The sequence below is a fragment of the Brachyistius frenatus genome, unplaced genomic scaffold (genome assembly GCF_029030835.1).
Source record: "Brachyistius frenatus isolate BFR_SWC_R1_liver_20210118 unplaced genomic scaffold, ASM2903083v1 Contig_40, whole genome shotgun sequence".
Lineage (NCBI taxonomy): Eukaryota > Metazoa > Chordata > Actinopteri > Embiotocidae > Brachyistius > Brachyistius frenatus.
Genome location: NW_027210639.1, coordinates 2,710,703 through 2,782,791, shown reverse-complemented (window position 1 = coordinate 2,782,791; position 72,089 = coordinate 2,710,703). Strand labels below are relative to the sequence as shown.

The following is a 72,089-nucleotide window of genomic DNA, read 5'->3' as shown; positions in this document are numbered from 1 at the left end:
TTAGTCAACTAACTTTACAGCAATTTAAAAAATGAAATACCTTCTTCCTCCTGCTCCTCCTCTTGCAGGTTGTAACTGTTGTGTGACCCTTGTCATGAGGGTCAATCCAGAGTCTCTGGATTCTGTCTTCAGTATCACATACAGGATGTGCTTACGTCATGCCTCACCAGTGCATCAACATGCAATTTCCCAATTTGGAACCTACAATAAATGTTAAACTTACTGCATTATTGTAATATATTATTATTATTTTAAGATCTTTCAATTCAGTTCAGAGTAAAAGCTATATCTTATCACTGGAACCAGCTCCTTCTGACTGAGAGCAATTTCATGGCTTTGATTTCTGTTACTCTGGTTAATCTATGAAAGCTGTCTATTGATTTCTATGGCAACCTGCTCGCTCACATCAACCAAGGACTACAGGCAGAACAATGGCATTCATTATATGTATAAAGAGGAGGGGAAATGTGTTTATGTGTGAGAGGGGGATGCAAAGGCAGAAACGGAGGGAGGACTGGAGAGCATCTTTACAGTATCAAGTGTGTGTCCACACATACACGCCTAAGTGTGATTTCCATGCATGATGTGCGTGTGTGTTGGTACGCCTGTGTTTCCAAGCAGCAGAGAAGCGAAGCGTAGGCTGACGTCAAGCAGCTGACCTTGGGTCTCGATGTGTTTACTGCTATGTGAAGTGTCTGCTCTGGCCAGCGGTGATGCAGCCCACGAGTTTGGAAAATGCTGCCGCGTGTGTGCGAGGCCACGCCAACATGCCAAGCGAGTAAAACACACACCGCCACCAGCCTTGTACGGTGTTACGCTTACATACAAGGTGACAGAAATAGAAAGGCAGACACGTTCTTATTTCACACTTTCAGCTGGAGTGCCAGACGCACAGACATAAACATCCTATTACCAACACGGCTCTGTTTATCCACCGATTATTAGCTTAAACTCTGTTGCGTTATTGGTGATGGGGGAGGAGGGTGAGGGGGTGTTATAGCTTTGTTTTGTTGATGTTTACTCATGCTTTTGTGTCATGCTGGAGATCACATCTCCTGCTCCCTGGATGCTGCTCTGCTCCCTCAGGTGACATCAGCAGAGAGAAATTGCAGCTCTTTTCTCTACAGCAGGTAGACAAGACAGAAACCATTTATGATGCAACACAATGTCTCTGCAGAAAGTTGAGTTAAGTTGACTTTCACATATGTTTGAGGCTTCAGGTTGCATGTTGAGGGATATAAAGAGTCTGTCCGTAGCTGCTGTTCCTCTCTATCAGTACGGGGCGGTACTTAACACTTTAGTTTGTAGTGCAGTCGACTCTTCTTGGAATATAGAAAATGAACTCCAAAAACACAATTTATTTTTTCACAAAGACTGATAAAAGAAAGGCTAAATGATAGATCGTACTGATTTACAGAAGCTGGCGGAGTGGAGGCTAGTAATGTAGTCACTTTGCTTGTTAGCCTGTGGACATTATCTTTGGTGCCTGTGGAGCTTGGCAAGACGCGCTGCTCCAGATTGGTTGAAAATTACACAACTTTTACTGTGTTAGTGTTTTGTCTTTTGATGCAAATACTGCTGTCTCCAGGTTATTTTTGATTCCTGCTATTGTCATGACACTGTGGATTTATGTTAATTCACTGTAAAAATGAAACGTCTAGCGTCAACACAAGGCTAAAGCTGGAAAGGCAAGAAAGAAGACACCACAATCTTTATATAGTTATTATCATACTCATAATACAGCTCTACACAATACAGTTCTGATTGGGCAATTGCTGTTCTGGGGAGGGGCATAACGTTATAATGACATACAAATGCAACCACCATGGCTTGAGGCTGTCACTAACATGGAGGCCTAATCGGGTGCAATGGCTCATACAGCTGACAGATGGAGGTTCTATGGTTGTGGTTGTGTGGTTTCACGAACAAGACCCTCATTGGGTGCTGTCACTCAATATTATGTTAAGTTTAATGCTAACATTAGCACAGGCGTGGACCGGTCAGTGTCTCCAGCGTGTGAAAGGCAACACAGCGCACGCATCAATGTGAGTTTATCTTTATCTTCACGATCATGGAAATAATAATTGTTGAATTAAAACACAGTAATTACAGAGTAAGTCATGCTGAAAATGAATGCAGTTCTGAGAGTCTCTTAAAGAGTATTGAGTCTTTTAAAAGGAAGTTTGGAGTTTTTTGTGGCTGTTTTATGGTCATATGAGAAGTGGTATTACTGAATCCATACAGAGAAACTGAGCATGCTGGACTCAGTGGCCTTTCTAAGTTTATACATTTTTCTGATAGCATGCAGTGAATGCATCACTGGTTAAAACTTCTCCATGCAAGAAACACTAATTCATGCACGGTTTAATTCTTTGCTTTTTGTCTTGATACAATCTTTTTATGGTTGTTTGTTCGGGTTTGGGCGTCCACATGCTGTAAGACTGTAAGAGTTTGTCTTCTGACACTAAAAATCTTGAGAGAAGAATGATATTCAGTACATATTCGATTATTACTGTGTATATAAATGTACACATTATAAATAAAATGCATGATTTACCAGTTTTTTGGTGTTTCCTCACCATCCCTTCTCTCTCTAACTCAGTAACCTTCTGTCTTCCTTTCGTTTCTTATTCAGTTTGACCTTCTTGTACTTCCACCCACCTTCCTCAGCCTGTCCACACTGTCCTTTTTAACACCATCCTCCATTAAGAACTGAGTTGCTGCCTCTTCATTCACAGAGACTGATGAATCACATCCTCAGAGTGGATAAATAGTTTTTTTTTTAAACACATTTTTTATTTAGTTTTCAACAACATACATTTTCAGTCTTTCTTTGTCCCTTTTTCAGCTGTATGTACACAATATTTAGGTACAATGCACAAAGCACAGAAAGAACAACAAAGAGTGCCCACTCCACACAAAAAAAAAAAAAAGAAAAAGAAAAAAAGGGGGTGGAACAATAATAATATCATAAGTTTTCAGAGAAGATGGTGTATAATGTGTGTCTATAGAGAAGATTAACAGATAAATGTTAAACCAGATGGCCGAGCAACATTGAGTAATGTTGGCTACTATTTCTGAAGAATCTGGTGATTATTTTCCATTTAAATTCCTTCCAAGTGTTTGAATTTGTAACTTGGTGTGCCTCTGTGCACATCTCCTCCCAGGTATTCTGTGGTATGATCTTTTTCATTCCCACTTCCCATCTTTGCTTGTTCTGTAGGGAATTATGCAGATTCATAAATAGAAATATTTTATATAATGTACTTGTTGTTTTCTTATCTCCATTCCCCATCTGTATTTCTATTAAAAACATTTCTATAAGGGTACGTTTCACGAGCTTTCCCCACTCTTTGTGTGTTGTTAGGAAATTTCTCAATTGTAGATATCTGAAGAAATCTGTTTTGGGGATATCAAAATCATTTTTCAACTGCTCGAATGTCTTGAAGTTGTCCCCATTAAATAGCTGGTGCAGATAAACCAATCCAATATCTGACCATTGTTAAAGCCTGTATCTAGATTGTTAGATATAAAGGTCTTCATAGATCCAATACTTGCTAATGATGAAATTAACTTCGGAAACCCAAAAGTTGTCTGTATTTTGTTAAAAAACTTTAAGAGGGATCTTAGTCCAGTCTGCCAGTTCTTTAATCGGTAACATTCTTATTCTGAATTTCAGGTTTCATTTGTGCAGCCTAGAAATAATATTTTAAGTTTGGAAGTGTAAGGCCTCCATTTAGCTTAGATAGGTGTAAAGTTTTAAATCCAATTCTAGGATGCTTTTTTTGCCAAATCAATTGTGAAATTATTTTATCCAGATTATCAAAACTTAATTTTGGAATTTCTACAGGTAGCATCTGAAATAAATAGAGAAGTCTGGGCAGAACATTCATACGAATACTTTCAACCTCGACTGAGCAGGGAGAGAGGGAGCGTAGACCATCGTTCCAAATCACAACTAATGCACCAAATTATTTTGCTATAATTGGCATCATACAAATTCTGTAAGGATGGGAGGATGTACATGCCAAGGTATTTTACACCGCCTTTTGTCCATTCAAATCCACTTCTGAGTTTTACACTTTTTGAGATGTTACCGTTGACCATCCACAGCCTCTGTTTTTACCACATTTACCTTGTATCCTGAGTAGTATCCATACTGCGAGATGAGTCCCTTTAAATGTGGTATTGTTGATGCAGGTTGCATCAGATATAATGATACATCATCAGCATAAAGAGATATTTTATGCTCTTCTTTATTTATTACAATTCCTTTTATATTGTTATCATCTCTGATGAGCTAGGCCAAGGATTCGATACTAATTGCGAACAGCAGGACTGATAAAGAGCAGCCTTGTCTGCAGGCACGTTCCGATGTGAATCTTTATGATCTATATCTATTAACTTTAACAGCTGCCTGTGGTGATGAATATAATGTTTGTATCCAATTTATAAAGTTAGGGCCAAATTTGAACCATTTTAGTGTTTGGAATAAATATTGCCATGAAACCCGGTCAAATGCCTTTTGAGCACCGAGGGACATAATCATTGGTTCTGATTTCTCTTCTTTTTGATGGAATATTATGTTTAATAAGTGTTGCACGTTATCGCCGTAATATCTTCCAGTGATGAATCCTGTCTGATCAGGATGGATGATTTCAGTGATTAACTCTTCCAGCTAAGATTGCTGTTAGAATGCGCCGATCCCCGTTCAGCGGTGATATCTGTCCATAGGAGTGGCTCTTTACCGTCTTTATGAATGGTGGCGAGTGTGCGGTGGGATCGATCAATCGTTATGTCCCGGTCCATCTGCAGGACTTCTTTGATAACTTTGGCAACTGTTTTAGGGGAGCTGGAGTCCGGTTGTTCTTGAATGCCGGCTGTTTGGATAATACACCATCTCATTCTCCCCTCCATGTCCTCGCATCGGTATGTTAAAGTTGTCACCTGTCTTTGAAGGCTAGTTACCGTGGCTTGTAGTGAGACAACATCGTCGGACCGTGTTGATAAGCCGCGCTTCATGTCTTGAATGTCGGCTTTCATGTGGTCAACTTCTGTTTGGATGGCGGTCGTGTTGGGGTTCTTGTAGGCCCCGGTGAGCTACCGCCGGATTTATATTTGTATTTTTGGAGCTTTTCTGCCATTCAGATCGACGCAGCTTGCATAATTGAGCTTTTGGCCTCTTTATGTTGACCTCAGTGAACTTTGAGGCTGGTATTTCTGTAATAGTAACTGTTTTTTGATGGAAATATTGTTGGTTCTTCAGGAGCTCTGAAATTTGCGTCTTACTCCATTTCTTGCTCACGAGCCCCGGATAAATTATTTTAATTCAGACGTGGGTAACTGGACTTCACCAGTGTGAGTCATAGGTGAGTCCTCCTTCATGCTCCAAGCATGACCCAGACTAAACATACACACAGACGTAGAGTGTGAGGAATCCTGGGAAACTCTGTCTTCCTGTTGACTCGCGTTGTGCCCAGAGGGGTTTCCATGTTTTTCTGATGAGGACAGCGTGGCCCAAACCTGGATATTTCTGTACTGTATAATTTAACACCACCTATATTAAATGAAGCATTGAGCTGCCTTGAGGTGAGTCAAGCTCATTCTGCAATAGCAAGATGACACAAGATGACACAAGATGACACAAGATGACACAAATCTACAGACCAGTATTACAAAAAAGCAAGTACTACACCTATACACCTGTAAAAACACGCATAACAGTCAAAGAAAAAGGTCATGCAATGAACAAAGAGAGATAGTGTCCATTTGGGTAAGAGGGTGATCAGACTGCATATAAAAATGGACGTAGTTTTCGGGTCTGAAAAATGATGCTGATGCGGAAGTGCCTTAAGCTGCAATACCACCGAGTGCCACTAGAGGTTGGCTTCAAAAAGTCCCCGGCTCCATAGACTCCCATGCAACTTTGAAATACAAAGTCAATAAAAAAATTCTACGAGTTATTTCAGTTTTTCGAGCGAAAGTTACTCCTTTTTATTGGTTTTCTGGCTATCCATTTGAAAATAATCCCTTCATTAATTAGAAAATAAGCCTAAAAAAGCTGTGTTTTTGGGGGCATGTTTGTTTGATTGACAGGTCTGTGGAGCAGTCAGATAACGGCTATTGGTGGGCCAATCAGGGGTCTCATTTATAACCGTTGTGTACGCACAAAACCGGGCCTGAAAAAGGCGCACCTAGCTCTCCACGCAAAAGTTGGGATTTATAAAAACAAACTTGACGGCAAATAGTGAGCACCTGAAAGCAAACTCTGACCAGCCGTACGCATGTTTTGGAGACAGGGAAAATTGACAACACAGACGGTCAGGTGGTGAACGGAAGCCAGATTGTAGAAATTAAATGTGATGGGCATCTTGATATGTATAAGGAAGCCCATTCAATTTCACTTCATATCACATCTTATTTGGAGATGGGTCCACTTTATCATTAACATTCTAACCAGCAGGGTCATTTTTGCTCGTGACCTATAATTATTCCATAAGAAACTTGAACTGTAAATGATACAAGCAAATCTATATCTCACATTTAATTCCGATCATTATATCATACGCAGGATCACGCCAACACGTTCCTGTAGCATGTACATTGCAAACTAATCATCATCCTTTGTAAAAATCCAAGATAACATCAACTTTGATGAAAGTACATCAACTTTTTATTACCCTAACCAAGTAGATCATCGTCCCTTAACCTGACCTTAACCTGAGGCACCTTAGGCGAGGTAAAACATGACACTGACAAAGTATCATCTCGTGGACTGATAGGTGTATTACACCCTTTGGCTTAATACTGGGTTGAAATCGTATTTGTTTCTAGGCAATATAGAAACTTGATGTTTCATCTATTCTTCACCGGTTTTGAATTGACAAGATTTATCTGTCAGTGTACGGCTCCCAGCTTTGTTGTTAAGGGTTTGGCTACTTAGTCTAAACTTTGGCCTGACTGCAGCACAACAGAGGCAGAAAGGCCTGTCAGGCGTAGTCTACAGCTGGGCTTTTAATGCCGGGTCCTCAGAGCTCAGAGAGCCAGTCTGCTGAGGTGCTAATGGGTCCACACTCCAAGCATCACCTCATCAGTCAGCTACAGGGAAAGCACGGTGAGAAAAAAAAAAAACGTGTCAAATCTCTACCAAGATTTTACTCTCCAATAATGAACACTTTCATGTTCTGCTACTGCTGCGCTGTTATACATTTTGTGATGCATCCCGTTACAACAGCAGGTGTGGCTGTTGTTTGAGGTGTGTTATTTACTGCCTGTCTATCTTTACCAGCTTCATTTACAATGTTCACCATCTTAATTTTTCATTTTAGCTTGTCACATTTGCTGGTAAGCATCAACCACCCACGCATTTGTCAAATGAAACTAACACTTTAGTTACATTTTTCTGATTATAGTTATATAGCTTTACTTAAGCAACACTTTCAATGCATGGATTTTACTTAAATTAAGTGTTTTTACAATGAGGTACTGTGCTTTAATAAAGTGAAGGACCTGAATAGCACCACAGCCGGAAGGTTTTATCCACTGGGGACCATAAATTTCTATACAAAATTAGCCATTACTGATATTTCACTCGACCTAAAGCAGTGGACGGACTGACTGACGTGGTTGTTTCAAGAGCCACACAGCAAGTGGAGCTAAAAATCTGACCTGATGACTTGTAGTAAATGAACCAATGAATGATGAGCAGATACCTAATAAAGTTCGAATAACTATCCAACATGCAAGTATACTACTTTCCTACTTTATGTACTTCTCAAGCAGTACAATGCATGTAACGTCATAAATCCTAATATTTCAATGTGAAATGTTAATCATCCTCAATTTTAAAGCCATTTTTGAGTATTGCGTTTCTATTTGATGCTGTTTTGACCAAAATACTCTCTAGGCATCCTCTATTATTAGAATTTGCGTAGTTTGGAAGCATAAAAACTGTTCAGACTGGCACCCCTGAACTTTTTTCCTGGATGATGATTTGCTCCTCCGTTCCCACAGCTCTCCCACAGCAGGTCTGCTCTTTCTCAATGTTGTGTGCCAACTGTTTTTGTAATTGTAAACAATTTGCCTTCTTATGAAACCTATTGATAGTGCTGTCTGCATCTTGCTTTGAAAGGGAACATATCAGGTGCATGTTTTACATAATGCGGACCTTTGCAGTTTGGAAAGCAGTAGATCCCCTCAGCAGAAAAATGCAAATATAAGTATGTTTATAATGATGCCTGAAATTTCATAATCTACAACAAGCAAACAAAGCAGTGTGCCTTGTTCTATTATGTGATAAATGAAACAGAAAAAGACTGGTATCATTTAATTTGTGTGGGCAAATGAAAGGAGGGAACATTTATGTAACACCATGTCACAGTAAACGCAGGGACCTTTCGTGACAACAGTGCAAATGACACACAGGGAACAGGTGGCCAAGCAAGTACAGAGGCCAACAGGACAAAAGAAATTAAAATTAAAAGAGGGACTAAGTGACCTCTGCATGATCAACCGTGCTTTTCATTACCTGAATTAGTTCCTTGACTGTCTTGTGTTTCTGTAATGGAAACAAACCTCATTCACCCTGTTTCTTCCTACTTTTTAAGGGCAGACCCACAGCTGCTCTTCAGCAGTTCAGGGTTTTAGCCTGAGTGTAAATCTTGCCTTTTTGTTAACCCCCTAACTGCACCCTTCTTTAACAATTGACACCACAATCTTTATCTCTTTTTCACAACAGCAAGAGCCCATAGAGGAGCCTCTTTCCTGACCTTGAAAACAATTCTGAGTTTCAGTGTCACTGGGGGACTTCCAAAGCGGTCCTATGCAAGCTGTGACTGACTCATTCTAACTCAATACAAAATCAGGTGCTGCATTCAGAAAGATTTAAGTTTTATGTGTTGGAAATAAACTCGATTTGTGTCTGAAGGGATGTTTTGGAGGACACAATGTTTCACGATACACCAAAAGTTCTGTGTATTAAAGCTTTTCCTCTGGAGGCCCAGTCAAACTGGGCAAGTCAAACACCTTTGGCGAGAACAACCTCCCTCATTCATCTTTCTTTCTGGCAGCAGACACTTGGAAATCTGCATCTCTGTCAGCCTCAGTAGTTCTCTCTAAACTTAGGGAGTGACCTTAATAAGTTAGCATTCACGTTGCTGTGTGTCTCCCTGGTGTCCACAGGCATAGGGTTTGATGTGTGGAAATGGCCTTCCTCCCTCACCCACTCTGTCATTTCCAGCAAAGTGGCGTGAAGGCTAAGTGTGATTACACTATGGAAGAAATTAGATTATTCATCATTCTGCCAGTGCTACTGGGAGATGTCGCGTAATTGTTAAAAGAATTAGACTTTGCTCATGGTACATGGGGAATTGTGGCCACCACATGTACTGCGATTTACATGGTCACCGCCAAAACAAGAGCTTCTATACACTTGCTTCACTGTGTAAATAATGCAATGTGAGGAAGAGGGTGTCAAAGCTTAGAGTGCAGCTCCACCATCAAAATGTGAAAGGGAGGTTTTTTTCCCAAACACCTTCACAAAGTCACTGTAGACCGTACCGACTTTTACTTGTCATCTGTTCTGTCACATTCTGTCAAATTATATGAGAATATGTGTGGGTACATAAGGATATATGAACATGTTCGTGCAACGTTCATTTCACATTATGTCTTTTTATATCACTGTATTATAACTGTGTGCACTGTTACTATTTGGGACAGAAGAACAAGACCTGCTAGCTCAAAGTGGGTGGACTGGTAAATACTTGCTTATTTACACATACAGCTAATGCAGAGCAATGTTAGCACTGATTTAAAGTTGATTTGCATGTTATAGATTCTCCGTTCTGCTAATTTTTTGTCTCTGACAGAAATATCTGACTGTTAATAATGCTCTGCTATGTTCGCTTGCTAGCCTCCACTTTGTTAATTTGCTGTTTGTCAGAAAGCTGGTAACGTAAAGTCACTTTATCAAAAGGGAAAATGACGTGAAAAGTGATTGATGAGAGCTGAGAAACTGAATCAGGACAATAAAGTTGTGGGTCATAAAATCAAAACAGTAAGCTGAAAGATGCTTAAAAAAAAAGGTCAGTGGGTTTGAGGAACTCTGCAGTCTAAAAAAATATTGTGGGCTTGTCATTACAAGAAACCCCTTTCACCTTTCACAGTGTCATGTGACCCTTCGGTAATGTAAAAACACTGAGTAGTGCAGCTTTAAAGTTGCTGTTTAAAAGGCACCTTATCAGACATGATTGTTTCATTAAACTGGAGAGCAAAGACCTCGCCTCAAAAGTGACCATTATGGACTCAACAAACAGCAAAACATACTTAGCCAGCGATTAGAATAAGTGTTCACAGACACAGACAGACTTTCTGGGAAATATCAGTCACTGAAAACATGATCCAAGTTAAGAAGAATGTAGATAGAACAAAGAATTGAAGCAAATTACAAAGAGAGGGCGAGGAAACAAAGTCGATGGATCACATGGATTGAATTCAAAATTTATTTCACGATACTGTCAGTATGAATTCCTCACACACTAGGGGTGATAAAGTGGTTGGATCTTCTCTGAAACCTCAACTCGCTGCAGTGCTGGAGCACTCTAATATTCTAAGTTTCATTTCAAAGCTTCTGTTTTTCGGTGCCAAGATTTGCTTTGTACAATAGCTCAGTCTCAGAAAGTGTCAGAGAACCAAGAAGCTGTCTTGATTGGCTGATAATGAGCGCTAATGTTGCTCGGTTTGGAAATATCCTGTTGGCTGGGTCTCGCTGTCAGATCCGTCTATTCAGTGGGGTACAAAGTGTTACAAACCCTGGATCCTCCATAGCTGGAGGCAATCCCTATGTTTTGTGTTCCGTCTCCATGGGCCCATTCGTGAAGCCACTGCCATGTTTAACAGAATTCGATCTGCGAGGCTGAAAGTTAGCGATCGAAGCCAGAAATTCTGTGTTGGTTGGCTAATTGTAGGTGATGGTGTTTCCTGTTGTGGGAAGGGACACGCTGGTTCGATCACAGCGCAGGGTCGTTGTGGTCATGCCTAATACGAAGCAGAATTAGATTCCAAGTCTGGAAACCGAGCACACAAAAGAGTCGTAAAACAGAGGGAAGAGGAGGAGGATGTTGGGAAGAGTAAAATAAAACAGGTCAGACAAATATTGGCATAAAAAGAAGAAGAGGAGAAGAAAAGCGAGGCATTGATCGCTTTATTGTTTCAGCTGAGGACCGTCTGCAGCCAGGAAGCTTCAGACAAAAGCTCTGCGGTAGGGTTAAGTGTCTACAATTATAGCACTATATAATAAAAGACGTGAACTATATGTGTGGTTAAATGTCAGGAGAGATGAATACAGTGGAGCAACCTATCGCCTGTCACTTTTATGTCTCCGTGGTTATTGCAGGTATGATCACTGCTCTGGGAGGCAGTCAGTCGACGCCTGTTTTCACTCCATAGCGGTTAGAGCGGAGGGACCGGTGTCCAGTGGAGCCATTTTTAAAATACATACGAGGTGAGTCGCTGAACTTAACGCAGCAGTGCAGCCAAAATGGTGAAAGTCTGTTCCAAGGAAAAGGTACAGCCTGATACCTCAGAAGGCCAAATATTATCCTTTTTCATCACTTTTTTTTGTTCAACTCAGTTCAGGACTTGCATGTTCTTTGGAAGTAGTCACATGCAGTGAAGATTAGAGAGCACGTTGAAGAGCAATGGCTTTCGTTCGGAGTCTGCATGAATCAGAGGACCTGTTCGCCAGCAGATGCTCTACACTCTGTAACCCTCTTCACAGGCCGAGTCATGTACTGATTTATGAGGCAGAAACTCACAACACCAGAATGTGAACCCCAGAAACTGATATAACGCTTGTTTAGCACTTGGCATGGCAACCACCACCACCAAGATCTGGCGCTCTGCCTCTGTTCTCTTTCTTTTTTCTCTCCATGTAGAGTCCTCTGTAATCTATCCTTTTCTCTCTTCCTCTCTCCCACTCCCCATTTTTTGCTTTCCAGATTTTGCTCTGGAGTTGTCAACATTTGAGCACTCGAGGACCGGCACGGCTGGATCCCAGAACAACAGTCAACGGTCACATGAAGGCCTCAGCGTGAACTGGACCGGCCCATGACCCAGAGCGGGACTGTAACTCAGATACAATGACCTCATGAAGCACCGGGGAGAAGGCCTGTTCTCCGGCCAAACAAACGACCGAGCATAAAATGGAAGAAGAATCATCTGAAAATAGATTGTTTTAATGTTTTAAAACTGGAGGTATACCTAAGACAAGCTAACTAACTTGGAAAATCTGTGTTATAGAATCATAGATTTGTTGAAACACTGAAACCCTCTTCCTAGCCTAGTAGAGAAAGAAAACGAGAAGCAGGGGAAATAACTAACCTGGCTCTATCCAAAGTTCAGAAATACATCCAACAGCTCCTATAGAAAGCTACAATAAAACAGGATATTCTGGATTTGCCACAATTCCTAAATGTCAGCATGGAGTACAAAGTGTAGGAGCTTTCTTGACAGCAGAGATAACAGCTTAAACCCTGAGAAAAGGCAATGGGGGGAATGAATCCTAGACAAAGATTAAACCAAGCTACAATGACGTTAAGTACCAGTATTTGTATTTTCATTGTAACTGCTGCATGCTACCAAATGAACTGTGCTTCAACCCTAAATTCCAGTTGGCAGTGAGTTCCAGTTTATCATAGAATGATGATAGTAAAACCCATTTATTCAGAAAGACTGAAAGCTTTCTGCAAAATTATAGACTGCAGCACAGATGTTGTGCTTGCGGACGCTAGGTGTTAAACCTGCCTCATTAACACATTGTGTCTTGTTTGATTAAAGTGCACACCAACATAAATGTAGAAATAAGAAAGAAAAAGGATGGTTCCCCCTCACACCACCCCAGCCTTTGCTTTGAATCAGTGTGCTAAGCTCAGCGAATTATCTGCTTCCAGCTCCACGCTCAACATGCAGACTTGAGAATGGTATCAATCTTCTCTTTAAAGAAAGTAAATAAATATGCTCATTGAAATGTCCGTTTATTCAAGGTAGAGGATATTTTTCCAAAAATTAAAAATTTTATGGAATTCATTGTAAGTACATTAAAATGTTAGTATGTTGGTATTACACCCAAACTCTGTCTTCAGAGTATCAAAAGCCTCCCAAAGGCTTAATGTTCCTCCATTGATTGAGGCTCTTTTCCCTGAAAGTGTAATCTAATTGTGGACTTCCTGGAAGTTGACTGAGTACCAGGAGTTAAAACCAGTTTTCTACCCAGTGGTCATTTATTTCCACACTCATTCATGGTATGGAAGCATCTGTCATTTGAATTGTCGACTCACTGCACTGCAGGAGGGTTATACTTATCTGTGCAGTGGCAGGTGTGTACGGTGTGGTAGGGATTCTGCAGTACAGGAATGACTACGGAAAACGTGATAATTACTGTCATCTTTATTGCAGGTAAGTATAGCTGTGGCTCAGCGGTTCTGGATCTGAGTGTTGCTCCATCGCCGGAGCACAGATCTCTGGTCCAGTGAAAAAGGAACAGCTTTCAGGAGCCGCACTTTCACCGTCAAACTACAGCGGTTTATAAGCCTTTAACTGGTGTAATTTTAGCTTTAATGAGGATTTGAGGAGAGAGGTATTTTGAAAATTGGTACTCTGTGCCAATAAAACATTAAAACGAAGCTCCTGGCAGCCCTTATCTTTCAAAGTCTCCCTCGTTGCTCCACTTGTGGGCTTTTCAAGTGTTATTCCTTCACTGTGGATGTGCAGGGGGGAAGTTGTGGGTGGCAGTGCTGTCCTGCAATTGAACATTTACATGCTGGTCGTTTAGCATCTTGGAAACATCACATTAAGATGGAAAATTGAAAGATGGATTCATTATGTCAGGAAATTGTGACACAAGGGGTGACAAAAGAAGCTAATTATATCCAAATTCATAAATCTTTAAAAAAAAAAAGAGAGGACTTTAAGGTGAAAGTGTAATTGCGAAATCTGCTCATTTTGAGGGAAATGTGCAGCAATACCTAATAATGAAAAACTGTTCCATTGAATACAATCAATTGTATCACTTGTTTTTGCATTGTTGAAAATGTACGCTACGGACGAAACACCAAACTTGAGGCTTCAGAATGGCAGTTCACAAACGTCACTGTTGGTTGCTGCTTGTGTAGACTCCTCACTCAAAACACTGCAGAACTGACACACTGGATTTAAAGAGGGGAGCACCCTTGTTCCTTAATCTGTGAAGGCCAAGGTTTATCTGATCACAGTTATCGAAGCTTTCAGTTACTGAGGCCCTTTTCTTTTTTTTTAAACCTTGACAATATACCATTAAATCAGTTTTGCAGCCATTGAGATATGTTTTTATTGCTTTTTTTTGGTCCCTCGGTGGATCAGATCAGTGTTCATGAAGGTAAGAGGCCAGAGAATTTGCTAGACCCACAGAGGATGATGTAATCCTTCAACTGCAGCGAAACCGTGAAAATACCCAAATTGGTTTCATGAGGTTTTTACACACATTCAGAGATAAGCATTATGCTGTTTTCATCAACCCCAACACTGAGGCGAATGCACTGATGTTGCACCATCTGGGAAAAATCACCCCAGAGCTCCCCCCCGATGACCTCTCCAGGCAGTCCGGTTAAACATCCTGTCTGCAAATTAAGGGCAGAGATGGTGTCCAAACCGAGACGGTGCTGTGTTACAAGCTACCCTTTGGAGAGGTTTGGGTCATCCAGACAGGAAATGAAAGGGAAAATGGTTGTAAAACACGTTCTGCTCATGACTCATCAAGAGACCTGGCACTCAGAGCAGAGCAGCCTGGAGCTTTATCCCTCAGCTTGTTCTGACCTGGCCCGCTCAGTGGTGGCACCACTTTAATCCACTCGTAAATTACAAGATGTTTGTGTGAAATGTGAAAGGTCTGTTTAATAAGGATCGCATTGTAAGCTGGATTTGTTTGTGACAACACAGAATAAGAAAATGCATATTACATTTATAACAGTCATAATACTGCCTGGGTGTGTCTTTAAAGCACAGGGTTTGACAGTGTTATTACATTTAACAGAGTAATGCTGGAATTATGGTTCTCTGAAGATAACCTGTAAATGTCTGTCGTTCTATTCATTGTTATGGATAATCGTAGATAGCAGAGTCTCGCAGATTGATCTGCCAAGTTCCCCGACCAAATCTAATGAAAATGCCAAGGATGGTTAAAAAAACACTGCAGGAAAAAGACGTAAGAGTTATACTCAAAATGTGGACTAGTAGAACAGACGTTGCTACAATAACATCTCTGAATGACCCTGTGTATGTTCACCCCCATGCAATTTGCCAATAAAGCTCCTTCTCTACTTCTCTACCTGAGTTACAGGAGATAATTTCGGACAATGTCATAAGTGAGTTTGACTGTGGCTGATGTCAATTTGCTGTATTTTCACAGATTATTAAACTAGTGTCAACTTTGCATTAAATAAGTGCGTTCTCATTCCCAGTGTGTCAAATAAATTTCCCAGGCCTCAAGTTCTGACATTTTATCAAAGCATGAAGACACCAAAATGGTGAGGAAAAGATCTGTGTGGTGTGGGTCACTTAAAAGTAATCGACTTTTGCTTCATTATCGACTCGAACACTGCTCTCCTGCGTGAAAGTCATGTGTTTTGTTCCCCTTGCGAACTTCCCCTCCTTTGTACTTTGTCACATTTTTCGAAATGACTCGTCATTGTGCGTAACACAAGAGGAACCTTGTGTGTGTTTTAAACACCAACAGCTGTGACGAAACAGCTTTACTTCACGCCCTGCGAATAAGAGTGATGTTCAGTTCATGCTCATGTCCGTTTGGCTCCATTAACCTTTCCTGTGGTGTCACCATGTTGTTGACAAGTTTGGTTATGATTGACGTAGCTTGATAACTGTTGGATGGATTGATGTTAAATTTTGTAAAGACGTGGGACTCCGATTTTCAAGTTCCATCATCAGGTCAAAATCTCTGCATAAAAACTAATGAAGCTCCCCTCGGCCTCAGCTGTGCTTTGGGTTTAGTTTAAATAACCAGACGTTATCATGCAATGATACCAAACTGAGAAGATCCTCATGGCAAACATAACCTGCTAAACATCAGCATGCCAACATGCGTGGGTCCATTTAAGGCTTTATTCAGACTGCAGGCAAATTGGATTTGTTTCTCAAATCTGTGATCTGTCATAGATCACTGTCCAAACTGTTACATGCAAGTGAGCAGATTGGATTTTGTGTGTCCACACATCACTGACCTATTTGCATCAGTTGCCATGGTAACAACATATGTGTAACCACGCTGGTGACACGTCTTTCCAACGTGGAAGCAGAGTGCCAGCAGACAATTTATTTCAGCCTCAGTTCACAGACGGTTGTACTCATCCTGCAGACGTGCGGTCCTCCATCTACACTCTATGAAACACCTGCCAAGCTGCAGTATTTTTTATGTAGTACAATCACTTCTGTTAACGAGGGTAAAACTGGGGCCTTTGTGTTTCATGCACTGTCAAAGTCAGGACAGCAAAAAAAACAATTTATTTCAGCCTCAGTTCACAGACGGTTGTTCTCATCCTGCAGACGTGTAGTCCTCCATCTACACTCTATGAAAGCGCTCTGCTAGTGATAGCATATATTCTGCTTACTCTGTCACTTTGAAAATAACATCATACTTGTGTGTCGTGTTGTGAGTGACGCAAGAAATCCAATCTGAGCCACAAGCGCGTCCGGACTGAGGCTCATCTACAGAAATCCGATTGGAATCGCATTCAGACCACCTTCAAATGTGGTTCAGGTCTGATTTCCAAAATTGTTTTTTTGCTGTCCTGACTTTGACAGTGCATGAAACACAAAGGCCCCAGTCTCAGCCCTCGTTAACAGAAGTGATTGTACTACATAAAAAAAATACTGCAGCTTGGCAGGTGTTTATAAAGATGTCCAAAAATCTATGAAAACAAACTAAATCTGCTCACACATAATTGAATTAATACTCAATTCAATTATGAGTCCACTGGAGTTTGGGTTTATGTATTTTGGACATGAAGCAGATGGACACAAACTAACTGGAGAAGACACGTGTTGATTTGTGGACCAATGATGCTCTTTTGGTGCTATTTGCTGGCGTATGTGTCGGCACTGGTCTCAGTAGGCTTCTTCTTTCTTTTTTTGCTTTTTTTTCAGGAAAACTTCCAGCTGGCCCTCTGTGTGGAATTACACCCCGGGATCCGAGCGGTGCAGGCTCACAGAAAAGAAAACAGCTGTCAGACAATGAATTACTGTGCTTTCCTGAGGAATGGATGAGGAAGCTGAGAGCGTGTCAAAAATCACACACAAACACACGCTCTCTCACGTGCATATACAGTTTATACAGATATTGTATGCTTGCTTGTTCGTACCCAGACACTCATAAGACACAGAGGAAAAACTAATATCAACAATTTGAACTACTTTTCCTGTCCGAACTAAATCTGTAATATCTTCAGACTCTACCGAGCAAACACAATATAATTCAATAGACTTCCCCTCTGCATTTAAACATCATGGTCAGATGCTGAAGCTGAAGAGGAAAACAAAATCTCAGACTTTCCAAAAATGTTGTTCTCTTTCAGGTGATGCCTCCAAAAGGCTGACTTTTCAATGCAAACAGAGCACATGCTCAGACGGACCCTGGTGAACCGAGCAGGCGGCTGCGCCGAGCAGGCGGCTGTGCCGAGCCGAGCGACCCGAGAGCCTGCAGCTCTCACTGCTGCCTCAGTCTCACACATGACTGTGAGTAACTGAGGCTCCGAGGAGGAGAAGAAGAAGGTCGTACAGGAGATCGGGTGAAGGGCTCAACACTTATACGTGTGGCTGTTTTTTATTTCTTTTTTCTTGGAATATTTGCTTACGTGTGAAAGACGGTAGATGGGAGAACTTTTTGTTTTTTTACAGCAACAATTTGGCAACTCATAGACGGACGACACGTAACAATGTTAAGTGTCCCAGGAGGCCATGACAATATGACAATGAGCTAGCAGGCACAATACCAGGACCCTGAAACCTTAGCTAAACCACATCTAGCCAGTTTGATTGTTTACATCAGTGTTTTACCCGTGGTGACTTGTCAAAATGTCTGCTGTGAAAACCCGACATCTACTGTACATATGTAAGTTCCAAGTGAGTCCTGTTTGACTTTGCAGCTCGGCCACAGCGGCAGAAAACAGCAACCCTGGTTTAATGCAAAGTTAAAACAAAATTGTCCAACCAACAATTCAAACTAATTAACAAAGTGGGTCCTATTTTTGTACGCAGCGGGAGAATAACGGCGCAGTGGCAGTTTTAAGCAGTGGAAGGGGCTTATTTACGCCCTTGCGCCAAGTTATTGTTTGTGGTTATAGATTCGCCGGTGTCAGTTTTGTGGCTTCAATGGGCAGAGCGCACATGAACAGACCGATCCAAAACACCACAGACAGGTTTGGTGGATGTCCTACATATTTCTTCCCACTTGCAAGAATAATGAAAACAATTTTTTTTTAAATGCAATCTTCTGATTTAGTTAATCATATAAAAGTTAAGCTGACTCTCATCTATTAACTTGGATGTGAGTCATGCAGTATTAGGCAACTCAGCCATGAAATATAAACGATTCTCGGGTTCACGTCAAATGAATAGCAAGTAAATTACAACTAAAGGTGTAACAATTCGTAAGGAACTCGTAGGCTGTAGTCCCGATGTGAGAAGTCATATGAACGGTGTGCTAGGGATTCTTGTGGTTAAGTCGTCACAGCATGTTTCTTGGCAACGCCAACATGGATAAAGCCACAGAGCTACAACGCCTGCTTTACAGCTGGTGTTGGTCGGGTTTTGTTCATTTTAATGAAGAAAGTGATTGCGACATGTCTATGCAATGTGTAATTTCTGTGAGTACATCGCCTTTATCTGCCAATCCTTTCTGTTGGATGTACTTATTTTTTTTACTGACGGTGATATTCCTGCCAAATAGTTTAGTAGTGTTTGCATTGTATTAACATTCTCACTGACCTGCATCTCATGTATGAGGTATGTAGCATGTGTGGGTTTTTCATTTGTGTGTGCCTGCATGTGAGAATTGCATTTAATAGTAATACATAAATCAATACTCAATTTCAGCCAGCGTCATCGAGCTGCATTGTGCGGCTTTCCAAAGAAAATCAATCTCTCTTGCCGGGTAGTTGTCGGCCTTTCTCCTCGCCCCACAAGACTCTCCTCCCACCAATTGGATTTAATTGGAAAGTAATGAAATTTATTTTTAAGGAAATGATAGAAGTTTACGAGGATCATCTCATTGAGGAGACACAGGATACTATTATCTCGGTTCGGTTTTACGCGAGGATGGAGAGTCTGCATCAGTCTGCTCCAAATCAAACGAGAAGTGTCTAGTCTTTCCATGGTGCCCTCGTATGAAATTACCTGGCTTTTATATCAGCTCCACCATCTGGGTCCTATTACCGTAGCAACTTATGAGCCAGCCTAAAATGGTTTAACTTGTGTTTGAGAGAAGAATATTGTGGTTTACCCAGCAAAGGTTATGTTTGTTATATGGGCTGGTTGAAATGCACTCCAAATTGTTTGGATCCCATTCAGTTGTATTTTTCCCCTGCTGTAAATATAAAAGCTATTTTAAGACCCACAATGGTAGATAGTTAGATTAGAGATTAACTTCACTGATCCCAAATTGATCCCAACAGACTGGTGGTGACGAATCCTAAAATATCTTTTACATCATAAAAATGGTTCTGGGAGAATATGGTACCCTTTATCTCAGAATTTCAGAGTTTGCAGTCAAAGCGTATAAATACACAATTTTAAAGCTACTATTAGTGGTCTGAAGAAAGCATTTTCATATAAAGCAGCTGGGGCTTTCAAAGCAATGGTGGGTTGCATCAGAGCCAGGGATGTCATCTGTTTTAGGGGAAAGACAGTTACAAACGGGAGGTCAGAGAGCCACAGCAACATGCAGGACGATACATGACAGCCAGTCAGAAAGACTTTCCTTGGCCTCATGTTAAGTGCCTGCATGAACTACGACAGAATAATGCCAGTAAAATCAAATCTGAAAATAAACATTACAAATCCCATCTCAATCTGTGCCATCTCATGCCGGAGAACGATAACAGAGAGTCATTTCAGTCCAAACCAGGAGCTTTGAATTTAGTTTTCAGACATGCGTTCTTCATGGCTCTATGGATGGGGATGTTGGTCCACCACGGTGGTCCAGACTGAAATATCAGCAACTACCAAATGAACTACCAAGACATTCTCTACACTCACGAACAGTCTCCTCTCGTACCACTAATAGGGGGACATCTGTAGCATACAGTGAAGTGAAATAGTTAGACAATTGTTGGATTGATAGTATTGAAACTTGAGGCTCAATCTTCTGTGACTTTTGTATCATCTTTTCAAAATGTGTTGACTTATGGCCATATGACTTGCTTTTAATGATATTAAGCAAACATTAAAATGCTAACATTATGTGACCGTTCTAGCACGTTAATATTAGCATTATGCGTGACTCCAGTTTCTCATTCTCATTCTTTTTTTTTCACCATTTTCACAGCGATAGGTCCGTTTTCACTCTGGAATATTTCAGATTTATTATTAATAAATGTAATAATTCAAGCAGCAGGTCCCATTTCTGCAGACAGTGAGAATCAGTCAGTTCCCTGCCAGCAGTGCATCTTCTCACCACAAATCACGATGCAAGATCTCTCCTTGTCTGTTTTGCTTACCTTTTATCTCTTGCTGATATCAGAATGGCAACATAAACATGTGGAAATTGTATGTGGTTGCACACTCATTAGATATCTAAGAGCACTTCCTATTTATACTTTAAAAGTATAAATTCGAGCTTAACCCTGCACCAACTTTTCTCCTGTCTCTGCCTTAATATCTTTCTCACAAACGTATAAAGTTGAAGGCCGTGCACTGATGCACACCCGTCCGCGCATAACCACCATGTATTGCGTTGATAATTGTGTAATGTTGATTCACAGCGACACATTTTATACTCACTTGTCAACAGTGGTAAACATGGGCCACACACACGTAGGCATCATATGAGAGACGTGTGCAAAGGCAACTGCCCGATCTCAACAACCACAACACACTAAACACATTGATGAAGTGCCCTATGAACATTAATACAGTTTTACTAAGCTGATTTGTGAGTATCGTTAGCTGCTGCACAACAGTAAAAACTGAACTATTCACTTAAAACTGCTTCAGTGTTAACCCTTAACACGTTTAATTCATATAAATCACAGTCAGGCAAAATTTATGAGCAGATACTCAAAACATGAATTGTAGTCCAAACACCTTATCAATGCTGGCTCCACTGCCACAACAAAAAAAAATTTAAACTCAGACTTAATCTTCACCTGAATACTTTCTGCACTGTAGTTTATGCTGCAGAGTTTCCAATAAAGCAACACATTTTTCCCCTTAAAATAACAGTTTCACAATCATTTTGATGGTAAACTGATTTGTAACTGAAAAAAAAAGCCGGATGAGCGTAAATCTCAGAATAGCTTTTAGTCGTTGGCAAGAGCTTTGTGAAATTAAATGCTGCAAGACCATCTTGCTGTTGGACTTCTGTAATATTAGCTGGTTCACTATGTCTTGCATTGTTGCACTTGCTTCGTGCTTGGCTGTATTAAGATCATAAACCATTTCCACTTCCTACGTTGATATCTCAATGTGATTTCCGTAAAGATTCACAGTCATCCAGGTCATGGTCAATCCAAGTTTTATTAGAAGGCAACTGGACCCTGAGTCCGTTAGCATCCAATGTGTTCTGACTGAGCATGAATGTACAGCGCACTTGCTGGCAATTATGATGTTGTGTAATTACCACTTAAGGCCAAAGTGGCCACTGTTGCTGCTGCTCAACAAAACTTACGTATTGTTGCTTTAATACTCAAACAACTGGCTCTGATCTGCGTGTCTCCTTTATAGATTTGCTCTCAGAGAAAACAGAAGGTATTTCTCATGTCCATGTAGGAAAATGATTTTCTCTTTTGTATCTGACTCCCAGTTCACCCACTATGTGTCATTGTCAGATCCAATTTGCACACAAAACACAGAAGAGCTGCAGCCAAGATGTGAAGGTATGGAACACGTATGAAAATGATATTTACCCAGCACGCTTTAATAAGATGGACAGAGGATTCTTTCTCTCACTGTGAGATAGGACGCTCGTCTGTCCTGAGACTTATATAAGATAAACCTGCTAATGTCAATGACACTAATCTCTGAGACGAGAGGATCAGCTTCCCTCCCTGCACTCTTTCACCTTCTCTGTCTCCACACACACAAACCCCGCTTTTATGATCAGCTGCTCTTCTTCTGGTCTCCTCCTTCCAATATTTGTCCCTTTCCCACCTGGTTCCTACTGTTACTCCCACCCCACCTATGACCCGTCCAAGATCCATGAATCTCTCACATCCATTCAGTCGTTTCAGCTCAATTTTTTCTCCCTGGTGATCCTGTCAGTTCGTTACAGAAGTCGATAAATCTTCAAATTTCAGCAACAACAGCCGTCAGCTCCTCATTGTTCCCACTGATAGCTGCTGTTGACCTCTTTCTCTGTGTTTCTCTTTGGCTGTTTGGTTTCCTTTGTGTTTCCCTTAAGTGGTTGACTACAGGTCAATAGTAAACTGGTGTGACACTCCAGCAGAGTTGTCTTGCATTACCTTTTGTTTCACAAACCATTTGCTACAAAAAATGTCCCATCTTGGCTCATGCTCTCTTGCATGATACACACTTTAGAGATGATTGAAGCTTCAAGCAATTAAAAGTGTAAATGAAACCAAATCAAGAGAACTGTGAACATTTTATTTCCTTACTTGGAGAGGAGTGTCGTTGCAGGGTGCCACCAAAGAGAACAAAACAGAGATCTTTGAGAGTGTTGTTTTAAAGACGGTGAAATGCTCTGAAGAGCTACTATTTCTGGCAAAAATGTTCTGTGCATTCAACACCACGAGTGACACCTTTTACGCAACACGTAGCCATTTGACCCATTGTTGATATGAAAATATGAATCAGTGCAGCTTTATTTTAAACGGGACATTATAGACGTGTTTTCTTTCACCCTTCCAAGCCATTTGATTCCACAGCCTGAAGGAAAATTGTCATATTAAGTGAACTTAAAGGCTGAAGCAAGGCCAGTATTTAGTTAATGATAGCCAGTAATTTAGGTTCATGTGCTTATAATTAGATTGACTGATGAGAACTTTGTACACGGTGGGAAAAGCTACTGAAGCAGCAGTTACATCACGGGACACTGAAATTATAACCAAATATATACATGCAGTCTGACATGATATATGAAACGTGAAGGCCAGAAACCAAACTCAGCCTAGAGAGACTGAGAAGGAGTGTCGTGCATCTTCTGGTCCTGTAAGTTGTTGTTTTCAAGGTGTGCTGAAAGCAGAGACTCCGACACATTTAGAGGATGTTTGAAGAACAGCAGGTCCAGCTGTCAGTGACCTGCAGCTGACTCGCACTCTAAATCTGTATCTCCCCCATGGGTGTTAACATGCATGATGGATGTTTCCTCACTGTTTGTAAAAAATCACTCTTTTGGAATTTATTTACAAGCCCCCAGCATGATGTGTGTGGATGAGTGCATGCATGCGTGTGTGTGTGTGTGTGTGTGTGTGTGTGTGTGTGTGTGTGTGTGTGTGTGTGTGTGTGTGTGTGTGTGTGTGTGTGTGTGTGTGTGTGTGTGTGTGGGGGGGGAGAGGGGTTGGTTTGCTGTGTTATCCCACACTCTTTACATAAGTGAAAAATAACCAAAGCTGAAATAATATTTCAGAGACCAAGCCACATTGTAAATGTAACAGCATGTTCGTTTGGCCGCGGCCATCACTCCTCACCGGCGGACTAGACCATAGTCTGGACCGGACCAGGTTAGGTGAAGCCGCCTTCCAAACGGTTCACTCTTATTCCATAAAGAAAAAAAAAACTTTCATCTGGAAAAAGTTCTTCACAGCAAAAGGGAAGGAAAAACAAGGAGAAATCCCATTCTGGAAAAGCCATTAGAGAGCAGATGAGCGCGAGGAGGGACGAGGAACCGAAGAGATAACTGACAAGTGTCTGAGCTTTTATTTAAAGGTAAACAGGTAATTAAAAAGACATTCGATGGCACACACTCCATGGATTCCCTCTCCTTTAGCTATCGCCCTGTGTCAGCCAGCTACTGCGGTGAGAGTGTTTCACAGCTCACCCTTTAAACTTTGAAACAAAGCTCCCCTTAAATTAAGAGGGCTTCTTCATTTGATGCTGCATCTCAAATTAAGGACCTGAGATTTAGGTCCTTTGGCACCATTACATCAATCTGACTTCTTTAAAGCAAACCACAAATGAGATGGGTTCTTAAGAGAGGATTAAGTCGAGTCATGCTTGAAATTAAGACGGAGACTGCTAGCACCAGAAGGCATGAGACTCTGACAGTAAACAAATAATTATTCTTGCTTGGCTGCTGCTTGAAGGAGAACATGATCAGGGTGATGTTGCATGACTTTGAGGTCAATAGTTTTAGTGGTTTTATGCTCTTTGGTGATAAGAATTTCATTGTCTCTCATATACTCAGACATAAGCCAAGTAGGAGCCTGGATGAGTGCTGTACTAAAAACTGGATCATGGTTCTGTATCTAAACGCTAGAAAAGCCGTCATTCTGGTGTTTGAAGCCACCACTTGGGATCAGCACACGCTGTAAACACAATATACTGTATATTTGCCTGTTTACACCTCCTGCAGACATAGAATAATGTTAGTATTCATTTGAAGTTGTGTCTCTGGCCAACTGATTGTCACATCTCTCCTTTTAGCTCTGGTTTGGTTTTCACTAAATCCTGGGATAAACACTATTCTTTAGTTGCTAAATGCTACACTATGCTCGCTTAATGCTAGTTAAAGCTGTGTAGTTTGATGCTGGGCACTAGTGTACAGGGAGTGAACACTTAAAAAAAATAACAAAATTTATTTAATAAAAGAACTTAAGTTCCGGAGAGCAACACTAGTGAACCAAAACAGTAAAGTTCCTGGTCCAAAAACCAAGACAATAAGCTAAAAGGTGTTAAAACAGTTGATGCAGTTGAGGGAGGACTGCACTACAAGTGACCCTTTACATGAAACTATTAAACTAAATATTGAATATGTTGACCAGTGGAGCTTTAAAGCATAATGTTTTTTGTCTGGTAGCAAATGTCGCTGGTTGGAAGCAGTACTGCAACATTAACGATGCAGAAGACATTTTGTTGCTGTACAGACTGAGAGGTGGTAAAATTTATAGAAACGAGTGTCTCCCGCAGGCAGCCGTTTATTATAGGATCACATTCTTGCTTCAGTGCTTGATGTGATTTTCTTTAAAGGAAAGGTTCACATTGTTTCAAGTGGGTCGTAAAACAGTCCTCATGTGAGCGTGCACATGGAAAGACTTATTGGTGGCTGTAATCATTTATCCCGTCTGTACTGGCCATACAGAGGTTCCTTCCTAAAGCACTTCCAAGGTAAGTGATGGGGGGATAAAAGCCGCAGTCCCTCTCTCGGCGGTCTGATTTGGTAAAATCGAGCGGCTCTCCTTCCATAACGTCATATGTTGTTTGTGTATGTGTCTATACATGCGCTGCTGCTCAGCCTCCACCTGTCAATCATTACTTTAACAGCCTAGATTAATGAGCTGTAAATGCGCTTGAGTGAAACCAATAACGTCCTTCTCATGGCAGCTAAATATAGGATTATATCATACAGGGAACCTCTTACTCATTGTGTGTTTTCTTTTCTATATCCCTCCGTATCTAGGACAGCTTTTCATGTGACCCGTGTGACAGTCAGTGGGTTTTATTTCAGCCTGACAACCATTGAGACAGTTGGACTCCGATCACTGCGGGCCTCAGCGATCATCGCCACTGCATTGCTGTCAGTGTATTGTGTGTGTGTGTGTGTGTGTGTGTGTGGGGGGGGGAGAGGGGGTTGTTAACAGAGAATTTGATGAGCAGGCAGAGATATTCATTCTACAAAAGCGTTAAAGTCTCTTTTTTGGGTGGATGCAAATCCCCTCACATTCAGCGACAGCCCTTTCTGGCAGCAGCGGGACAGTTCTGGACGGGTTTCTGGCCGGGCCTGTCGGGCTCAACAGGCCCCGGCAGGGATTTGCCTCTCCGAGTGGAATGAGCGGGGAGCCCAGCTGAAAAGCGCTGAATGGCTCCCATCACTGAAAAGATACACTCTGATTCTTCTTTAAAGAAAAAAGAAAAAAAAAGTCTGCAGTTAATCGACATACGAGCAATTTCTCATGTTTGGCAGGAGCTTTGTGTCTGGACAGAAGCCGTGCACTAAACTGGATTTAGACTCATGAAGAACGAGAGGCATTGCAAATCTGGTTTTCAGATATTTTATTGAGGAAAACATCTTTAACCTTTTGATCCATTGGACACGACATAAAATAGCAAAAAAGCTATTGAGAACATATCCTTTGAAGCCCAATCACAGATTCAAAAAGCACCGCAGCATTTGCAGTGTGATACATTTATAAAAATAACAATCATAAAAAATATACATACATGACGAGGATCTTTTTCTCTCTTTTTCAAAGTGTGATTTTGTAAAAGACTGCATGAAGAGAAAAAACCTTGAAAACGACACGTACAAGACGATGCAGTAACCCACAATCACTAACTGACAGGCAGACTGGAGCTAGCTAGCTAGTCAGCTGGTAGGACTTCACCGAGTATAAAATGACAATATACTTCCAGCACAATCCAAAGGAGACCATTGACGTACACAGTCATTGAGAAGAAACAGCCGAACGGAGCAGGTGTGGATTACCAGAGTGATGCAAGAAAAAGGACGAGGAAGAGATGCTGGTCCAAACCTGGAATCACCGTTGTATTTTTCTACCTGCCATCAGATAAAGCTGCAGTATAGTTTGCAAGAATTAAGCTTGAAATCATATAAATATATACAGTTCTTCAAAATGGGTGGGAATGAGGCTTATGAAATCATTAATGAGCATCAATAAAGCATCAAATGAACCGTGAGGTGCAACTTAAATTCTCCTGAAGCCGGCGTGAATGCATGCAGTGTTCCTCAGCTTCTTTTTTTTTAATCAACCATCAGTGTGATTAAAACCGACAGCAAACGCTGATAAAAGAGTGCCTTGGTGTTCCTGAAATGAAAGGGATAAACTGCAGCACTGTCCATAAAGCTGTAATCTGACCTTAACAGAGACCGTTTGTACAGTAAAGCATGGGAGCCCTCAAGAAATAAACCCCATCACCAGCTGCACCCATCTCTCCAGACCGACTCACTCTCCCCTCTGGCTTTTAACGTTTCCCTTTCTCTCCCCACGTTTGTTTTTTGTTTTTCTCACTATCTTCTCTCTTTCTCTGTCTTCGATATCAGCATCGACATCTGCACACGGCGAAGTTGTGCTCGCCGACATGTTTGGCACTAGGTTTTTCAGAGCGTCTGCAGACCCAACCCCCGTTAAGTTCAAGCTCTTCAGCAGCAGCTGAGGAATTCCCTGCCAGGGTGCTACAGCAAACAGTGTCTCATCATCTGAGGTGTCTCTGCAAATATCCTTCCACTGTAGGATGAAGCATGGGGGAACACACACACACACACACACACACACACACACACACACACACACACACACACACACACACACACACACACACACACACACACACACACACACACACACACACACACACACACAGACACACACCAGCTCTGTCGGGCCCCCTCCGTCTGAATGCAGTCTTTCCTCTCTCTCTATACCTACTTATTCTGACTGTTTTTTTTTTTCCTCAAACGAGAAAAAGTTCAGCACCACTCTACAAAATATACGGGAAACATTGTGTGTAAGTTGCTGATGATCTGAAAATGCTTATCAAAGCAGAATGTAATATTTGTGACCTTTGCAAAAACCGTTTGTACATTTCACTGCTACTTTACTGCAAAATCATTTCCATCCAAACGTAGACGAACACGGACTGTGCACGGTTTCATGTATACATTCACAAGCCTCTGGGGTGCTACTGTCTCATGTGCCTGACTAAACGGAGTGGGGTCGTATAGCCTGCTCATTCTTTTCTCTGCCTGCTGACAGGCAATAGGCACTTATAAGCACACATATGTTCACATATAGAAATAACAACAGCTTCATATTTTGTTAGTTTTTTCCCCCCATCAAAACTGGGTTTTTCTGTTATAAAAAAAAAAAGAAAAATCTTTGGTCTGTAAACAACCAGAATCAGATCCAAATGCGAGGTGGAGATGTCGCTTCATTTTAACGGCATCTCACCACAGCTGATGTAAAGCAGAGTCTGGGGTGCTCGTTTTGGAGCCCCGCACACACAAATCTGAGTGCGTGTGTGTGTGTGTGTGTGTGTGTGTGTGTGTGTGTGTGTGTGTGTGTGTGTGTGTGTGTGTGTGTGTGTGTGTGTGTGTGCGTGCGTGCGTGCGTGTGTGAGTTACACACCCCTGAAAGCTGGGCTGGAGAAGCTGTCAACTTCAGGACACTGATGCAGCCATTTGGTCTGCTGCTGGAACATGCTGGCTAAACAGTTCGTGACAGATTCAATCAGCCGTCTCGATGACAGTTCTGCTTGCTCGCGTTCGAGGCCGTCACACATTTTGCATGTAGCCATCGCTTCCTAAAATTAGTCTTTTCCAAACCTGCGTGGCCGAGGCCTCGTCAGGAGACGTCGGCCTTTCAAGAAATGTGAGATATTCACATTGAAATACGAAGTTGAAGTGAAAGCCAACTGTTCTCAATTTACCATTCATACTCAACGTATGAACAAAAACAGAAGCTTTGATGCAAAACATTAAACAGAAGACCCCTTTCTCTGTCAGCTCTTGAGCACTGTGCAGATTTGAGGGTGTGACTTGCTCCTGTTTAAAGAAATCAGACTCTCTCCCTCCTCCTCTCTGCGCGGCTCGCTCAGTTACACGGCAGCCAGGTGGAGTACGCAGGCTGCTGGCAGGCAAACATGGGCTGTACCTGGGCTATGTAGTAGTTACTGAAGTTGCCATCTGCCACATAAGGAGCAGGTTGGTAGTAACATGTAACATTAGCCACGTTGGGGATGACGTTCTGCTCGGCAAGCACGCGCACAGCCAGCATGGCTATGAGCCCTAAGGTCTGCCGCCGCTCGTGTCCCATCAGACACACCGTGCTCTCGTTGACCACCCCGTGCAGGGTCATCAGGTAGTCGTACTTGCGGTCTTCCAGGCCCACAAAGTGGTTTTGAAGGTAGGACTCCAGCTTGCGCTGCTGCTCACCAATGTCAGAGAAGTCAATGAAGAAGCGTGAGCACATATAGCGCTGCAGGGACTTCATGTCTGACTCGGACGCGGCCCGGAAGCCCCTCACCAGCAGGTGACAGTACTTCAGGAGACCCCCACCGCGGATCTCCTCCGGGTTGCGGGTGCAGATGACCTTGTGACGTAGGTGGTCCAGGGCCTCGCCGAAGCCCCCGTACACGCTCTCGCCCATGATGGTGGGGTGGAAGGTCTCGGCCATGGGGTTCTCTGAGCACTCGTAGAACAGCAGCAGGGAGTCCAGTTTGATCTGAAAGGAGTCCACGCTGAACTCAAACTGCCGCCTGAGGGAGTCCACAAACTTCAGCTCCACATTCTTTCCCCGGTTGTTAGAGAGGGAGATGAGACTCCAGCGGTCTGAGTCGTTACACACCTTCACCATCTTCTGCACATAGGCCTCCTATACGTGTGTGAGAGAAGAGAAAAAGGGTCGAATCATTTAGTATTAAAGTCTTAAAGGTGCAATCAGTAATTCAGCAGAGTTATGTACCGACACAGTTAGGCCTAATTTTCTATTGTGCAAAAGGGTTTTGTATTTAATAACCATATTTCTATATATACACATAAGAGCTGCATGCTTTGTTATTAATACAACTGACCCCAATATTAAAGATCCTAGAAGATACTTATATGGGACCTTGGTGGCTGAGGTCAGGTCCCTTCCAAATTGGTTTAACTCAATCCTCTTAACTACAGAAAACCAACATTTTACTATCACTGAACTGATCTAATTGCACATTAGGCTGCTTCTAATAGCCATTAAGCCAAATTGTCACAAATGCAATTAAAGCTGATCACATATATAAATGTAAACAATTGAATTAAAAAAATAAAAAAAAACACGGTGCAGAGTTGTGAAATGTACCTTTAACGTTAACGGGGATATTTTCTCTTTATTCACACAGTCCGGTAAAAAATCCAGGAGACAGTCCAAAACTATGTCCTTCACAGTCTGGAAATCACTTTCACCTTTCATATTTGCGCAAAATATGAGGTCAAGGTCCTTATAGCCCAGTCCGCTATCCTCGTGCAGGATGTGGCTGGCTGCTGAGCCGTTTAACCGAACGTCCCGGACGTGGATCTGTTTCTCCTCCATCCGACTCCGCACCACTTTGACGATCTGCCGCGGCTGCATCTCCAGAGTGGGGAAGTTTCCTCGGCCGTGGATCGGGATGGTCTCCGTCAGAATGGCGTCCAGCCGCTGCACTTGCTCCCAGCTGAGGACGCTGACGGTGCTGTCTTCTGTGTCAGACATATGGCTGGTGGTGGTGGTGGTGGAGCTGCTGTCGTCCTCTGACATGGTGGAGAAAGGTCCGCAGCAATTTAAATAAAAACAAAAGTGAAATCGTTTTCTCAAAATGGGAACAAATCAGTGGTCGCGTCTTTACGCACAAGTAAAGTAGCGTATCAGTAACTTCATCAAGACTCTCAGTGTTAGAAATGGTCCGTTCTGACTGTCAAAATATTAAAAGTAAATAAATAAAAATCAAAAAAAATGAAAGACCCCAGGCTTAAAGTTGCGGCAGTGCGTTATAGTTTGCGCAATGAGTCTTTGGTTGGAGATCCAGCGGAGCAGTCGAGCTGATGCTTGACTTGAGAAAGAATTGCAGCCAGTCAACAGAAGCGTGTAGAAAAACGAGCCCAAACTTTCTCTTCTTTTCCTCTGCACCTATAAAACAGTCGCCCGGGTGCTGTAGTCAATGCGTCCGAGCGCCGCGCATCACAGCCTTTGAAGGTCGCTGATGATCCAGGAGGGGGTTTGCTTTTCCGGCTGTGACTCCATCGCCCAAAGGCACGCCTATGATTTTATGAATTTGCATGAATAAGCTGCTCGCCAAGTTGCACTTTGGCACAATCCTCGCTCCGACTACGACGACGACGATCAACCCTTCAGATGAATCTTGTGGATTTTTACGCACAGCGCCTACACAATTTAAATTTCTCCTCCCGCTGCCAATAAATAATCCCGTTAATGCAACTTGTATGTGCTCAGTAAATCCAGGCTACTTTCCTCGAGTCTGTTTGGTTCAACATATTTTTCCCATTTATGGAGAAGTTAACCGTTACCTGTCCACTTGACATGCAGCGTCCTTCTGCGAATCACGTCTGTAGTCTGAAGATGTCAGCTGTACTTCACCCCGCCCCCCTCTGACAGTCTGCTGCTCACTGCTAACACTGCTCAACATGATAATACTGTAAGACCCTTCTGTATGAACCAACGCCGGTCTGTCCTTATTATATTTTAATAATGATTTAAAGCATAACTCCTTAGATAAATTATATTTCTCTCATATCATTTCTGCTCCTAATTACAGTTAATGCGTTTGAATAATTTTTTTTAACTGCCGATATATTTCCTGTTGTTACAATAATCCCTTTATAATCAAAATTAAAATTTCAAAACGGCATGAAAAACAACATTAAATTATTAACAATAACTATAAACGTGTATCCTGATCTCCGTAAGATTGGAGCTGATCAGGACACAGCTCACTTCATATCACCATGTCGCCCTCTGTGGGCTGGTTTAGGTCTTGAAACAAAGTAACAGAGTATACTGTATACCTTTAAAATATCACATTGATACGGATTTAATTTGTATTATCGTTAAAAAAAAAAAAAGTCATAAAGGAAATGTGACTTTTGCTGTTTTAAAGGGAGAATAAATATTTTCTCTGCAATCTATGAAGTGGACTGGCGCTCCTGTAGACCACTGTCATGTCAGGGTCTACAGTCAAATGTAAAAACACCTCTTGGACACACCGAAATGTGCAACAAGATCTTGAATTGGTCATTAAAGTTACATTAAGGGTCTGCAATATGGTCATTTATTTTCAATGAGCCTTTAAAAACAACAGTTATTTTTCCATATTGGTAAACTTAATGCATGAAGACATGTCTTATCCGAAGCTGTTTCAAGCAGGATGTGAGAGGGTCAAGGGTCAGAAGAAATTGGAAGCACGTACTCTGGGCTCTTGAAGGGTCAGGGATGCCACGTCGAGGGGGGGGAGGGAGGGGGATGCTGTCACGGATGCTCCATTAGGCAACATAAAGCCCTGCGTCACTGCAGCCACCCAGATCTGTAAACCCTGATTATCCCATTTACTCTATTGCACTGTCTTAACGCTGAGTCTGCCTCCGCTCAGCGTCACTCCCTCTGGAGGACAGGACACAGACAGTCGGCTATTTTCAAGTTTACAGTCACATGCTGCAGATTTTAATGTCAAAACAGCAGAAAAATAGGCTACTGAATCACCAAAGAACTTCAAAATATTGAAGACAGAAGCATTTTTAAAGTGTCAGAGTTTTGAGATACAGACCTTCAGGTAATTTATTAACTGTAATTTGTTGTGTTTTCATGCTTTGCTTTAGCATGTGTCAGACAGGTTGAACGCAGGTTTCTGAAACTGAATCCCACATCTGGAAATGTACATGGAACTCTTAGTCAGTTACAATGCACTGAAGGCAGCCCTGCCGATGTGTTTCCCAGGTGTGGAGACACAGTTGCTATGGGTTGGACTGAGTCCCGCTGCCATGCACGCTGCAGCCACTCCTCTGCAAAGCTAAATCAAAGCGTCTGTCAGGCAAATAGCAGGTAGGTAGGTAGGTAGGTATATACTTTATTAATCCCCGAGGGGAAATTTTTTAAAGGTAGACACATACGGCACGACGCTGCTGAGCTGTTTAGTATAAACACAACCTGGTACCTCATTACTCACCGTGGAATGGATGATTGATTTGTTGGAAATTATACAAAGACAAGAATGAGATTATGTTGTCAGAAGATTAAATAGAAGCACAGATTCAAAAACAATACACATCTCTTCTCTCAGAAGATGTTGATGTCTTTTCCTGTCAGATGGGTTTGTGTTTATTTAAGTAAAAAAAAAAAAAAAAAAAACTTCCAAAGTTTCCCTGCGATGTATGTGGAAGAGACTTCTTCTATTCCTCATAAAGGAATCTTTTACAATCACGCAAAGTTTTCCTCCGGGGTCTATGAAATATTTTCTGGACAGTTCGGCCCAATAAAAAGAAAAACGGAAAAGGAGAGCGGTGTTGTTTTCCAGTGTCACTTATCTGACCACATGAGTTGGATTCATCTTCCATGAAGTGTAACATCGCTGCTGCCTTTGAGCTTTGTTCCTCAGGTGAGGACTGTGAGCTGGATCTTCATACGGCTGAGATGGACCATACTGTACCTTTTCCAGGTCTTGTCGAGGGATCTGAAGGCATTCCTAGGCCAGATGAGATGTGTGATCCCTCCAGCGTGTCGTGGGTCTACCTCAGGGTTTCCTCGATGTCTGAAAAACCTCAGAGTGCCGAGGGGGCATCCTAATCAGATACTCGAACCGTCTCAAACGGAATATTGGAATTATGAGCTAAAAAGACATTTTTAAGAAAGACTACTTTGAAAGAAAGATCTTAAAATGAAAATTGACTCAGCAAGAATAAAGAAGGAACAATGAAAAAAGTTTCATATGAAATTCTGTCATTTTTTTTCAATGACAAGATTGAATCTATCAGGTACCCATATAGTTGGACTGTAGTACGTGTATCACTGCCTGTACTCCCACTGGTGCACCGTATCAGCTGGGACAGGCGTTGACATTCAGGCTCCTCCGGCATAATTATTAGAATTTCTGTCTCATTAGGAGCAATCCAGAAAAAACATGATGACCTCCCAACCTGGCTTTCAGCAGAGGACAGAATAGAGCTGCTTGTTACGTTTGAGCCAAAACAAGCCAATAAAGCTATGATGAGTGAAAAAACAACACATGCAAGGTGAAAAACAGCCCAGTTGGCATGGGTGCAGAGTGTGACAACAGTAGGGGATTTAAATGCAGTGTCAAACAACAGACATTTCATTTTCAAACTGTCAACAGAAGTGAAAATCCTTTTTTTTCTGATGCTGGTGTGACCCGGAGAAGAAAAGAAATCGATCTGAAACACGACAGTCTGAGACAACGTGGCTTTAGAAAAATGTGAGCGATGACATAACAAGAAAACAAAGCTCCACTCATGCTCTTCAGCTCTGTATCTTCAGTCCTTCACCCTCATCCTCTCCCTCCGCACAGATAACTGGATTTCCAAAAGGGTCACATTAGTTTCCCCCGGCTGTCGGAGAGATATTCCCACTGCTGACGGCCGAGTTAGTTTTGGTTGAGGATCAGAGGTGCGATGACAGAAATGGGTTTTCCAGCTCTAACTGCTTCTGACCCCCATTGACTAAAAGCTGGAGAATCGCTCCGCCGTCAAGTAAAAGTATCGTGGGGTTATGTGGGGTCTGCGGAGCCACGGAGCAGCAGCAGCTTCTGCACACAGGATCCCTTTATGTCAGCTCTTTTGATCCCAAAGGGACGGCATTTGTTGGGTGTTTGGTTTTGAAATATTCTGGCAGATTAAAGCAGAGGGAAGGTTACAGAAGGGGTCTCGTTTCACGGGGAGATAGAAGCCCATCTCACCTAATCTTCCTCATTATAGTGTCTCTGTCATCCCACAGTCTGCAGGACCAGGGACAGTGAAGGAGCTGAGTGCTGCTGCTAAAGCACTTTGAGCAACTAATAGATGCTACAGACCGGCTGTGATCCTGGTACTGTATGTGATTGTCTCCGGCAGACTTGCTCACTGGATCCACCTTCCTGCTCTGACAGCGCCAACCCCCCCCCCCCCCCCCACCTGGACGCTCTGACCACGCTGGAAGACATCCACATCAAACAGCCACACCTTCAACTCCACGGCTTTTAAATGTGCTTTTCTAATCTCTGTCACGGCCTAATTGCACCCTGCATATTTCATGAGTGTGTCCATTTACACTAATAACATGTCATTTGAGACTGAGGGATGAAAGGAAATCCTGCAGGATCTGTGGGGCCTTGAAACAAACATATAGTATATTTGATCCAGAGAAGGACTGTTTCATCGAGGGGAAATATGCTTCGTATTCTTGTCGAGAGTGATTTAAAAGACTGACACTTAGCATAAATACTGAAAGGGAGTTAACAGTCCTGGAACTGTCCAGCAACAAATAACAAGGACAATTCAAAGCTGGTCATCACTAGATGATGGGTTGGTGATATTCCAGTCACACAGTTGGTGTATCGGCCTGCTGCTGAATGCTGTCAAAAGTAAATATGGCAAATAACCATCGTGGCGAGACATTACACGAGGAGGAGGAGGGTAATATCATCAGAAAACTTAGCAAAAACCGACTTGAAACGCCTCACATTTCCCCAAACATTCACTCCAGCTGTCATCACATCCATTGGTTGGGGACGTGCTTTGTGACAAGCAGCCTCAGAGACGTCACAGGATCATGCTGTTAGCCAGCAGACACTCGGCTCTGAGGCTTTCACACCGACAACCAGACGAAGCAGGAAGGATGCCAACTGAATGACAGCCAAGGCAGCAGCTCGGCCCGCACGTTCTGGCCACCCTCTCCGAGTAGAACACTTCCTGAAGCCCTAATGATCTTTGTAAAGCTGCCAGCAGAGTGACGGTCGTGGATAGGTCAGGTAATCCCAGGGCTAACTGGCTCCATGTCCACCAAAGAGGATTGAAAGGGCTAGTCGGACTTTTACTCCGCTTCGGGTGAGGCCATGGACAGAAGCTAAGCAGCCAGTAGGCTCTTTGAGCCACAGGTCAGCATTCAGGCCAAAGAAGAATATGAATAACTCTTAAGTCACTGTTAAGGTATTTAGCAGCCGTCACAGCTGTTCAAACTCTGAACTATAGGCTTCCTTCTTCTTAAATGTCAGCTAAAATGCATCTTAAATAAAGTTGTTAAAATCAATATTATTACTATCGGATTTGTATCAGACGGTAGAGTGGGCTGCCCACTAATCGGAAGGTTGGTGGTTCGATCCCCGGCTCCTCCTGTCCACATGCCACAGTGTCCTTGGGCAAGACACTGAACCCCAAGTTGCTCCCGATGGCGTACCGTCGGTGTGTGAATGTGCTCCTGATGGCGAGCACCTTGCGTGGCAGCTCAGTCTCATGAATGTGTGGATGGAAAACCATGTGAAAGCGCTTTGAGACCGATGAGGTGATAAAGCATGATACAAGTGCAGACCATTTACCATTTACTTTAAATATATATTGAATTTTGGGTGAAACCATTTGTAGTCATGATATGCACATTTCCAATTGTAAAACAAATGTATGCATCTGCTCAGGCTGGAATGAAACTTCACCGAGATCTTAAAGTGCTATGCTGTGAACATATTTATATGCTAAGGATGACAAGCATGAATTTTTGAGGATAAAAAGTATTTTCGCTTTTCCCTTTTGGAAAGTGCCACGGAGGCAAAATCAACTTTGTGTGCACAAGTCAATAATTTGGGAGCTCAAATGAGTAATTTCGGCATGATATTTAATCAATGAAAACCTTTACATTTCACTGTTTGATGTATCATCTGTCATGTCGTTCCAGCTTTTCACTAAAGCTATATGATGTTTAACTAAGTGAAATATGCAAAGACTGCATTGTCTTTCCTTCAAAGAGAAATATTTGAAGTGTCTTATGGCACACGATGTGTTCCAATGTGAAATGGACAACCCCCATATTGTTGTGGAGCTCATAAAAGGTAATGAAGAGAGCGTTTCTTTACGACTACTTTTGTGTTTCCTCGTGAGTACTACAGAGTAAATCACAGACTTCCTCTCATTCATTTTCTAGACTAGAATTGTCATTTATACCAACTTTCTATAAAGGGGAAACAAATAATGCTGTTTCATTTCCTTCTGTAATTACCAAAGCAAAATCTGCAAGTTTCAGTTTCGTTTACAGTATTTTTTTTACTGTACTCCCAGAACGTCAGTATATATGAAGGACTTCAAAGAATAACTTTTCTGCACAGCATCAAGTGTGATACTTCCATCCTGCGGCTCCCAGGACTACTTATCGTAAAAGAAGTTTGAGACCTATTTAAGAGTCATTTACAATCATTAGACCGTAACAAATGACACCGACAGGTAACCTGATGAGTGATTAAATCAGGACGGATGAACGGAGGGTTGACCTCCCTCACTCTGCTTAAACCTGTCCAGTCAGAGCGGGTCGGGAATGTAGGAGTTGTTCCACGGGGTGTCTAGAACGTCCCTTTTTTTTCCAAAGACAAATGAATCCCGATATCCTCACCAGCTGGAGAGCAGCCCTGTATGACTTTCCCATCTGCCTGGCAGGAAGGCTGGATGACGAGGTCCTGTCCTCCACCGTCTCTCCACAGGAAGAATGCACCTTCCTCAAATATGCCGCGCTACTCTGTCACGCTTTTGCCTGCCAAACTCTACAGCAGTGATTCCCAACCAGGGTAAATATAGCCCTGGCACTAATAGAGCTGTCAGGAGGGAACAGGGAAGGCCTGAGTATTTCAACCAATTTAAAAAAGAAAAAATTAAAAAAAAAATCAAATTACTTGAATAAAAATATATATGTATGAGGGACAATAAAACGTTCAGAGACTGCTCCTGTTGCGCACGAACAAAACCAAGCACCATAACGTGCACAGTGCCGAGGGAAGCGAGAACCTTTGTGAATAAGTGTTTCAACTTGCGTTGCTTGATCTACGTCAGTTACTGCGTCACGCATTTCTGTCAGCATTGCCATGTGCGCATTTGCGATGTCACCATGGACCTAAAACATGAGCAGAGAGGACAGATCCAATTTTGCAGAACATTTTTGGGAAACAGAAAGAACTCGAGTAAAATCTGGCGAGTTTGGGTGGTGGGGGGGACAGTTGTGTTCTTGGTTATTGCTCTGAGGAGGCACATTGTCATGTTGGAGAACCCAAGTACCACAGTTCAAGTCATTTGCACTGAAAGTTTTCCCTCAAACGTCTCAGAACATCACAGTCCAACTCGGCATCGACAGTCTGACCCTGGAGGACACAAACGTCAAAGAAAACCCACCCGGTTGAGCTCCGAACCAAATGCACCTTCTTTGGTCTTGGATGGTGACGTTTAGCACGTTTCAAATCCCAAACACCACTCAAAACACCTCGCCAGGCTCATCGCTTCGTTGCTGTTGGGCCTCTGTTGTCAATTTCCCAAATTTCACGCAAAATGTGATTGTGCTCAACTCCATAGTGAAATAACAAATGCGAACGCAGCAGTGATCACAAAAACATGATTAACTCGTGATCAAGTGAAGGAAATTGGAATACTTTCTCATCTGGAGACCTGTTGTGATAAACAGCCTAAGATGTTAAAACAGCTGAAGCTAAAAGCCTAAAAAAGTAGCTATATATATCTAAAAGTAGAGGCTAAATGGTTCTAGCTACAAGTAATGGTGATTTGTTATCATTAAAACAAAGTTAAACCCAGCTAATGACTATGTAGCTGACAGTAAAGGCTAAATGGTTATTTAAGCAAAGCCCACGTAGCTAAGAGTACAGGCTACAGGTTGCTATAACTAAAGATAACTGGATGCCTAAACGTCGGGGCCACATGGTTAAAACAAAAACAAAAAAAAGAAGCTTTTCTTACATTTATTTACCATTTACAAAGTTTTAGACAGCTAAACATAGCGAATGGATAAAAGTAAAGGCTAAATGGTTAAAATGGGAAACTAAAAGTAACCGTTATTGGACGTGAGGATGATGAAGGGGAACTTGACTTCAACCGGTTGGGGAACCACCGCTCTACAACTCCCACATTAACGCACATCAACATGGAGAGAGCGCATGAGCTCCAGTTCCTTATGTCAGCTGCTTTATTGTGCTCGACAGTCTAATTTCAAAACATGTCATGCGTCAGTACACTAATGCCGAACCACTGCATTTTAATTCAGAGCACAAACAGGATGAAGTCCTTTTGAAAAAAAAAAACCCTCATTGGTTTCCAGGTCGCACCAGTGGGAGTCAAAAGGAAGACTTTCTCTCCAAGGCTTTGATCCATGTGTCGTCTCCGCGCTGCCTAATGGATCCTAATGAGTAATTAACATTTTGCCCACGAGCCGTCTCCCCCTGACTTCCGATGTGATGCTCTACCTGTAATTACAACCAATAAAATCCCTCTATCGCAACACTCTGCGCTCAGATCAGGGTCATCGCAGTTAATCACAGGTTGAGACTCGATAATGGTCCTTTGCTCATGCAGGCCAGATGACGTGTCAGGAGATCAGGAGATTAAATGTTATTTTTATTAAGACGCTATGAGAGCCACATTATTCAGTAAATGACTGCGATAGAAAATTTAAGTATTTAAATTATTGAGAAAATTGAACTCGTCTCATCACTCTAACCTGAAATACAGAAAGGAGACACACCAATTGCACAGATGAGATATTTTATTATTGCATGCCATTTTCTTTTCACATCCTGAAGTGATACACACGCGCACAAATATTGTATGAAGATGAGAATAGATGGTCCAGATCTGAAGTGCCTACCAAGCTTATACTGGCTCCGGGAAGAGAGCTGATGGAACTGATGAAGAAATAAACTAAAGACTTGTAGCTGCTTTAAACTGTCTATATTGTATATGTCATTCTTTTATAAAGGCACACCATCAACTCTAAAACACACTAGTGATAACCAGTTCCACACAATCACACCTACTGAGTATAATCTTGCTTTAGCATTCACTGTAGCTGCATTAAATCATGTATCTTAACGATGACAAATGTGCGTTGCGTTTGAGTTCAAACTACATATTTACTGGAGTCCAGCAATGTTACTACGTCACTGCAAATCTGCCGAGTCAAACAGTCACAATGGAGATGTTACAAAGGGAAACGTACCGCCTTCGTAAACAGCTCACTTTAGTTGTTAAGTGCAGCTGATGCTCTGTCACAGTTGATCATTGGCCATCTTACTTCCTTCATCACATTAAGAGCTTCCACTGATTTAACACGCGCACACACACACACACACACACACACACACACACACACACACACACACACACACACACACACACACACACACACACACACACACACACACACACACACACACTCGTAGTGATGGAGTTTGGACCCAACATCTTAGTATATTTTCACATCTTTGGCAACTTCAACTTCTGACAATATATGTTTCGGGAAAGTTGTTTACTTTTGATATAATTGTTTTGCCGAGTAAAGACAGTATAAATCCAGCAAAAGATAGAAAGAGAGAAATATGCTGTGCTAATCCCAGGCGGTCCAAAACTTCTCTTCAGGACAACATTCATTTATGGAAAACATTTATTCTCTTTCTTACGTAACGAAATGCAGAGCAGCAATAAAACTAAAGTAACACTGCAGAAGGAAGCATAGTTTAGCTCCAGACTCATCTTAAACCGGGCTGGATGAGTCTGAGGTACACTTCAACACGCACTGATGGATCTGATGGGGGGGGGTGGGGGGCTGCAGCAGGGACGCTGCCAACACTACGGAGTGACAATTGGACGAGATGTTCTCACGTTGATGGTACTTAGCGGTTGCGCTGTGAAACATCAGTGTTTGTTCCAGGTCGGAGCTGCTATGGGGCCTCTGGACGACCTCTCCACCACTATCAGCTCATCTGGGTGGTCACGCGCCTTATAGTGGAACAGAAGGTCCTGGATGGCCCGCTCTTCAATCTATGAGGACAGAAAAATGAGGAGAAAAAGAGATGGATCTGGGGATACTGTGGGTATTTATGAAACCACACTTTATTTGAGGGTAAAAAGGAAAACGCTGACACTGAAAGCTTAATGGTAATAAGAGTGTTTTACATAATGGCAACCAGAAAACCACAGAAGGGGAAAAAAAAAAAAAAAAGTGTTTTTTTTTTTTTTTTTTAAGGCACTGACAAAAGTCTGGCAACAGCCGGAGAGGAGCAGAGAGGGCTGTCACACGACAACCAGGAGGCAGCTCATTTCTAACCAGCACTGTACAATCTGATATTCATTAGATCAACGTCGGCCAGAGAGAAAAAGACAGAGAGCAGACATATCGCCCTGAAGGGCCACCGCTGTTTCTACCAGGATGATGCTCATGGAAGCTGTACATAGTAGGTGTGTGTGTGTGTGTGTGTGTGTGTGTGTGTGTGTGTGTGTGTGTGTGTGTGTGTGTGTGTGTGTGTGTGTGTGTGTGTGTGTGAGAGAGAGTGAGAGCGTAGACACACAGATAAAACACGTTACCTGGATGAGCGCCAGCGGCTTCTCTCGACTGCGGATCAGTGCAGCTTCCTGCTGCTTCTCCTCCTCCACGATGGAAGCAAAGGTCACCAGGGAGGAGAGGAGAGGGCTGCCCACTGCACCCAGCACCCACGGCCTGAGGGGACACACACACACACACACACACACACACACACACACACACACACACACACACACACACACACACACACACACACACACACACACACACACACACACACACACACAGAGAGAGAGAGAGAGAGAGAGAGAGAGAGAGATGGGTATCAGTGACTGCGCTGTGATAGTGAAAACAACAAGTGTCTTCATAGGTGGTTACAGGTTGAGTCAACTCCTCCTGACGGCCGCCTGTCCACCTGCTCTAACAAACCTCTGGTACGACTGCGTAACTGGACTCAATTTAAAAAGCATCTCTGTTACAGAGTCTGGGTTTCCTCACAATCGCAGAGCTGTGACCGCTCTTATTAAAACTTATTTTTAACTTTTTTTTTTTTATTCTTTTTTTTTTTTACTGCCGCTGCATTTGATACAGTGGATCACAACATATTGTTGGATGAAACTAGGTAGGACACACTGGATTAAAGTGGTTTAAATCATGTTCACACAACAGGAAGCTTATTGTCTCCGTTGGAGTAGTAAACAATGCAATAACACGTTCCACAGGGTTCAATACTTGTTCTCTTTCATCGCTTCACACAACTACTACCAAGTTATACAATCTACTACAACTACATTGCTCCTATTCATGCAGATATGTGGCTTTACAGATCATTTTTTCTGATGACTTCTATATTGGCCCAAAAACCCATTCAGTCTATTATTCAGATAGTAACTGAACTTTTGGTTGTCTGCAACAGGACTGCTCATCTTGTCTCACTGTCAATCAAAACAATGAATTGGAGAATAGTTACTGTGACGGAGTTCAACCTCAGCCCTCAGATAACAAAAACAAATGGCGTAGTCGTAGGCAGTGATGGTGCAATTTATTGTGCGTCTCCCAGAAGTGCAGATTTGTGGCAGATATATATTTACAGGTAGAAAATTTTTGCAAACAACAACAATGTTTGCAAAACAACAACAAAAACCAAACAAATTCTAGACCAAAAAGTCAACAGCTTCTCAATCAAAATGGCTGTTACCTTCTCTGTAACTCTGCCCACACACCTCTCCATCCTAAAGAGGCCCCTTTAAATATACTAAGCTCCTCTCATCAGGCTAATTGATCACAACCAAACATACAATGAAGCCCATCTCTAAACCCAGAGGTTATAGTTTGTCTGCTTACTGCAGAACTCAAAACAGGAAAACAAAATACATTTTTCCTTCATGCAGCCCAACAACTACCTCACAGGTAAACCTGTCTGTTATGATTAAAACTACACATTTAATAACAGGGATCGTCGCATACTAATGACATCTTATAATTGCGCATCACTACAGACGTATTAAACACCTGGTTCACCTCTGCTTCAGTCTGAGAGGAGAGTTCACCTGCAGTAAGTTGGCCAGCAGTGTTATACTTGGTTATGATAAATGTATCAAGTGTGCACCCGTGATCATTTCCTGGCAGCAGCCAAATAACGGTGAAGGTTCCCGACGTAGTAATCGGCATGGAGTGTGAATGAACCGTGTGTGTGTGTGTGTGTGTGTGTGTGTGTGTGTGTGTGTGTGTGTGTGTGTGTGTGTGTGTGTGTGTGTGTGTGTGTGTGTGTGTGTGTGTGTGTGTGTGTGTGTGTGTGTGTCTGAGTGCGCCTCATTAAATCTGTAACCAAATCTGCCTTTTGTCATCTTAAACTGGCAATAAAACATTTTCCAACCATTTGGAGAAATCAGAATAATACACACTGACACCATCTTTGAAGTTGATAAAGCCAAGTTGCTAGCGGACAGGTACCCATTGACAACCTAAAATGGGCCCCACATTTAACTGTGTTTGAAAGCAGGCTTAAACTCCTCTGTTATTTTCTGCTGCCTTCTTGTTCATTTCTTTTTAACATCTTTATTTTCATTATTACATCCGGGGCTCTGAATGTACACACATGTTCACATTTTTATGAATGCCATCTCTTTAAAGTTAGTTTCTGTAAAGCAGCTGGGGGAAGCCTTGAATATGAATTGCTCTGCATAAATACATTTACCTCTAGAAATATTTCTCCAGACTGCAGAATACGCGACTTCCTCTCCAATTATTTACACTCTTTGATTCTTGTGTTGCTTTTTTCTCATTCCACGAGGATCCTGAGAATTTATTCTGCCTGACATGTAAAGTATGACATGTCTTATAGATGACATGACGTCCCTGCAGCCTGATTTGTGTGTGCTTTAAGTGATTTCTTATTCTGTGCTTATTTTATATCATAGTTTGTTATAATTGAGGCCAAATGTTTTTTTTCCAAATCACTCATTATGATGTCTGTTAAAGCCATATGGAAAGTGGGGCGTGTGTGTGTGTGTGTGTGTGTGTGTGTGTGTGTGTGTGTGTGTGTGTGTGTGTGTGTGTGTGTGTGTGTGTGTGTGTGTGTGTGTGTGTGTGTGTGTGTGTGTGTGTGTGTGTGTGTGTGTGTGTTCATCTGGCCAAGAGACACCTCTGGAAATATTTGGAGGAGACCATAGCAGAGAGAAAATGTCTGACATTCAATCAAAGATTATAAAGGCATCTCTATTAAAGTGTACTTGGTATGTGGAAAGTGTCCCTGAAGGCGGCCATGAGAATGTACGAAGCGGCTTCTGCTGCTTCCTGAGCCTTGAACTCGTCCGTCTCTGCTCCAAATACCCCCAAAAAAAGGGGGCGGGTGGGGAGACCTGAAACCTGCTTCCTGTTCTGTGATCCGTTGTGACATGAGGGCTGCCCTTATCAATTCTGATTAACATCACCGACTTCACTAGACTGACTCACACAGCTGTTTAATATCTAGAAGTCTGCTCTTGACATTGCAACATGAAGCGACGGCAAACATACAGCGGAGGAAGTATGAAATCAGATAAAAGAGATGCACTTACACACTTCACTTCACAAGACCTGAATGAATAACAACCTGCAGGGACGGTCTAATATTGCTTCCAGTCTTACGCACACACACACACACACACACACACACACACACACACACACACACACGTACGCACACACACGTAATAGGCATTATCTAAACAGTATTGCAGCTTTGAACAGCGTCTGTGCTTGCTGTGTTTATGGAGCTGTCAGGTTGTAAAGGTCAGAGTGACTCGGTGTGTGCAGGTCAGCTCAGCTGTACTGGGTCATTAAGAGCTGTTCACCTCAGACCGGAGCATCACGCCTCTCTCAAGCTGTCTCACTGGACGAAATCCTGTTAGTCGTCTCTTCAGAGTTACAACTTGTATTCTTCAGTCTGAGATAAACACTTATTGTTACTTCCCCTTTTATTCCTTAACGTCAAACCGGTGCATGTTTGTGCCAAATTAACACAATATTCCTGTTTTCCTGTATCTAATGACTTCAAAGACAGACGGGTATCTGGAGGGTTTCTATGGAGCTCAAACCTAACAGCAGCTTGATGATGACACCTCAACAGCGCCTCCAAGTGGAAAACAGCAGTACAAGAACAGAGGAAGTCAAAGGTGTGGCAGAAGATCTGATGTGTGTTTCTGCTTCAGTGTGTGTTGTGTACCAGGGGGTTGAAGACTGGGCCAATCTATAGATCTGAGTCACAACAAAAAGAAAGAGGAGCACTACACACTGTCTCTTACTCTAGTTCCTTGTGTGACAAACCAAATGAGCTGCAAATGAAACGCACTGTAATTTGTAACTGGCAGTTAAGTTGACTAACAGGAAAAGCAAAGAAATGTTTGTGGGGGTGTGCAGCTTATAATTTTTTTTACAAAGTTCTTTATGCAAGTTGACTACATGTATGCACTGAAGTACAGAGTACATACATGTACTGTTCACTGTTGGGGTGCTTCACTGTTAAGTTACACCTTTTTCGTTTCATCTGAAATTATTACAAAAATCGATTTCTGCTGTGTGTGACTCGATTCAAAATCACAGAAAGTAACATCTCTTGTCACCCGGTCCTTTTCTCCCGTCACTATAATGTGGAAGTGTTTTACTCACCCAGTGGGTCTCTCTGGCTCGCTGCTCTCAGCACATTTGAACGTGACCCTCCTGGCAGCCGGCGTGGCGGTGACGGGGGATCCCAGGTTATTCTGCCCCCTCGGGGTTCTTGTTTGTCCCACTGTGATCAACTGGTTCTCCTCCTCCTCCAGCAGAGCCCGAAATGAACATGAGGAGGGCGGAGACTGGACGGCTGTCGCCCTGCAGGTGGAAGCAAATGACAGGCGGAGAAAGAAGGTGCATTAATTACAGTAAGAGTACTGTTACGCCTGCTCCTACAAAGATGGAGTGACCTGCTGGGCTTCATCTTACAACAGGCACAAAGCAGCGCAGAGGGCAACACAGGTGTTTTTGCTCGTTTCAGACTGATGCAGCAGTCTTTTCCCTTCCAGCACCCACATTGATAGTAAATGTACTTGCACCCATGTGAGCAGCCGTAGGCATGTTGGTTTTCATGCTGGTTTCCACTTTAAGGCTGTCTCACACGCTCACGCTGTCCAAACTAACATCACACCCAATAAGAGAGAGCCTAAAAGATCAAATACTTTACTGCGATCAAGGCAGAGTATATAATAGGTCAGATCAATAACACTCAATATCGCATTTTTGACACAATGTTACAAGCAGCTGAAGCTGTGTTTGTTGGAGTCTCTTCAGTCTCACAGCAGTATATGAAATCGTGATATTACTATGCGTATAGATGTGTAGCCATAACTATATATAGTGTGACCTCTCTAATCATCAAAGTAACTAACAAAATGGTGCAGTACAGAAACCCTAAAAGAGTAATCTGCTCCTACAAAAATACAATAGATTAAAAATACAAATATCCTAATGTGAAGGACTCAGTCGCTCCTGGAGATCCGTTTCCGCTGCAGAGAAGCATTCCTTCCTAGAACTTGGCAAATCCACCGTTACGATAGCAATACGTCAATGTGCACTGACTCTTAAAGGCAATGAGAGATGATACTCTGAGTAATTAAGACTAAGTATCAGCTCTTTGAACCATGCGTCTTACTTTACACTCAGATTATCCAGTTAAACAAGTAGAATAGAGCCCGTTGTGATTAGGAGTAAAAAGAAAAAGTATCTCCCCCCCCGATGTGTTCACCAGATCTCATTTTTAAATCTACAGTTTAAAGCAGGTGAGTGGGAGGAGTTGATTTAGTACCAAGAGAAACAATCACTGAATGTTTCATTTTGTTGCCAGAACGGACTTTTCCTTCCCTGTAGAACGGATCATCTGCGACACTCTTATTAAGAGGAGGTGGGGAAAGTAAGACCCGAAACACAAGTGAAACTTTTCCACTAATATCATGGAGTTCTGTTTGTATGTATATATCTGAAAACGTGTGCCAGATGCCACTAAAAACACAAACACTGTTGACATAAAGGATACAAGTGAAATGACTCCCCCCCCCCCCCCAACTAAAAATAGAGCAATATTTTTCCTGTATGAAACCAATTTCTGACAAAGGAGCTTCCTGTTTCTAATTCTGGCCATTACAGAGCTCATTCAGGCTGAAAGAAAACTGATAGATTCACAAAGCACACTGCACAAAAACACACAAATCTCTTCTGTCTGTCAATCTAATATCTCCTGGTGTCCCAGTGAGCGGCTGTAAGCCCATCAAAGGAACCAGAAAGCTATTTAAGAGAGTTGTTAGCAGAAGTGGTCTTCATATCTGGGCTCACTCACCAGGCCTTCCCACTGCTTTTGGATGGGGTGACTGTGGGGGTGGGTTTGGATGCCGTGGACTCCACACTGGCCTCCTTGTTGGCCATGGCCAGCATCTTCCTCTGCTTCTGGGACAGTTTGGTGGAAACGGGGGAGGGCTTGGTGCTGCTGCCGACACTGAGGGCAGATATGGAAATAACAGTAATCTTTATTAACGCGCACAGATGGCGTAATAGGACACAATTTACACTTAAAACATAAAAAATGCATTACAGTTGAAGGGTACGCATTGAACACGGGCTCCCACCGACCACAATAAGTGGCCACCATAGAATCCTTTGCTCCTTTGCTAGAAATCATTCCTCCACCCACCTCCCAGGGCTTTTAGGCGTTGCTCCGAGAGTCTGCAGAGAGTTGGCTTCCATGTCCATGATGGTTCTCAGATCCCAGACTGGAGGAGCGCGAGCGGGACTGCAGATTGTAAAAACACCGTCACACTATGTCGGCTACGCAGCTCCATTTTCAGGAGTTATTATTTATTAACTAGGGATGAAAAAAAAAAAGTCCTCCTTTGCATAAACCATCTCCTCAAAGTAAAATAGGAGGATGTCAAGTTTAAGTGAAGCTAGTAAAGACATGAAAAGATGTTTAAAAGCGGTTTCGGACTGTGAGGTCCCTCACCAGGGCAGGACCTTGGGGATGGTTTGTGGAGCGGAGTTGGGGGGAGTTGGGAGGTCGTTCTTCAGGGATGTCGGAGTGCTGGGTGGAGTCTTCAGCCTCTGACTAAAAGCCTTCTCATCCCGCTGATGAAAACAAACACTCAGTGATTTCCCCAGTATTACTTTCAGTGCTCTGTTGCCCTTCTCTGGCTCGGCGATATTCTGTTGTGTTAAATCTGAATTATTATAACAAACAGACATTGTTGAATATCTGTCTGAAAGTTAACAAAGACACATTTAGCATATGCACTATTTAGCAGATGTCCTGTTTAACTCTCATCTAACATAAATAATTACTCAAAGTGTAATTATACATTAGTTTGTGTAATGGTTGTCTGCTCAACTTATTAGCGAGCAGCATTAAGTCATTAACAGAGGAGTCCCTGGAGTTGTTGGATATTATTTCACCCTGCTAACAGTAAGCGTACGCTGCATCAATATAAAACTGACCTCGGCTCTGTCGTGGAAGACGGGTGACTGCATGTCTCTGGGACTGCCCACCCCCATGTAGCTGCCCTCCGAGTCCGATGTTAGGAGCTCCTGCAGGGACTCGGTGGAGTTCGCCTTCCCCGACTTCACCAGGCACGGCGACACCACTGAGCAGAAGGAGTGTGTGTCAGTGGAAGTATGACGGCTTATTAACAACAGCCAGGTTCTTTAAATAAGTAGCAGACAGGTGTGAAAAAGGCTGTTTGTCATGTGAATATAACATGAATGATGGTATGAAGTGAAAAACGTGTGTGTGTGTGTGTGTGTGTGTGTGTGTATATGTGTGTGTATATGTGTGTGTATATGTGCGTGTGGGCTGTGCGCGCGTGTGTGTGTGTGTGTGTGTGTGTGTGTGTGTGTGTGTGTGTGTGTGTGTGTGTGTGTGTGTGTGTGTGTGTGTGTGTGTGTGTGTGTGTGTGTGTGTGTGTGTGTGTGTGTGTGTGTGTGTGTGTGTGTGTGTACCTGCAGCAGGAGGGCTTTGGATGATATCAGAGAGTGTGTATCCCCCTGAGCTGTCAGAGCGTCTCCTTGGTTTCTTTTTAGCCTTCATCTTGGCCTTCTTTAACAGGATTTCTCTGAGGACACACAACGTTGTACAGTTATCAGCAGCTTTATATTTGGGACATGTTTCAGAGGTTTAAAGAGGTCTGCAGAGACTTACAGATACTTCCTACTTTTTAGCTACAAACTTTAGTAGTTACAAAACCATGTTTAAAAAACACTGAATCAAAAAACTAGAGCTGCAAGATTCAGAATAAAATGAGAATCACTGTGTGTGTGTGGGGGGGGTGTGCGTGGTGTGTGTGTGTGTGTGTGCGTGTGTGTGATTTTCCTTTTACATAAATGATTTTTTTCACTCATCAACCTGACACAGAAGGAAACAAGACAAAAACCCTGATGGTGCCTGATGTAGGAACGACACCATCTTTGGACAACAGCAGAGAACACTCTTGTTCTGAGCCTGTAATGCAGCAGCTTCATGAATGAATTGACACTGAACATGAAAACAATCAACTTCAGTCTCTCGTCTTCTCTGACGAAACATAAACTTTGAAGACGCATGTTTTTGAGCGTTTTCGTTCCACCGGATGCATTTTCCTTCCTGCCGGTTTCTGCTGCTCTGCGTCTTTCATTAAAAAGAAAAACAAGGAGCCCTTGTTTTGACGCAGTAATGAAAATGCAGCAGAATCTAATTCTTGCTTGCGTACCTGCAGGAGTGATCCAGTTCTGCTTCTGGTTTGGGGCTGAATTCGGAGTCCCAGTCTTCATCCTCATACACACTGAGGTCTGGTGCACCCGGCCACGGAGTGATGACACGCTTTTGCATTGCAGGGATCTGAAAACCAATTAAAAAAAACCACTGTAACAGTCAATCTGTCAGTCCTGCTGTTAACTCAGTGATGCAGCACACTGTGTCTCATCAGGATTTGGACTTTGATTTACACTGAAATACAAGAACCACAAGAGAAGAAACTGCCATTCAGTTAAATCAGCTCAGACATTCAGACCCTTCATACTATCTGCCATCATACATTTGACTTCTCATTTTTGGAACATTGAATATCACAAGTACTGCTGCCTTACGAAGTTACACCACATTTAAACACATCAATCATCGAGCTCCAGGAGTTTTGATGTATTTTTATGGTGCACTTACACCTCAGTGATAGTAATGCCGTGTGACACCAATGAATTCCTCCTCCATGATTGTTCTAATGTTGAACCAGTTACAGGTTTTGATGTGAAGACTCGACTGAATTCCTGTGAGGATGTCGTTTGTGTTGCTTTTGTCCTCCACTGCAATATCCAGTGACGTGTTTTTGTTATTTAGTCTGAACCTCTCGGATGTAAATAAGCACAGTAAACACACACACAAAAAAAAAAAAAAACACTTCAATTCAACAGCACCACAAACTACAAGTGAATGTATTTCTCTGTACATTTCCCACAAGCCCTCAAGTGTGTGAGAAGTACCCGAGTTTTCCCCAAGAGGCGCTACTTTTACTCCAGAGTGTCTGGTGGCTGCAATCTAACAAAGAAAACAGACTCCTCTTCCTCTGATAGGATGATTCCTCACTGTGATGAAAGCAATGCAGTGAGTCTGGAGAGTCCTTATCAAACCCTCACTGATGTCTTCGATACATTAAGGCTCTCGTATGTTGAAGAAGCTGTTTAACAGCATTCGCATGTTATTTGGTTGAAAAGAGACAAATAATGAGCAGACAGTGAAATCATGGGAAGTCTGACGCAGCCTGGGATGTTTGTGAGAGGGAGGTGACTCACCATCCTCCTGTAGGCGGCAGAAAGCTCCACGAGCACTTCGTCACTAAGAATATCCAAAGCTCTGAGGCAGCGCAGCAAGAACAAAAGGAGCAGAGGGACAAACGCGTATCCATGAGAAAACATATTTTTACTTCTCTCCTGTGGTGCGACTAGGAGTCCTCTGTAGAGACCTAAATCTCCACGCACATGTTTACAGACTACGTGCAGCATTTACTTTTCATCACAGTCGTTATGTACTAGAATAGCTCTAATTAAGACTTGTGATGCAGTGACTGAAAACAACAAAGGAAATTGTGAAATGCTACGAATCAGCTGTGATCCACGCTGGGTTATTAATTCAGATTCTCACTTTGACTCCAGCAGGGCGGCCATGTTGAGCACGATGAACTGGATGCAGGACAGTTTTAGCTGCTCTGCGTTGTACATGGTCGCAAACTCCAGCAGCTCAGCGCCGTTCTTCAGAGTCACTGAGGAGAGAAAGGCAAGCAGTTTAATTAACAAGCCAGAAATCTGTTCAATTATGTAATTGTGTCTTTCAAAGCCTCTACTCAGGAAATGATTCTGTATTCACTTCATATGAGGAAGACATTGGAAGCTCGGCTTGAATAAACAAGGCTAATCGAAATGTAAAAGGTTTGGATTTACCCACATGAATATGAATTTAAGACTTTTAAATAAAAGAACGTGACAGCCCAACGGAAAACACGGAGTAACAGAAGTGTGCTGGAGAACTCTGTCAGCATCTCTACAGTTCTCACTGCTGCTTTTAACCTTCAAATCGATCTCATTTGTTGTATTTACAGGACATTAATGTAGAATTATGTCCAAATGTAGGTGTGCTGGTGAAAGATAAAGAGGAAAGTACAAGAAGTTTGGTGAGACAGGAGACAAACGGGACGTACAGTTCTCAGTGATGATGACCTCGCACATCTCCTTCAGCCGTGTGATGAGCAGCTGGTCGGCCACAACCAGCACATTGCACACAAACTCCACATTCAGAGACTCTGTCGGGGGCAAAGGAAGAGAACAAGTGCTCTTAAAAGTAGAGTTTAACCGACAAATGATCATTACAAAAACACAGATTCAAAATGTTCTTTCAGTCAAAGTTGAGGAGCTACCTTTAATGGTGGGAGACTCATCTGTGTAAATGTACTCGAGAATGGCCTGCAGGATCTCCGAGCCGGTCGGCATCTCCAGTGCAGAACAGGATGTGGCCTGAAGGGGGCGACATAACATTACTATAGTGGTGCGAGTCCACACCAGTGACAGGTTCAAGAATACACCAGCAGAAAATGTAAAAAAAAAAAAGACTTGGAGTACCTCAATCCAGGGGTTTCCAAGCATACTGTTGAAGTATTCTGCAGAGAAGATAGAGACACAAGTAAATACATTTCCAAAGGCTGTCAAATGAAGTTACTCCAACATGTGAAGCTAATATTTCCTCAATATTTCCTGCAGAAGGAAAATGCTGGAAAAGGTATTAGGTTACATTATTCCACGGGTTATTCTTGGAACCAAATGGCACATATGTCAACTTGCAGATTCATATTTATACAACACAACAACTTGCAGATAGAGTTTATTTATATGAGTGACAGAAATCATCTCTGTGCTGTACGTGTTGTTTGTTTGTTGGTGACGTGCTGGCCGATCAATCTCACCTAGTCTCGCACAGAGGACGCTTTTGTGACAAGGAAACTCTTTACCATCTTCAGATTTCAGAGTCACATCACACAGATAGGAGCTGCAAAGACACAAAAACAACAAAATATGAGAAAATGAAGATTGATTTCATAATTTGGAATCTAATCTGTTGCCAGTACTGTTAATAAACACTCATATACGCACCATTTTTTCTGGTAGAATTTGGGTTTGCTGCCACTTTTCTTGTTTATAACATTAATTCTTCCGTTTTCATATTTCACTCCATCAAGTCTGCGCAGGAATAAAGAAAACAGCATCAGACCAGATGACATTGACTGTGTTGCCTCTTGGTTTTGGAGTCCACTCGGTCTCTCACCGTGCTGACAGGCTGCCCAGGCCCAGCTTTTTGGCGACACCCTGTAAGGTTTTCACCGGGTTGGCCCCTCCCTCGTTGGCTCCGGCCTTGTCACCTTTGCCTCCTCGCCCCTTTTTGCCAGGCTTGGAGCCCTTGCTCTTGGCCTTGTCGCCGTTGCCTGTGGGGGCCGGGGGAAGGGAGCGGTACACCTCGAGGGCCGAACGACCTCGCAGACCCAAGTCCTGCAGGCTGCTGATAAGCCGCTCCTGCTCTGAATCCTGGCCAAGACAGTGGAGACGGCGGAACACAATTTTCATGAAACAACCACAGCCGAGTCACAGCTCACAGTTCATCAAGGCCAATGCAAACTGATGTTTTAGACTAAAGCAACATTTCACCAGTGAATAATGATCCTACCTGGTTTTGTCCCGTTAAGACCCCTGAGACTCGTGGCCGAGCTCCGTGCACCAGCAGCTCGGTGGAGTCCGTGTAGATGAAGTGCAGAGCGTGTTCCAGCATGTCCGCTGGGACTTTTTCCAGGATGAGTAAATCGCAGCCCACGGCGTCTTCGCTCTTCCTCACCTCCTTGTCGAGCTCTTCGTCGACGGCGCAGTCTTCGGACAGGAACTGCTTCCGGAAGAACTCGGACCTCATGGACAGAATGTACTTGTGAGCCGGAAAGGTGCGATCCCCGGCCTGAAGCGTCACGTCGTGGATGCTGTCCATTTCGTCCGCCTCGTCCAGAAGGCTCCGGAAGTGTTGGGAGAAGGAGGACGGAGAAATGCTGGGAACCTCATACAAGCTGAAAGGCATAATCAGGGTGGAAACATGAAACAAAAAAAATTGCTTGAGCCATATCTCTTTAGAACAGAAACATAGCACAAGAAAAGGCAAGAAGCTTCCCACTGACTCCCAATGAAGCAGGGAATATTATCAACAGGGAGGAGAACTAAAAATAAAGATGAGACAACCCGCTAAGACAAAGAAAGTCATTTTAAAGTTAATTAGCCAAAAATGAAAAAGGGATATTTTTCCACCTCTAGTTGGCAGAGTTACCAGTTAATGTTTTTACCTCACTGTTGGTAATAAAAATGATGTTTTCATGGTGTTGTGAATAAAGCCACTAATGATTAAACTATCACCCTTCACACGGGATTATTGAGCCTGCTCTGTCCATCCATATTCCTTCCTTCAGATCATACTGATTTTGTAGATTTACTTCCTCCAGTTCAGTTATTGTTCACATTTCAGTCGCTTTAGTTCAAACACTCAGTCACCTGTTCACACAGGATGTGTTTAAGCTGTTTTCTTCATGTTCGTACTTCACATGTGTAACTGACCTAAAAGACTCTTTTTGTGCTTCAGGTGTACAAACTGATCTAAAATGAATGCAGTCGAACAGTTCAGCAATAACTTTATGAGGGTTCTTATGATGAGTTTGTGTAACTGCTTTATACTGTAGAGGTGTTGGGTCAACTAGGGCAACGTTTCTAAACTGGTGAAGCTGTGAGGGAAAGTGAAGTGTGTGAAATTTTGAAGCATCCAATGCGTTTTTATACCGGCTCAGGAGAAATAAAATAAAAGAAGAAATAGATCAAATAGAAGAAATGCATGAGTGACACAGCTTCTTAATTAAAAGAATTCGTGGGTAGTCACTTTTTTAAAACTTTAAAAATATGTTTTTATCCGAGTCTCAGTTTATTTTAAGAACTAATTTAATATCCGGAGAGGACGATTATCGTTGTAGCGGCCAGAGAGGGCGGTGAGTGCAAAGGCTCATGGGACTGTTAATGTGTGCTAGGATGTCACATATCATAATTACAGACGTATACATAATGCAGAGATTTCTTTCACAGATTCCGCAACCTGCAAAGGATGCAATTCAATGCATATCTATTAAATGAGTGCGTGTCTAATCTGTTCGTTGATAGTTATTAAACAGCCTGCTGGAGTGGAACATGGGTCAAATCTTACTTATGATACTGTAGCCTATCATAATGTGTGACATTCTGCGTTTGTTATCTGGCCTATTCACCTTAATACCTCTCTCAAATCCATTTCAACAAAATCTGAACATTATAACCCTCATGAAGGTGGGACTGTTGGATTCGACTGGTGCATTAGTTTAAGATAGCTGTACCTAATAAACTGGCAACTGGCACTGTGCAAAGTGTTAGTGCCTGATCGAACACAGTATTTTCTTGCTTCATAGAAGATCTCCCACCTCGTTTTGGGGTCGGTCTGCAGCACTCCAAAGTTGCGTCCTTTGGAGTCCATGGTGATGCTGACAGCTCGGTGGACGTAGGGAAGTTTCTCCAGGCGGATTCGTTCGTACATCGTGCCCACATCTGAATGACCACAGATAACAAGAAACCTATCAGTCAGAGTAAAGTAATAATACAGTTATCTATTTCAGTTATTGAAACCTATTTTTACAAACTTTCTTTAATGATTCCTTCATGTTATTTGCTCTCCTATCGCTATTTGTTGACTTGCGCTGCTGGGTTGTTTTTTTTTGACTGATTGATTTGATGTAAGAGAGTATTATGTTGATCCGTTTAGTGAAGCTGTTTGTAACTTTCATTTTCAAAAGATGCAACACAAACTTTATTTTATCATTAGGACATAATCACACACCTGTTGAACTGATTAACTAAAAGGGATTAAAAGGGATCATTTAAAACATTAGCTAACTGTTGCATAACATTTGCCAACTTAGTGACTCAGCCCACCCTGTTCCTAAAGTCCTCACCTTTCTTCTCCCCATACTTCTTATATTCTCCAGCCCACACGCCACTGAAGCCTTCCCCGTCCTGAGTCACAAACATCATGCTGTTCTTGCTGAGCGCGATGTCCGACATGAAAACCTGACGCGCATACGCCCACCGGCACTGTCTCACCGAGCTGCCGGAGGAACGCCAGCAAAACACCTAAGAGGCCGAGGGCAAAAAGGAGGAGGGAAACATTTAAGGAAAGTTACACAGACAAGTCTTAGTCAGCATTTTTATCTATAGGATACCATACAGGGAAGATGGATTTTGGATTGTATAACTGTCGAACTGTGTAGCATGGGTTAGATAACGACAGGAAAAAATAGAGTGATGGTAAAAATAACAACAGGACACATCCTCTCCATATCCAGCATTTAGAAACGGAGGCAGAGCGGAACTTCAACTAAAGTTTTATTGCTCCACGATGGATTAAGACAAACTAAAAAGCAATGCCCTTTATAACAATGCACTTACCCTCCCAGCTTCATCTAACGCCAAGATGGCCACCTTCTCCCCTCCCCCCTCGTTCAAGATCTGGGGGTCCACTCGGTGGTCCAGACTGCCACCACTGACCAGCACCTTCTTGATGTTGAGCTGCCTGGAGGCGACCAATCCAAATCAATAATCAGAAAAGAAATAATACTAGATGTCATATTAACAGCATGAAATGTATATTTAGTGGGCATGTTTACAGCTACTCGGCCACAATAACCAACTCATTTGCAGCACTTAAGTCTGAATCCATCAGCTGCCTTTCAAATGAGGTCTGACCACAAAACCTGAGTGCAACAAGCAGCTGTACGCAGAGACACCACATATCAGTCACATCTATGAGCATGGAGGGAATACAAAGAGTTCATACTATGGTTCATAATCATCATCACCAGAGATCAGTGGAAATCAGAGACAGCAGTCAAAGAGCCATCACTGATTTCAAATGTCAACATGGCCAATCTATGAATCCGTCTTGTATTTTTCATTTTGTCTAACTATGTCGTGATCAGAAAACGATGAATTTGTCTGCAGTGTAACAGAAAATGTCCCAAATGACAACAACTACATCATGAATTTGTCTGCATTAAAACACAGCGTTTGACAGCATCTCCTCTCGCTCTGTAATTACGAACACACGCAACTATTGTTGCTGTATACGTGTTTGACAAGTGAAATGCACAATTAAAAGCATTCACAAGTGAATTTTACGCTTCAGAGACAGAAGTCGGTCCCGACCTTGTCAGGATTGGCAGACAGAAAACTGATGCCAAACGGGCTGCTTTAAATTATGGAGTCGAGCCACTTCTGCTGATTAACAGTGATCATTCTGACTGTTCGTTAAATGTCGGCGAGGAAAATGGGAAAATAACAACATTTAAATGTCAACAGACAATCTGACAGACTATAAATCAACCCAAATTGAAATTTACAGAGATTATATTACATCTCCAGAACAACTACCTGGACTGTGTGTGTGTGACATTACAAAGATGCAGTCTTTTGTTAAAGTGGCTATAATCTGATATTTCAAAATAAAAATGTATGAAATGACAATGTGAATACTTTGTGAGAACTGGTTTCTCATAGTGATGAATCTACAGACAATTATCAGATGAATCTGCAGCTTCACTACATTTCACAGAGAAAGTTTGAGCTAATTTCTTAACGGCCCGATCTGTAATTTTCTCATAGTGTCAGTTTTGGCTGCAACAAACCGTTCTTTCTGATCTGTCTGAAAACACTGTACACTGCCACTCCCAGCAACACAAGTATATTAACACAGTTAGCGGATAGCTGTGAACATATTGGAGCATTTAGCTGCCAAAGAGACATGTATTTCCCTCCTGGAAACAACAGTGGAGAACAAAATCAGAGATAAAGCTGAAGAAATATTGGACTTTCATTTGCCACGTGGCCAGAAACATGACTCAGAATAAATGATAAGCTTCCACTGTGATTGCTGGATGTGGAAATAAGTAAGTGTTTGTGCACCGGTGTAACAATACACAAAAGTCCCATCTCATATCTGCATTGGATTTGGGTTCAGTGACAAATACATGTACTGTTTAGTCCCTGTAATGCAGTCTGTGTAAATGTGTTTGATCTCCGACTGTTTCACTCACTTTGAAGCCATTTTCTTGCATTGATAATCAGCCAGCAGGTAAACGTCGCCCTTCTCGGTCACTACTACCGTTGCTCCATCACTAGCTGCCGCCATTGCTATGGTAACATCCTTGTGGTGCAGGGCCGACACCTGACGGGGGGCCGTCACACACTTTTCCCCGTTCGGATCCAGCAAGTAACCTGAAGAGCAACACACAGGGCGGTAAAGAAAATATACTTTACAACATATCAACTTGCCCTAATACAGTGTGTGTTTGATACTGGTATTTTACTTAAAAATACAAATAAAAATAATCACATAGTAGCCTTTTGTGTCATCCACCTCTGACATGATGGAGGGGCTTCCCTCCTCACCAAACCTCTCTCCTACAGAAGTAAATTCAAATTTGTACCACACAACCATTGCAACATTATTATTCACGGCTGAACGCTAAATATATAAGCAACCTATTCTCCTCTATTCTGGCATGGCTGCACGGTGTTGCGAGTTTCATCTGAATCTGACTGCACCACCCTGTTGAGGTTTTGCTGCCTTCAGTGTTGAGACTGACCCAGCTGTCCTCCGTTCAGTCCCATCGTGTAGACGGCCTCTCTGGTCCACAGCACCGTGTGGAACCTCCCTGCTGCAACTCCAATCACCGTCCTGCCTTTCAGCGTCTTGGAGAACACCTACACACAAAGCATATTACAAAGACATGATGGATATTGTTTCGAAATCATGTCAAAAAGAAACCTAAATTACAATGAAGAACTCTTTACACAATGTCAGTTCAGACAGCTTGTTACATATCTCCACTCTCCCCCACCCGCTACCTCCTACCTGTTTGGGGACATGTGCTGAGGCGGGAGGAGGAGCGAGGCCCAGCTGGTGGAAAGTGTTGAGGCCAAAGGTGTAAACGTAGCCCTCCTCCGTCAGCACCACCGTGTGGTCTTTAGCTGCGGCCACCTGGGAGCAGTGATGGGACATCAGTCCCTCCACCATTCGAGGAATCTGGAATAAAAACAACAACAAAGAAAAATTAGGAAAAGAAAGTAGAAGTTTTAATAACCTTTTCCAAGCTCACTGCTCAGATTTTCAAGTCATCTCTTGACAGTAAGAGACATTAATGACTACAGAGTTTTCTCGATAATCCCTTTTGTATAATTTTGCCTTATTTACCACTTCAAAACAGAAGTCATTCTGTCACTCAAACACTGAGTGTCAGAGAGCTTTGTTACCTTCATTTCCTGTGCTGAGCTACTGTTAACGTGCAAAACTACTGTTGATGCAAACTCAACACTTCCTTCATGTGCTTCAAAATAAAATTGTTTTAACAGCTCGACGATTTCTGTATGAGTAAATGACAACAAACACCTCCAATTTACATCAATTGGGCTGACAAAATATTAGAAACACCTTTCAGTATAACTCAGTGGAGTTCAACAACAACACAGATTACAGTCTCCAAAATGAATCAACACCTCTCCCCGTCAGACTGAGTAACAAGTGAACATTAGGATCCTCATGAGGGGAAGAATTTACTGCTAGGCTGTTGTATTTTACACTTCATGCTTCACCTGTCAATGGTTCTATTGTTATGGCTGATGATGATGAAGATGATGATATGAGACACTGTGCATCTAGCATATTAATCAAATCAGACGTGACGATATCTAAATATAGATGGTTAAAATGTAAGTGTAGTTAAAATGCCATTTCAAAGCAGGCACAAGCATCCTTCCTTTTAACAGAGGCAATGCCAGTACCTCCTCTACTGTACCTGATAAAAAGATTTTTCCCATTTCCACAGTTTATCTCAGCCAACTCTCCTGCAATGTCCAAAAATCCCTACTAGGAACACTTAAGTTTAAGGTTCCAAGAATAAGTACTCATTTCACTCATTTTTAGGCCAAAAGACGAAATGTTTTAGAAAGAATATTTAGATCCAGAATCTGATCTCCGAAGCTCAGCAGCTCCGAGCTCTTAACCACACAGAACAACACAAGACAAACTGAAATATATTGTACAGTCTGCGGTCAGGGAGGGAAGTCCATCTTTATCAGATGTGAACAACACGACTGTCTGGAATTGATCAAGAAATATTTAGTAAATGCTCGTTTAAAGCCATGACGTAAGCAAACAGTGTAAACTTTACACGTCTGAAGAGATAACTGTCCGTTTACAGTCCCTAGCTAGTCCTTCGCGTTTGTCCCAGATAACGGTTCATACAAATATTTTGGTTCAATACATTGTACATTTAAAATAAATACATAAATCGGGAAATAGGGACTCTTTTGCAGCATTTTGAAATATATGTGGCATCCTGACCAAGCAGAAATCTCACCAGATAAGTCTGTTCATCTCCGTGGCCAAGTCTCCCCCCCTGTCCATGTCCACAGGTGAACACCTGTCCTTTCTGAGACAGGAACACCGAGTGGAACTTACACAGGACCACCTGCAGGGAGAGGACAGAAACAAACACAAACCTTGTTGGGAGTTTTCTCTTGTTGCTTTTAGTTTAAACAATTGTTCGATAGTATAGAAATTGTGTTTTGTGCTAATGAAGCCTTTTGTCATTATGATATTGACCTCACAGCAGAGGCCGCAATGCATCTCTTTCCATGTGCCCGGGCCAAATCCTCTTGTAGTGATAGTAAAACACTACGCCAATAAAAGGCCGGGGCACAAGTGGAAAAGCAAACATCATTACTAATACATCGCCCCCTCAAGCCTTCAATAGAGCGCACGGATGTTTCCCAAAGTATCACATTGATGTGGAGATTCACACACATGCGTACACATCAGTGTAGCTCATTTAATTAAAAACATGTCATTGTGGAATTAATATTTAACCTCTGGCACCTGGTGGATTGGGTTAGCGAGACAAAGACTACGCTCGGTACCACTGGGTCATTGTGTGGTCATGAAATCAGATCCACCTGTCCCCCCCACCAGCTTTATGAAATTACTCTGCAGGTCAGAAAGAAACACACGTGAAGTTTCTTCTGTAAACACCAATAATGTGGCACCAAGCACAAATGAATTATCACAAACCACACAGGCATGTCAAGTCTTAAGAAACACATCAACTACAGCCATTACGCATTACATAATCTACTGATACTGGCACCTGGTGTGCACACACACCGCTGGGGGTGGCTGCACTGGGGCCAGAGCTATATTAATCACACTAAGAGCATCCACATGGCAAACACCTGAAACTGTAGCCTGGCTGGCACAGTCGGGCAGCATGGGTTAACAGAGCAGCTCTGCTAAATCATAAATTAAGATTATACAAGAGAGGACAGTCCACACCTGACAAACCAACAATGACCCTTATTACACGCAAATAACTTCTTTCCCTCATCTCCCAAATCAACAGTTAACCAGGAACCATGTCAATGCTTCACTACAGCATACTGAACAATATTACATACTCTGCCTGTATGATTTACTTTAATCATTTATTACAAGTTCAATTTAAAACTCTCAAGCATATTCATTGTTTTCATAGCTGAGGATTCAGTAAGAACCAGTTTGAGTCAACTGTAAGGCAAAACCATCTTTACAAACGCTGCTGTGCTCTGAGGAGAAGGTTGTGTCATACAAGGCTCTGGGGACGGGAGTGTTTACGGCAGTGAGGCACCTTATCTGGAGTACCCATGTGCATTGGCTTTTATTGTTCTTTGAGGTAAAGTGTGTGAGCACCGAACTGAAGCATGAAGTCATTACTGGTGTGATAGTGACATAGCGGGGTTTTGAGGGTGGGGGAAGCCCCGTGCTGGAGGAGAACACTTTCCCTCTCCCTTGAGAGACGGCACTGCAACAGTGCATCGCTAGTTTACCTGCTTGATATAAACCTCAGTCCTGGCAAACACGTCCACGAGTTCAGGGTGCTGTCGGCTCTCCTGATTGCCATGGCCGAGACTGAAGTTAGTGTTGTTTCCCCACGTGTATACTTCAGTTGGATCTGTAGTGACGAAGAAAACACGACTGTAAGCAAAGCCACAACACTGTCTCCACCTGAAGCTTCATTTAACTTCTGCTCTTTCCGGCTATGAAGAGAAGGAAGCCCCAATCGTCAGAAATTCTTTTTGCGAATTATGTGTAACACAATTCTGAATGCCTAGAAAGATATACATGATATAGCACAGAGAAAAATAAATCCAAGGCATGTACAAGTGCGAAATATGTTAATAAACAGACCGAGTCACGACGATGCTCATAACCCTTGTGATTCGTCTCAAAAACAAAACGTAAGCGTTTAAAAGTTGCATCATTGGGTGTCAGCTTTTCTTACCGGTGTTCTTGAACACAACGTGTGTTGGTCGGTCCTTCATTGTTAGTTCCAGGACAGAGAGACCCTCTTTGTCCTGGGTGGAGAGAAGTCCACCATGCTGAAACAAAACAAGCTTAAATGTAGGTCAAACTCTGACTCTTCATTTCTGAAAATAAAGCCCTTTAATCAAAACTCATTTTATGTTTTCCAAATAATAAAACAGCACAGAATAACTTATTGTTTTTTTTTCCATTTTACGACAGCAAAGATTAGTATTATGTTCTAAAACACATTGACAAACTTAGAGAGTGAATTTTTTTTGATTATCCACCAGCAGCTCATACCTTGACCAGCGATATGAGACAGTGGATCTGTCCATAGAAGGCGCTGCGGTGCACAGCGGTCCAGCTGGATTCTTTATCCTTCACCATCAGGTCAGCACTCTTAGTCTCCAGCAGCCACTCCAGCAGGGCCTTCTTCCCCAGCGAAGCCGCCAGGTGCAGAGCTGTGCGACCGAAGGCATCCCGACAGGTGGCTGCGTTGTGGCAGTGCGATGTCAGGAAGGCCCGGAGCTGTCTCTCAGAGCCACCCGTCAGCGCTGCTACCACCTGGTCCGCATGCTGCTGTGACCGGCATTTGGGGGTGCAGTCCGGCGGTGCCACACTCATCCTGACCTCCACCAATTCTTCACAGTGAACCTTCCTCCTTTTGCGTATTACTCTGACAGCCCACCACCAAAAATAGCAAACGAACTCAAAAAGCAATCCGATGGTTGGTAACAGACACTGTCACTTAACCAAAGGGGGGGAAGAAAAAAAAAGTACCAACAAAAGGTCGAGACGGGTTGGAGTGCTAGAATTGTGCTTGTGTTGAGGTTCCACTGCACCCTAGCGACCCCACAGCCTCTGCCTGACTTCTTTCAGTCCACCATTTCGACCCAAACTCGGACACAGACTAAGGTGCTAGCAGCATACGATGGCATTCAAGAATTCAATAAATACAAAACTTCTGAGGTTTTTTTTATATATATATATATATACAAAAACGTACATGTGAAAGTTTACAAAAATAGTTTTTTCATCTAGTTATTTACAAAAGGCATCAATTTCAACAACCCTCTGACCTTCTGGAACAGCAGTCCAACCATCAAACTTGAGGGGAAAGGCCTCCTTTCCCCCCAAAACTCTCCAGCCCGTTTTCAAAACTCCATAATTGTAGAGTGCACCTGAGGAAGAAGATTAGTGCCGTCAGTGATAAACAACAACAACAACAACCCACGTTCACACTTTGTTTACATGCAAACCGGTTTGCGTGCAGCACCGAGGTCCAAACACGCAAGTGCAAAGGTCACAACGAGTTTAACCTGAACACACTCGTCGGTATCTCGGATCAGCTCTCCGACAGGTTTGCTGGGCAGCGAAGTAACTTGACGTTCACGAGGGAGGTTACGTGATGACGTCACATCGTCATGACGTAACAGGCTAAGTTAGCCACATTGCTGTGTTGCTCGCCGCCCGTTGAATCCCGTGTTGCAGAACTTTAAAGTCTCGAGTCACGATGAATAAATTCCCTGAACAGAAGAAGATTCGCGGGTTTTCCTGTTTTCACCATCAAACTTGGTGCAGTAAGCGAGCTGTGCACAAGCTAACGCTCGCTGCTGCCCCGGTGTTAGCTCGCGCTGCCCAACAAACACACAAGCTATTCATAATGTGCGATATGTTTTCCAACGTGAGAGCCAACGAGACACCTGCGGTGAGGCGACACGTGTTGTGCAGCGTGATTAGGAGACGTTTAGTCTGCTAATACTTTGGGACATTTAGCAGACTGACACATCACCACAACCGGAGCGTCGTATCTTCTCTTACCTTCCGCTAGATAAAGAAAAAAGAGGACATGGAGAAAGTTGCATCAACGACGTATATCCCCTGGGTCATTACTACAAACGAGAGACGGTGGCGGGGTTTTTCTCTCCGGAGATCATCTAGTCAGGGCTGGATCCCTCAAACCTTTGCAGGTCAGGCAAAACACCTCGTTAATGCGGAGACTTCTGATTGGTCGGCGCGTGAACACGCCGGCCTCCTATTGGTTGGTTTTTGGGGGCGCTGGATGAGTTCAGTGAGCTGGTGCGGTTTGTATGACGTCATAGGAAATGTCTCAGATTTGATCTCGGGGTTGAGTTTATAGCCATATCTTTTATATAGAATAACGTAAAAAAAAAAAAAAACACACACTCAAAAGACTGTATGCTGACTATCTTCTAAATGCATTAATGATAAGAGAAGACAAGTACCAAGTAGGTAGGTATTTACTTTATTAATCCCCGAGGGGAATTTTTTTTTTCGCTACAGCAGCATACAGAAGCAATAAGATAATAATAGAAATAATAGAATAAAATAATAGAATAGAATAGAATAGAATAGAATAATAGAATAGAATAGCAATAAAATAGCAGTAAAAAATATAAATATAAAATATAAAATGCACAGTATATACAGTACATTATATATCTATATATATTATATACAAACAAACCAAGAAACCCAGTCAACAGTGTTATTGTTGTGTGATGGATTTTGCCAGAGGTGAGTTATTGTAAAGTCTTATTGCAGTGGGCAGGAATGATCTCCTGTATCTGTCCTTGTGACAGCAGAGCTGGAGGAATCTTTTAGAGAAAGTGCTCCGCTGTCCCTGCAGCAGGTGGTGGAGAGGGTGGACAGGATTATCCAATATGGACAATAGTTTGTTCAGCGTCCTCCTCTCCACCACCTTTTTCAGGCTGTCCAGTTTGTAGCCGATGATGGAGCCGGCCTTCTTAACCAGTTTGTTAAGTCTGTTGGTGTCACCGGCTCCAATGCTGCTCCCCCTGGTACAAGCAATACTTGTATCATTCAAGATTAAATGATGTGACAGTAACATTTTATTTTTCAAAATAGAAAAAGTGTCTGCCGCTCACTCTTTAGCAGACAGATAGTTATTGAGAGCAACAGAAAGAAACGAGAATTTGAGGTTCAAAATTATTTCTGTAAAAAATTGGACAAACAAATGGTTTTGCTCCTTGAATATGATAAATGTGCGATACAATGTCCCACCCAAAATAATATTTTTTGAGCATGCCACACTTCGTGTTAGCGTGAAAGGTGAATGTTAACAGTTTGTAGATCCAACACATGAACATCATGTCAGTTGGTTAGGAGTATCAGTTTCAGACCCAATCCAGGTTTCATGGAATTACTCTGATGATTATCACGTGGACCCAAGCCAAGAATAGGAGAGGGTCCGAGGAGGGTAAAGCTAGGGTTACACTGGGATCCACACCAGGCGCTTCCAAATATGACATATTGATGAGCATGCCCTCCCTCACCATTCAAGCATGAACACGTCCACCGTTTTTCTTCTCATCAGAATAATTGTGCATAATCCAGCAGACAAAGGTTCCACTACGAGCTCACCACTCAAATCATTTCTCAAAAGGACATGTGGAGACCTTTCTGATGACCCTCTCTTTGTTTGTGAAATAACGCGAATGCTAATGAACCATTACTGTCAAGTATTGCAGATGTTGTTTTTGCCTTTTATTAGGAGAATTATTTTTAATAATATTCAAAAATTGCAACTGAACAATTATAGGTCATTGAAAACTGAATTCATACAGAATATTCATAATATGTGAGAAAGGATTTCTTAAAAATAACAATTCATCAATATTCAGTATTCCCCTGTGTTTGCATAAAAGGATGAGATTATTAATTACAATTTTTACCTTAAAACATCTAAAAATCTTAGTCAGGCACTTAAATTAAAATGATCACGGTGTTTTCTTTGGTAAGTTTGTTGTCCATGCCTTCGTTGTTTAGATGGTATAGATCCTCTATCATGCCCACGAATCCTAAAAGGGTTTGCAGATTTTCTAAATAAACAGCGGTACATATGGGTTTAGAAATGTGACTTTATCAGTGGAACAAATGATTGATGCATTTTCTTTGACACTTCTCTTTTAGTTTCTTGGTTCCTTCAGGCTATGTACGTTTTCCTCTGAAACTATTATCACTTACAGTGCATCCGGAAAGTATTCACAGCGCTTCACTTTTTACACATTTTGTTATATTACAGCCTTATTCCAAAATGGATTAAATTCATTTTTCCCCTCAAAATTCTACACACAATATCCCATAATGACAAAGTGAAAATAGTTTGTTTAAAATTTTTGCAAATCTATTAAAAAATAAAGAATGAAAATATACCACGTACATAAGTATTCATAGCATTTGCTCAATACTTTGTTGAAGCACCTTTGGCAGCAATTACGGCCTCAAGTCTTTTTGAGTATGATGCTACAAGCTTGGCACCTGTTCTTGGGCAGTTTCTCCCATTCTTCTTTGCAGGACCTCTCAAGCTCCATCAGGTTGGATGGGGAGCGTCGGTGCACAGCCATTTTTAGATTTCTCCAGAGATGTTCAATCGGGTTCAAGTCTGGGCTCTGGCAGGGCCACTCAAAGACATTCACAGAGTTGTCCCGAAGCCATTCCTGTCTCGGAGGTCTACAGACAATTCTTTGGACTTCATGTCTTGGTTTGTGCTCTGACATGCACTGTCAACTGTGGGACCTTATATAGACGGTGTGTGTCTTTCCAAATCATGTCCAATCAACTGAATTTACCAGGTGGACTCCAATCAAGTTGTAGAAACATCTCAAGGATGATCAGTGGAAACAGGATGCACCTGAGCTCAATTTTGAGTGTCATGGCAAAGGCTGTGAATACTTATGTACATGTGATTTTTTTTTTTCATTTTTGATTTTTAATAGATTTGCAAAAATAAAAAAATAATAAAAAAATAAAAATTCACATTGTCATTATGGGGTTTTGTGTGTAGAATTTTGAGGGGAAACAAATAATTTAATCCATTTTGGAATAAGGCTGTAATATAACAAAATGTGGAAAAAGTGAAGCACTGTGAATACTTTCCGGATGCACTGTATCAGACGGAGTTTGTGCTGAACTGGGTTGGATATCAGATCTCATGATAGGCCTGTAGATCAGAGTGGTTTACCTAAAGGAAAGCGTTAGAAAAAAAAGTAATTTACATAACATTATGTGAAGGTGTTGTGTTTCAGGAAATGCAATCTCGAAATACGTTTGTGGTTAGAGGTTTCAGTGGGGGAAGAAGGAGAACAAATCACAATAAAGCAGTTTGATTGTTTTCCATTTTTGATGTCCTCATCAACCTACCTACAGTGAAATCAAATTGTACAAATAATTCAAAAACAAGATCTTTTACCTTTTGTAGAAGTGTAATCTTCTGGTTGACACGTTTGTTAATAAAATGGGACGTTTACATGTTATTCTCTTTTTTTTTTTAACTGTATGATATTTTTTCTGTTTGCCTTTTGCTGCCTCTCTGCTTAATATTTTATCTACATTTCACTTCTCTTTCCTCCTTTTCCCGTTGCAGTCTGCTTGTTATTTCTAGTTTCTGTAATTCACATTAAATAGGAATTGCCAGTGCAGATTAATATATTTGTACATAGCTATACATTGACTAAATTTATTACTAAAAAATACATTAACAAATCATAACTGTTTTAGCATTTTGATTGACTGACTCTAAGACTTTTTATGCTGTTGGTAGGCTACGCTTCCTTAAATCAGAGTTTCTTCAATTAAGACTTGAATATTTTAGTAGCTTGAGATATTAACAGCAGCTGTGAAGATTGTTTAAAATTTTAATTTAGATTGTTGTTTAATTAGATAAAATGCAATCATTATCATTATAAAATAGTATTTCTTTGCTCAGCGTGCTCACTATGACGTTTCTCCATTTAAAACCTCTGAAATTCAGTAAAACACATTTGACAAACAGTTATTATGATTGGTTATCAACACTAAACTTTCCTGAATCTCAACAGTCCCATTCAACCTGATGTCCCACTCAACTTGACCCCTCACTTAATAGGTACTGTATACAGTACATTTCACTTTAAGAAGATTTAGTTATTTTCATATTTGGATGTTTTACCGTCAGATTAAGGTATATGACAAAAAGAGAAAAAAACATGAATAAGCATCACCAAAAGAGATACATTTAAATACAAGCCTAAATGAAATTTGTGTGAGTTCCCTGTTCACCCCCCTTTCCCTGAATAATGGTATGCTCCCTCCTGGCAGTGGTCTGCACTGTGCTGCTGTGTTTGGTCTCTCCCTCTTGACTCCCAACGATTTGGAGAGCGGCAAGCTGGGAGTACGTATGTGATATGTGGCACCTCCGGTAGAAAGGCAGCATTGTCTGTTCGGGGACCAGAAGTCTTAGTAAGTTATATACCGATTTAACATCGTGGCCCGGACTTGACTGTTTTGCCGGGACTGGAAATATATATTTTCTGTTCATTGAAGCCGGAGGTTCTGGAAAACAAGGGAGGAGTAGAGCAGAAGTTTTGCGTGCTTCATGGAAATGTAGACTTTTCCCGAACAAGGATGTTGTGGGGGTAGTTGTCCTGTATGGAGTTGGAAGTGGGAGCAGTTTGCAGAAGGATAAAGGTGGGAAACACTGTTGAAAAACTTTCCCTTGTTCCTGGCGGAAGAGCAAGGCGGTGATTGGTTTGGATTGTTGTAAAGCCATCTTTACGCACGGTGTGCACAGATTTCTAAAATCCAAGATGCGCTTGTTGAGCACGTCGTGCGGCTGCAACCGAGGAGAACCCCGAGGGAGGCTACACAAGCCCGGTATGATGCTTTCACTTTTCCTCCTCGTCATCGTGATGTCCTGTCACGGCTGTCCGGACAAATGCCTGTGCTCCTCACAAACTGTAAAATGCCAAAACCAGCACTTGGACGAGATTCCGCATTCCATACCGACCAATACCAAATTCCTGTTCGTCACAGGAAACAACATCTCCCGTATTAGTGTGGCCTCTTTTCCAGCCCGCCTGGGACAGTTAACAGATCTCTATCTCAGTGGGAACGAGGTGGAGTATGTGGAAGCAATGGTATTTGACAACTTGCCAAACCTTGTGAGGCTGGACTTGAGCAACAACAGAATCCAGACTTTCAGTGAAAGAGCTCTCCCCCACGACAACAAACTGCAGCTCTTGAACCTCAGCAGGTCTTTTTACAATCATTCCTCCATGGATGTGGTCGTAAATTTTCTTCGCAGTGGGAACCTCCTCCATCTGACAGCTTTGGACCTGTCCAACAATGACCTTGTGATTTTTCCAGACGGTGTATTCACCAGCCTCTCCAGCCTGGTCAGCCTCGACCTGCAGAACAGCTCCATCATCACCATCCACAACGGGACTCTGAATGTGCCCCCGCTGCGTGACCTCGACCTGAGGGACAACAGCCTGAGGGATCTGCCCACCAGCATGCTTGCAGATTTCAACCTCAAGCCTGGCCTCCACATCCAGCTGGCGGGGAACCCCTGGCGCTGTGACTGCTTCATCGACGACACGCTGGTGTGGCTGAAAAACACCACCCAGGTCGTTGACGTGGAGAACCTGACCTGTGCAGCCCCGGAGGCCCTGAGGCACCAGCCCCTCCTGCAAGTGGAGCAGACGCAGCTCAAGTGTTTCAGCGACATGGAGGGCGTGCTGGAGACCTCTTATGTTTTCCTGGGACTGGTGCTGGCTTTGATCGGTGTCATTTTCCTGCTGGTGCTCTACCTGAACAGAAAAGGTATCAAGCGGTGGATGTACAACATCCGGGATGCTTGTAGGGACCACATGGAGGGGTACCATTACAGGTATGAGATAAACTCTGACCCGCGTTTGGCCAACCTGAGCATCAACTCGGATGTGTGAGGGAGGACACTGTCTGGGACCCTGCAGTGAGATATTAAATGACTTTGTACTATTAAGATTTGCATGAAAGTCTTCCTCCCCTTCCCCTCTGCCCCTCCATGATACTATTCAGATTTTACATCCGTCACAGCCCCTGATTTAACCCCTCTCACGACTTCCCATCCAACCGCTGCATGTCCTGTACGAGTACCTGGCAGCTGTGATGTCAACTTTCTTGCATGGACAATGAATCACGGTGAAGGGGTTTTGTGGAGAGTTGCAAAGAGTGATATATTCTATTTTTACTTTTCCTAAAGGATAAACGAAAGGAGAGCATTGACTTTACAGTGAAAGCATACCTGGAAAAAAACCATACAGCTGGTCATTGCATTCTTCTCATTATGCCTCTGTGCTGCAGAGAAATGTTGTACTGCTTGAGTTTGTTCTTTTTAATATGTGAAATACAGTATGCCTTTTTTTTTTTTTTTTTGGAATGATTATAGTGCACATTGGATTTAGTAGGTGGCTGTGATTGCTGCTTTTTTTCCTGTGAAGATATTCAGCTAAATAAAATGCCTCTTGGATTGCTGGTATCTGTCTCGAATGAGGGCTTTTAATCTTTAAGACAGAGGAATGTGATCCAAAGGCTTTGACAGTGGAGTTCAGGGCCACAAACAAACACACACACACACACACACACACACACACACACACACACACACACACACACACACACACACAGTCCTTCCCTCGGCAGTGGCACAGCTACCATATGACAAACACTAAATCTTACTCCAGCTGTCAAAGAGTTCAGCAACGTGTGAAGCGTCTGCACTTTTGCCATGTTGGAGACACTTCTGGCATCTCCATGGTAACAGTTAAAGTGTCATTTTCATTAACATGTGAGTTGCTGCAGTCAGAAGTAAATTCAGATTCCCAAGTAGAACAGAGGACATACTGTCTAAGAATAAATGACCTTCTAGTTGTAGGTCTATAGGTGATGAGAGCAGCCAACCAGTCCAATTTCCTTCCCGCTGTGATTCTGATAAAAATCCTGGGCTCTGCTGCGAATTCCCCCAAAATAATGTCAGCGACTGGCAGCCAGTGGGCACGTTTCAGCCCCCGCCGACAGACGCCAGCGTGTACTGAAAGCATTTCAATGTGCTTCAGCTGTAGAGTTCACAAAAAAACGAGTGTGTGCCATTCTGTGGCACATGCAAATGAAGGCAAACTGAACCCGAGATTCTCATGGGGCACACAGAGGTATTATGGAAATGAGCTCAAGCGGCTTTGCTTTTCATGTAACTCTGTTTTAGGGGAAATAGCGTTCTTGCAAAAAAAAAACCAAAAAAAAGCGCCCAATGGTCAATTTCTTCTTTTTTTTTTCATGCCATCCAGTATAGTATGGCTTAATAATTAATGCCTCATATTCCTTTGAACGGTATACCGTGCATGTTGCCGTCTAGCAGTCTAAATTAATGATGTTTGTTGTGTCTGCATGCAGGGATGACTGTGAACTTCCTTGTCCTTTTCAGCAGCACCTAGAGATAATAACTTCCCTCCCTCCATCTCTCCCTCACAAACACACAGCATCTCTTAAGAACGAAGCCTGCAGCTGCATGTAATTTTCAATTCGACAGCGTGGCTCGTGCACAGATTTACCTCAACAGTTTGCCAGGCCTGAATCTAGCAGCAGCAGCACCGGCTGGCTTCACAGCATATCTGTGGAAAAAATAAGTTTTTGTCCGGATGTGTCTGATTAGGCTGGTTTGACATCAGAAAGGGAAGCCATGTGTAACACTATTTGTCTGGTCTGGTGCTCTGGCTGGTGTTAATGCTCTGTATGCCTCCTGACAAACACAGCAGCCGTTCGGCTGAAGACGTGCCGTCACACCTTTTAGTTTCACACTTTCCCGCCTGGAAATCTTTGTATCTGGGAGACATTTGTTCGAAAACAACACTGTTGGAGATAATAAGGAGTGGTGCCTTTCTCTGTAATATGCCACATGTTTTTACTATTCCTATGGGTGTTAAGTGTGTGCTACTGCTGCGGTTATGTTGGCAAAAGTAATGTACAAGTACTGTTAGAAAGTGATATTGTAAAGTATTTTATTATTCTGAAATGAAAGTATCTAGTAATGCGCATTATACAGTATTACATTCTGAAAGCGACTTAACAACACTGGTTAAGTTGATGTTGAATTAAGGTGCCGGTTTCCTTGGTTCAGCCCCTCTCCACCACACCTTTGCCCGGCCAGCTGACATTAGCTCGTGTGGCTGACGTTGTGGTAACCATCTACTGTTACCATTTGCGAATACACACGACGTTGTTAGTGATGGAAACTATGAGGCTAACTAACCCAGCTCGAGCCCTTCATTACCACGACTCAGAGCCTTGCTGTTTTCCCCTTCAATAGTAGACAT

General features: G+C 42.4%; 3 protein-coding genes across 3 annotated transcripts; 1 reads left to right on the top strand and 2 right to left on the bottom strand.

Annotated features, from left to right (window-relative positions):
* Positions 1-26,415: 26,415 nt before the first annotated feature.
* Positions 26,416-31,443, bottom strand: tent5aa (terminal nucleotidyltransferase 5Aa). The gene is made up of 2 exons (XM_069702178.1): positions 30,234-31,443; positions 26,416-29,768 (listed from the first exon to the last, which is right to left on the bottom strand). The coding sequence occupies exons 1-2, from the start codon at positions 30,666-30,668 to the stop codon at positions 28,989-28,991; spliced, it is 1,215 nt and encodes a 404-aa protein (XP_069558279.1). The 5' UTR covers positions 30,669-31,443; the 3' UTR covers positions 26,416-28,988.
* Positions 31,444-39,635: 8,192 nt separating this feature from the next.
* ibtk (inhibitor of Bruton agammaglobulinemia tyrosine kinase) lies at positions 39,636-63,920 on the bottom strand. The gene is made up of 29 exons (XM_069702191.1): positions 63,760-63,920; positions 62,239-63,119; positions 61,916-62,012; positions 61,461-61,585; positions 59,960-60,070; positions 58,456-58,626; positions 58,187-58,304; positions 57,635-57,815; positions 55,992-56,115; positions 55,500-55,676; positions 54,971-55,125; positions 53,164-53,548; positions 52,768-53,024; positions 52,596-52,682; positions 52,409-52,491; positions 52,068-52,105; positions 51,866-51,962; positions 51,650-51,751; positions 51,097-51,214; positions 50,748-50,808; positions 49,673-49,800; positions 48,927-49,039; positions 48,426-48,571; positions 47,938-48,059; positions 47,629-47,727; positions 47,278-47,433; positions 45,579-45,779; positions 41,471-41,603; positions 39,636-40,927 (listed from the first exon to the last, which is right to left on the bottom strand). The coding sequence occupies exons 2-29, from the start codon at positions 62,560-62,562 to the stop codon at positions 40,802-40,804; spliced, it is 4,035 nt and encodes a 1,344-aa protein (XP_069558292.1). The 5' UTR covers positions 62,563-63,119; positions 63,760-63,920; the 3' UTR covers positions 39,636-40,801.
* A 4,203-nt stretch (positions 63,921-68,123) lies between these two features.
* Positions 68,124-70,258, top strand: tpbg (trophoblast glycoprotein). The gene has a single exon (XM_069702177.1). It carries the CDS (start codon positions 68,547-68,549, stop codon positions 69,684-69,686), a length of 1,140 nt encoding a protein of 379 aa, XP_069558278.1. The 5' UTR covers positions 68,124-68,546; the 3' UTR covers positions 69,687-70,258.
* Positions 70,259-72,089: the final 1,831 nt, after the last annotated feature.

Coding starts and splice junctions, on each gene's coding strand:
- tent5aa (XM_069702178.1), bottom strand. CDS start 30,668: ATGTCAGAGGACGACAGCAGCTCCACCACCACCACCACCAGCCATATG. Junction 29,769..30,233: donor TATCCCCGTTAACGTTAAAG/GTACATTTCACA, acceptor ACACACGTATAG/GAGGCCTATGTGCAGAAGAT.
- ibtk (XM_069702191.1), bottom strand. CDS start 62,562: ATGAGTGTGGCACCGCCGGACTGCACCCCCAAATGCCGGTCACAGCAG. Junction 52,683..52,767: donor CTGGGCAGCCTGTCAGCACG/GTGAGAGACCGA, acceptor ATTCCTGCGCAG/ACTTGATGGAGTGAAATATG. Junction 45,780..47,277: donor AAAAGCAGTGGGAAGGCCTG/GTGAGTGAGCCC, acceptor TTCCACCTGCAG/GGCGACAGCCGTCCAGTCTC.
- tpbg (XM_069702177.1), top strand. CDS start 68,547: ATGCGCTTGTTGAGCACGTCGTGCGGCTGCAACCGAGGAGAACCCCGA.